The sequence below is a fragment of the Vigna radiata genome, chromosome 3 (assembly GCF_000741045.1).
Source record: "Vigna radiata var. radiata cultivar VC1973A chromosome 3, Vradiata_ver6, whole genome shotgun sequence".
Taxonomy (NCBI): Eukaryota; Viridiplantae; Streptophyta; class Magnoliopsida; order Fabales; family Fabaceae; genus Vigna; species Vigna radiata.
The window spans coordinates 9,018,903-9,087,514 of NC_028353.1; the positions used below are offsets into that span (position 1 = coordinate 9,018,903).

The following is a 68,612-nucleotide window of genomic DNA, read 5'->3' on the forward strand; positions in this document are numbered from 1 at the left end:
TGGCTAAAAAATTGATTGATTATAGTACAAAATTAATTTATGATAAAAAAACGTGTTTCCTAAATAGGAAAGATCCTGTGTGGAGCATAGTATTTTCTTGGAAACTAGTTTTGGCCTTGCCTTTCTGCATACGGTGTGAGTTGGAGTTGTAGTTAGGTTTTGCAAGACTCTTACTAAACACAACTTAAATAAAAATTAAATACCTTTAAGATGTACAACTTCATCTTCCCACTCGTTGCTTAGAATAGAAGCACCCAATTTTCATATAAGGGAAGACTGAAATTCAAAATTTCTCTACATCTGTATTGATGATTCATATGAAACCCAAATTTCAATTGAAATGCGTCTGTTTTTCTAGAATTCAATTTTTCATCACTTCCAACTTTTACTCTTATTTTTTTCTTAATTATAAGAAGAGTAGCGTGCACATAATCTTTTGACAATAAAATATTATATTTTGTTATTCTCATTCAATTTGATAATGGACAGCCCAGTATATAAATCAATTTTCACTTAATTAGTTAATCAAATATTTATTAAAAATCAGTTTATGTAATGGTTTGTAAACGCGTTCGGAAAAACTTCTCTTACAAGCGTGTCTGACGATAGGAGGAAAAATAAAATATTTTTGCATGTTTTTGTTCTTAGTTGAACATTCTTTGGTAGGACCCATCCAAAATAAGGATGAACATAACGAATTTTAGTCTTGTAGTAAACTTCTCAACTTTTCAACTTTCCAACTTTTCAATTTCATCCTCACTTGGGGTGTATCAGCACAGTTGTAAGTTGTAACGTAACTTGTAATACGCGGCAACCTAGTACTTTTCTTGGATTTCATGGGATCTTGTAAGATACATGGTATCAATAGAAGTCACTGTTAGTATGTGTGAATAATTAATGATTTAGTTTTACAGTACCAGTCAATTGTAAACTCATTTTTGGTTGTAACTAAATTACAGTATAAAATCGTTTTACATTAAGACTGCATGTCATTGTTAAACTTTCAATAATATTAATAAATAAGATGAATGAACAAAATGTTGAAAATCTTAACATCTGTTTTAGTTAAGAACAAAATGTCGGTTCGGCAGTTTATAAGTTGAAGATAACTATATTATATGGTTTGCATTCAACTGTTTTTGTTATTATAGTAATTGTTGGCACTTTCTGGGAATTTTTGGAGCAAATGCGAGATTGACTTTATGGGATTAACGTGTCCTTTTAGATCACTGCAGTTCAAGAAGCATCCTTCCTCCTTCCTCGGGTTGAAATAACAAAGGGTATTATAAATACAGGCTTCGGTTGAATCAATTACACTAGTTCTTAACTACCGCTTGGTTGAGTTATTATACCATTCAGAGTACTTCTGAGAACGTTGAGTTGTTCGTTTGCTTGTAACATTTTGGATGGTATCAAAAAGGAAATCTTTTGAGAGGCAACGCAGTGGCAAAGTTCCAATTCAGGACCATAAACGGAGCTATGGTGATACCAAACAACCGCCAATCAGGTGCTTATTTGTTATTGGTATACTTTGTCGTTTTGGCCTTTTGGGCTGTGAGGTCTAAGTTTGAGTTTCTGCTCATTATGCAGTGGCCTGAGAAATGTGATCAACGCACTAGGGCTGAATGACCACTCATCCTATTTGGAAACTTTTGTGCGAAGAGTGGTAAGGAATGATTGAGTCTTTTATCTTGGTGGTGTGGTGTTGAGAAAGTTTTTTTTTTTTTTTTTTTTTTTTTTTTTTTTTTTTTTGTTTATTTCAGCTAGTTTTGGCTTTTCAAAGTACCCATCACTTCACCAGCACCGGTTCTAATGTACCTAGTATTCCAAATCCACCCTCAATGTTCCCCAGGTCTCTGCATTTGTTTAGTGCTCATATTTGTGATTCTCACATTGTTTCCAAGTTGATTCTGATAGGAAAGGACAGCATTGGTGATTAGCTGACAGATTATTTGTGTCTCTAAAATTTGCCACTTCTTTTGTCTCTGTTGCTCTTGTACTCTCATCGCGTGTTTCCGACTTTCAAGTGTCCATTATCATTAATCTAATCTGTTTTGAAGCGAAAATCTGGTTGATTCATTTGTCTTCCCCAAACAGGTAAGAGAGGAGTTGGAAAAAAAAATCCAGGACCAGGATCATCTATTTCCAAGGTTAGTTCATCATGTTCGGATTCTGTGTTAACGATGAACAATTGTTGTTTTCATTTCCTAATGTTTTGAAGTGAAAATCTGGTTGATTCATTTGTCTTCCTATGTTTACTGTCCTCCATGTATTTGATTAATTTTCGCTGTTTACTATTTTTGTTTATCGAATTTGTTGCAGAAAAAAGGTTAATGAGGCTGGCATATCCGGAGCCAAACGCTTTAAGTTGTGCTTTCTTAATAAGTTACCTAAGACAATTTATACTCGATCTAATATAAAAGCAGAAGACGAATCGCTTCTTCAAATTGCTCTATTTGATGTTAGAACCAAGTCTGTAGTAAAGGAGGGTCCTCTTTCCTCGGTAAAGATAGAGATCTGTGTTCTGAATGGTGAGTTCGGATCCGATGGCAGTGAGGAGTGGACAGAAGAGGAGTTCAAGTCCAATATCTCACGTGAAAGAGAAGGTAGAGAGCCACTTTTGATTGGAGAGAGGTTTATTACTCTTACAAATGGAGCTGCTTGTATCACTAAAATTGCCATATCTGACAACTCGAGATGGCAAAGAAGCAGAAGGTTCAGGATTGGAGTTAAATGTGTGCCACCAACTTCCATTGGAGAAAAGATTCAGGAGGGTAGAAGTGAGCCTGTTATTGTGAAAGATAACAGAGGAGAGTGTGAGTCTTATTAGTTCATTTCTATTTCTGACTGTCTATTTCCAACTTAGGACGTCATTATTGTTTCCATTAAACTTGGATGGCTCATGGATTCTGTTTTTCGATATAATTTGTCTTTCAGTATAACTCAAAACTGACATGTAATCTGGTCATTTAAGGCTATAAGAAACACTTCCCTCCATTATTGGATGATGAATTATGGCGTTTGAAGAAAATTGCCAAGAAAGGAAGAATCCAGAAGCAATTTTCTTTACATGGAATTCACACCGTGAAGGATCTCTTGCGGCGGTACATAACCAACGAACAATCACTGTATAAAGTAAGTAAAACTTAGTTTCTTATACTTTTTCTCTTTACTTATGGTTCCCTTCATATAAATGTATAATGAAATCCATGCTTAACACGAGTATATTCATTGAATCTTTTCCTCTGTCGTGGTAGATGCTTGACCTTCCAAAGAAGTCATGGTTAGCGATCACTGACCATGCCAAAACCTGTGTGATCGATGATTACAAGCTTTACGGCTATCACTCACAAGAACCGGAAATAGGCCTGCTATTCAATTCCATCTACATCCTCGTGGGAGTGACATTTGATTGGCAAAATTATTATTCACCGGATATTCTCACTCCCCATGATAAGGTATGGATTCGTAACCTGTTCGTAATTGGTTGTGGAATAGATTTTCAAGAAGCAGTTCTTGTCACATCTTTGGTTTCTTTAAAATAATGATTCCTGTCTTGTCATTGTAATTATATCATACGATACCCATGGGTCAAATGTGATGAGGTTCCTTCTTCCTTGGCAGCATTGGGTGGAAATAGTGAAGCAGCAAGCTTACAAAAATGTCAACAATTTGAAAATGATTGATGAAACTAAATTGAACAGTTTAGATCTAGACGGATGTCTAAAAAAAGCAAGACAGTCTGACACTCCAGATCAATGTCTGCAACACATGGACATCTCAACTGCACAAGGTATATGGAATGGCATAACTTTAGGGCATTTCATTGTTATATAGATCTTTGTCCAGTTTTATATAATCGTTTAACCATGTCTTATTCAGGTCAAGCAGAAACATTCCCAGGTTATAGTCAACCATCTATGTCTACTTCATATACTGATGAAGGAATGCATAACGGCCAAATTTATGCCGATCCACAGCCCGGCACGAGAGAAATGCCGCATAACAGTTATGTGTTTGATGAATTTTCCTCTGAGATGTACAATGAAGAGGATAGTTGTCACTTTGACGGATCGTGTTTACCATTCCCTGAAGGTGGATATTCGATACAGAATGAAAGGTCAGATGTTGAATTCATATATGGTTGTCCTCCTTGGGCAACATGGGAACCAAAAAGTGGCATTTTCTTTGGTTCGTGTGATGGAGAAGAATGTAGCCGTTATTCTACTTTCACAAATTCTACTGTGGACATATCGAGTAGTGGCAAATCCAAAGCAGCGTGGTGTAAGATTGGTTTTGCTCTTAAATGGGTCATATCAGTGAAAAGGCATGCAACTGCCAAAAAGAATGCTCAGCTGTTTTACCATAACTAATTCAACTCTGTTTTATGTATATAGGATATTAGTTTCTGAATGCATTTGTTTTTCTGCAAGTTTAGCTTCTTTAATTTCAACTGCACTAAAGAGATGTGTAAGACAGGTTCCTCGTCTACATCTGTGCTGGATTGTTTAGGTACAATTTGTTGTTGTTGTTTCTAATATCAAGTTTTTTACTTAAAGATTCGTGATCAATTCATAATTTACTCTGTTCAAATAGCAGATGCTGTACCAAATTTATAGACCCAATTCATATGTAATTTTGCATCTTCTCTTTTCTATTTTATCATAAGTAAAAAGATTTATTTTGTGATTAGTATGTTATCCTTTAAAAATTGTAGAACCTAGTGACTTTGTTATATCATTCCTTCTCCATATCTTTAGTTAATCTCAATCCTTTAAAAATTGTAGGACCTGAATACACCTTCACTCGCTAATCTCAATCCAAATATCATGTATACACATTCTCTCTGTATCACAATAATAATAATAAAAGTAATCACAACTAAAATAAAAGATGAAAATAAAATGAATCAAATAGATGATAGACAAATAATGTAATTTTACTAAAGAAAGAAAAAGTACATATGGATACGTAGTTGTTGATACTATTAAATTCCGGCTATTTGATTTTTTTCTATCTAATGTTCTTTAGTGGGTTTAAAACAAAAAAAAAGTCTTTAACGCTTGAAGGAATTATCAAAAAATTAATATTAAGGTGAGTTTGTTTGATCATGTAATTAGAATAAGAAATGTCTTAATCATACTTAATCATGTATATTTACATAAGTTGTAAATCAAAAAATCGAGCTAAATATTAGAGTATAAATAAAACAATGACTCATCAGTAAGGAAAAATAGGAATGACACAAAATGGTACACCCTTTACATTTGGTTCAAAATTTATAGAATCAAAATTCTTTCACAAAAGATTCAATCATAAAAGTAATCAACTCATATCAACACGACTGATATTTTTCTAGAGTTATGAATGTCCTAGCTACTCAATCAAATCCTAACATTCATTACAAATATTTATTAAAAACATTTTTTTTTCAAAATGAAATTAAAAATATAAATGCAAATTAAGCAAAAACAAACTAACAGACAACAAAAACAAAATCAGGATAGAGAACAAAATAAATTGTTTCTCCATACTCCCACACTTAATCCATACCTTGTCCTCAATATTTGCAATTTGTATAGAATGTAAAGAAAAAAGTATGAATGGTACTTACCTTCTTCAAGGTGGAAGGACTATTGGAGTAGACAAATTTGTCCTATCCATAGTCTTATTCAGCAATGTCTTGAAGATTTAATTAATCAATATTGTAAACTTTTATGAAGATTTAATTAATCAACTTACCATTTGTGATTCATGACAAAATGTATGGTTTTGTTTCTTGTATAAAAAGATGAAATCTTACTTGAAATGCTTGTTACAATAGTAAATATTACATTATTTCATATCAATTTATTATGATATTAATATATTAACTTATGTTTCAAAGGTTTCAAATTAAATTACAGTTATTGGTAAGCCCAAAGCACAATAAATTGAAATAATTTATCCAAAGGTTGGCCTTCAATGATTTAACTTGTTAATTTTCGTATGTGAAATTTAGATCATCATATTTGATTATTTTCTTTGTCATGTTTAGTGTAACAAGTAGTCAGATTCAAGGGCATGTGAGTACTACATAATGTTATGGATCAAGATCATCATTCGATAGAGAATTATAGATGATTGGATCGAGGTAATAATATATCTTTGAAATCTTACAAATTAAATTCAACTTTGAACATTAGAATGCAAATAATAGTCAAGTTTTTCTATTTTTGCAACGATTCAACAATTCATCCCCATTAAGAGAGGCTACAATTATGAAACTAAGGCATGAATGAACAACATATCTTTTGGAGAGATGGAGTTAGGCTATAATAGTTTAGTTTCAATTCTGTGTTTTGATATCGATGACTTTAGTTTTTAGTTTAATTTTTCATAGATTTAGTTATAGTTTAAATTGTGAATAGATGAATTCTTGATGTATGAAATGCCAAAACTAGTTTTCTGTTTTACAGGTTTGGTAAAATTGTCAAAATGAAGCTTTTATAAAAATAAAAAGCACGTGTTAGAAAAATACACTTTTCGACGTCAATTGACGTCAAAAAGTGTATTTTTCGATGTCAAATCCCTTATGGTGTCACTCCAAGAAAAAAAATTCACCGAGGGAGGGGGTATGGCCAAGCGAGATTGACTTAGAAAAAATACATTTCAATGTCAAATACGTCTTTTCCACATTACAGAAAGCACCCTCTAGATCTTTACTAAGCGTAACGGAGAGTACGCTAAGCGCTATATGACATCGGCAAGCCTACTTTATTAACGTTTAAGTACGTCGATTTTATTTTCTGAAGTTAATTAATAACTCTCAATATAAAGTCGATGATTTTTTAAACATTAAAAACCAAAAAAATATCGACGTCAAAGTCTTTTTTGTACTAGTGTAAGGATTGATTTGTAATATGACGAGATGTAAGATTAATTTTTCTATCTATTTGTAGAAAAATACTCATAGTTTAAACAGAACATAATCACTTGTAAAGATACTTATTCCTATGAAAATAACTTCTTTTCTCTTGTACAGAGCACTCATTAAATGTTTGAAGGAGAATATTAAGATTGAGAACAACTAAACCACTTAAATCAAAATATGTTTTGCTTGAAAGGGTTTCAATGTACCTATGAAATACTTTTATGTTTGATGAACAAGTAGGGTAAGCCGAGTAATGAAAAAATTTAATGTTTTGGTTGTTTTACGTACTTCATTTTTGGTTATGATAGTTATTATTGTATACTTACATAACGAATAGTTTAGCCCTTATTACATTAAACTCATTAATACATTAGTATAACTATAAATTCAACTTAAAACTTACTTTTAGATGCACATTCAATAGTAATAAAATGAAAAAGTAAGCTATTAATTACATCACTTAGAATTAAACTTATTAAATACTTTTTATATAAATTATATATATATATATATATATATAAATATAATTTATTTAAATACTAATCACGTAATCTACTTTTGCACATCTACAAGTATATGATTGCTTTAACAACATACTTCCGTTTTTCAGAAAAAAAAAAATTACAACAGTATCTGAATATGTCTATATGTGTGATACAAACCTTTATATGATATTTAAGGCTAAATAAAATAAAGAAATGAATAAAAACAACAGGAAATAATATAAAAAAGGAAAATAAAATTTTAACACCATTTTTTGACATCATTTTGACACTGCACACGTGTCAAAATATGGTTGGACATGCAAATAACAAAATACTGTTTATTATCTCCCAACAAGTATAGAAGAAGAAAAGTTGAACACGAAATGATGAAATTGCAAATGTTTTTCTATGTATTTTCACCAAAAAATACCAATGAGACGCGGTTTGTGTTTAATGCAGCGCGCTTATCTAGTCTTCCGTGCTCTGCAGGAAGAAAATTCCGAGTGGAAGATTAGCGTCAGTCTCCTCGTACCATTCAGTGAACAGCCCTTAAAAAAGTGTTAGAGTCGCAGTTATAGACAGTTGCTGGTTTTTTCTGTTTTTGTGAACAAAGATTCGTTTGGTTGGTAGCGAGTGTTTGAAGCTTGTGGAGGGACAATGGCACCAAAAAGAAACTGTGACGAGGAGGATCATCACAATAACGACGACACCCATCTTCAAACTGTTGCTAAAAGGAGACGCGACGGGACCATCGATCATTCGCTTCTGTCAGTGTTTGTTTCGATGTCTGTTAACTCTCTTCGTTTCAAGCACCTTCTTCTAAACTTTTTCTTTCTTTTTGTGGTTATTGTACAGTGCCGCTTTGGAACCTGTTCTTCGCAAATTGGTAAGCATACAATAAGCTTCTATTCGTTATTGACTCAAGTACACTAGAAATTTAAAAACTGTGTAATCTGTGTTGTTAACCTTCCTTTTACAAAGAACCAACCAGGCTTTTTATATTAACTCTATGTTGTTCTGTTCCCTAACTAGATGGAGGAGTTGATTCCTCCTATGCTAGAGCGTCACGTGTCCCCGTGGTTTGTTTCTCTTGTCACATACTTTTTCTGGACACTCTGTTTTTCTACACATAAACTGATTGTAATTAATTTTTTGTTTCCAATTTAGTTGTCGATTTTGCCATAACCATCAGGGTGGCAGTTCCGGAGGCAGAGCTTACCAATTGTGCTTCGTCAATGGATTGCCTCAAGTAATTTTCACCATGGCCAATCTCACAGCTGAGGACGGTGGTTCACTTGAAATTGAGCTGCGGGATGCTGCATCGCAGCAACGCGTTGACACAGAGGAATTTTCGAGCATGAAGGCTCAGATCTATGTGCTGGATGGTGCTTTTGAAAGTCAGGACTGGACTGCAGAGGAATTTGATGGCAACATTGTGAAACCAAGAGAGGGGAAGGCACCATTACTCAGAGGACAAACGGTTATTAAAATTGAAAAAGGGGTTGGTTTTATCGATAAGAAGAGGCTTAAGATTACTGATAACTCTAGCACCACAAGAAGCAAAACGTTTCGGTTGGGAGTTAAAATCGTGGGAACTAACTCCCATGGAGTAGGAATCAGGGAAGCCATAAGCGAACCCTTCAGGGTCAAGGATAAACGTGGAGAGTGTAAGTCCTTAACCATAATCATTTTCATATTTTTCGGTAAATAATGCTTTAAATATTTTAATTTTCGATGCGTATTTGATTATTTCAGCGGCAAGGAAATCCGAGCGTCCAGCCTTGAACGATGAAGTATGGCGTCTGAGGAACATTGGAAAAGCGGGTGAGCTTCGCAAGCAGCTTTCCCAGAATAGAATAAAGACTGTGAAGGATCTTTTGCGGTGGGACACAATCGGTTTATTACGGAAGGTAAATAAAACTTTTTAAACATTCTTACGTGTGGACAAATGATTCTGTACTTTGGTTCTTTTTTGATGATGCGCTTAACTAGATAGTGTAGTAGTTAGTACTGACATGTATATGTGTCCATCTGATATTCACATGTGGAAAGTAGAAATTCAGCAAGATTAATGCATGGGACAAAATCATTGAACATGCTAAAGAATGTGAACTAGATGATTCTGAGCGCTACTTGTATACGTATCGTGCCACGGAACCAGAGAAATCTGTTTCCCTTGTCTTTAACTGCATCTATGAGCTTGTGGAGGTCATTATTAACGGCCAACATCGTTCTCTGCAATCTCTGAATTCGGAGGAGGAGGTTTGTAATTTTATATCCTATTCTATGTGTTGGTTCCATTGGCTCCTTATTCAGATTCTTAACATTAACGATTCATATACTTGTTATTGGAACTGATCAAGATGCATTGTAACTGCCAGCGTTTGGTGGGAAGAATGAAGGTGGAAGCATACTCAAATCTGGAGCATCTGGAGCCAATTGCTGCCACACCAACAACACATGATGACTTAGTGTCGAAGTTAACAGGTACACAGGCGGTGTCATACAGTGCTGCATATCAAGGTCTGCAACTGCCTGATCACCAAGGTACTGTATCTGTCTTCTCCTTTCTTTTTTGTCACTCAAAAAATAAGAAATTTGTAGGGAAATGTTGACTATTTATACATGTTCTGTCTTAGCCTTGAAATTTTGGTTTGGTATGGTTGGTAAGTTGTGATCATTATTGGCTCTTTATATGCTTAACCTATGAAGATGCAGGTCAATTGGAATCATCAACATCAATTGCAAATGATCCCTGGCCGTTCTTCTTCGAAGATGAGCAACCAAATTTTTTATACTATGCATGTGATGTTGATGATGACTATGGAGGAGGAGGAGGATCATGTAGCAAAGGCAGCTCCTTTTTGCCTAACACTGCTGAGTATATGTCAAGAAAAGGGAAAGCCAAGACGGTTTGGCAGAAAGTCAGAAATGCTTTCAAACTCCTCATACATCCGAATATGGCTTAAAGGAAGAACCAATTTTCCTTTTGCGGTCAGAATTGAATTGAATTCGTTTTTCTTTTGATTGCTGCTTCATTTGCGTTTGCCCAAGTCAATTTCTGTACTTCGTTAACCAACTATTAATTTATAAATGTCGTGCCAATTTGTCTATTGCCAATTTCAGGACCCATGGTCTTGTTTTGTTGTGTAAAAATGACATGACAAAATGTTTTAACGATATTGCTGCTTTTTTTTTTGGAATGTTCTCAGTTAAGACTGTTTTCCATTAAGGAAGTTTGAATCTTTTAAAATATTCTAAACATAAATTACAAATTATATACATAGTTTTATTTTATTTTTATCCTAGTTATCCTCTTATTTGCCTGTTCGCTTAGAACTAATTATTGGACCATAAATCATAGGTTAGTTAAGAAAAAAAAAAAAAAAAAAAAAACTAGTCCAAAATATTATGTGAAAGAAGCTCTGAATCTGGCGAATCGAGCTGAAGAGATAAGAAAAAGAAAAGGACGGAGAATTAATTAAAGAATGAAGAGCATTTAAAAGTAAAAATAAATAGCTGAAGTTGACCGAGCAAGTCAAGCTCCTCAGAATATGAATATACCAGATCTCAAATCTTGAAAAAAGAAAAAGGACACAATTCATATTTTGCTGCTACCTTGAAAACCCAAACCCGTCTTCGTTCTTTCTTGTTCTTCTCTCCGGTGCGTAGACAAGGCCATGAAGAATTTTCTCACGTTCAATCAAAGCAGGAGCTTCTGCGCAGGTCAGTTACCATTCAACTCCACACTCTATAACGTTCAGCTTATAAATCTTTTCAACAAGTCAAATTTTCGCTCTTCTTTGCATACTTTCTTGTAAATAAAAACAGTAACGAAACTTGAAGGTTTTTGCTCCTTTCTCACCGCTTCAAGTTACCATGAATCTAATTATTTTTTTGTTCCTTTTCATTTTTCCTTCAAGTTCAAATAAGAAATTACTTGGACTGTTGCTCTTGTTTTTTCCCTTTTGGTCAAACTTCAGACTGTCTTTAACATGGAAAATCATAAATTTCAATTCAAGGAGAAAAAACAAAAAAGAAAAATTAGGTGGGAAATTTATTGTACGAGAAAATTATATATGCACGGTATACGTAGAGTGGACACTTAGAGAGAGAAAATAATAAAAAATACATAATATGTAAATGTCATAAAGAAAAAATAGATGAAAAAAAATATTCTTAGAATGTTTCCATTCATGAATTTCCAAAATATTTTACCCTTGAACAACCCGTGATTTAAATACCAGCTCATAATTTTCTTTGTAAGCACTCGTTGACCATAAATTCATCATGGGTCTGGGCCTCCTCACCAGAACATATATCTGTGATCATGTTATGCCTTTTGTTTACTCATCTACGAGTATCGCAGTTTTTCACCGTCCTGATTCCTGATATTCCTGGTTCATGAAACCTTTGCAATACTGTATATCAAATTGAAATTATCTAAATTTTGTTAATTGAAAAAATGCCATATTCACCTTGAAATTGATTACTTGTTAGGCATTCGTTTCTGGCATTGATTTGCACTATTCGTATATTACCGGCAATGAGTATTGAGCATTATGAAAATCTTCTCCTTTGATTAGGTCAAGATGTAAGGTCACATTTAAAATTCTTTTTATCTATTTGTCCATGTTGTCATGTTTATGCTCAATACCGGGTGATGCATTCCTAACGTATAACTTTGTCATTTTGAACTGATCATACATTTATGTTTCTATTTAAAAGTATGATTCTTAATCAAGAATTCAGAATCATACGCCCGGAGCCAAATTCACGAAATGAATCAAGTTGAAACCTTGGCCATCTTGTTACCTATTCTGTCCTGAGTTGCACGATGGCTAAACCAGATGAGCACAAATTCATTTAACGTAGGAATTTAAGATGAGTTAGAAATCCTGTACCGGATAAAAATAAAATATATAAGTAGAAGAATCATAGGTTGAATGTGCAGCGATGTTTCATTTGAACTTCTTCGCATTGTGTCCATTTTTTTACATGTTCTTTCACAAAAAAAAAATCCCAATGTAGTAAGATCATACTCGAAGATTTATCTTAGTGATATAATGAATATGTTATAAAGTAATAGATTAATCCAAAGTTTAAGGACATTTAAAAAAAAAAAAAAAACATGTCTTACTGGAGAAAGATGCCGTAAAATAGTTACCCCTACTTATAAGATATTTGTGTATGGTCACTATTAAAATATTCGCTTTTGAGTATTCTAATATAAATGTTAGAAATTATAAATCGATTAAAAATAAGATTAGTTTATATTATATAAATGGATTTCATTTTATAAGTTAATTTTACGAAGTAGTATAAAGTTTAAAATCTATTTTTTAAGATAATATAAGAGTTATGGATATATAAACCTATCATAAAGAGATTTTTTGTTTCTTAGATCTATCGTATCATTATTATCCACTATGCTTTCATATTTTCAGCTCTATTGATAGCTCTCCAAAGGATGCTGATAAGCCAACATATAAATAGATGCAAGAAAACATAAGTAGCACGCTCCTAATGCATCTCATTCAAATTTTGAATGACAGATCCTTTTTGGAATGAATACAAGCTTGGTAATATTTTTTTTGTATGTGACTTACTTAAATTAGTTAAATGTATGGAATTGGGTTTTTATTTGTAGAAGTACTCAAACCAAAGGCATCAAATTTTAGAGTTGTCAAACAAGCAACTCAGTTCCAAGATCTATCTTCAATGCTGGTTGTGCAAGTGAAACCTAATTAAGTTTGAGTGATAGTTAAAAAGTATCGTTGATGAATAAAATCTGATTTCATAAATTTTACACGAATGGGAATGGTGGAAAAGTTAACGTGTGAAAACTCTTTCCACAATCAAGTTCAATAGAACGAAATATTGCATATTAGGTTTGAATGCTGTGAAACTGTTATGCATCTGGACTTATATGTGCCAAATATTCGACCGTCCCAGTATTACGAAGTTCCCCAACAATTTTCTCAGTAAAAAATTATCCTTGAAATTGATCAGTTTTTAGCTATGGAAAGTTTTTTTTGTTAAATATGATCCTTCGTTTTGTATACTGAACGCGTTACACAATTTAAGTGTCGCAGTTTCTCAATAATATTATCAAGACATTCGACCGTAAGAAATACTGCAAATTACCGGTCCTTGGACTTCGTACACGCTTTGTGCAAAATCGCTTCATCCACTCTCATGTCGCGTCCAACTACTCCGCAGTACTCTTAGTTATGTGCCAATCTTTAATTAAGTATCATAACTGTGATAGTAAACACTTTTTTTTTTCTTCGTATACCAGTTTTTCTAGCCAGTCATTTTCCTTCATGCAGCCACGAGTAACTGGGATAAATTTCTTTAATCTAATACTCATATCTTACCATCCCAAAACGCGTTCAGCAATGCGTGTCTAGGATGCAAGGAGGGAGAGAGAAGAGAGGAGGAAGCGTAACAAGCCTTAAAAAAAGAAACACCTCCTTCTAGGAAATTATCCTTGCGAGAAACATTTCCTCGAACCTTTTAAAAAAAAACTTGAACCTTCACTATAAACCATATATATTGAACATACCCCATACCGAACTCCGAGATTCACTTAAAAGATTACCTTTAGTGATTGAGTAGCTGATTTTATTGTTGTTCTTGACGTCTTTGTCTTGAAGCCGATGGAATCAAAAAGACAATCCCAAGAGGAGGACAAAAGGGCTGATCAAAAGCGGAGTCGTCAGAATTCACAACTATGGGAAATATTGCGGTAATATTATCTCAACTGATGTGAATTCTTTTAAAGAATTCTGCAACATCAATTAAAAATTCCTTTGCATGATATTTTATTGTTGTTGTTAGTTACAGTTACTTTATTCATCTGCAGTATTAGAAGGTATCTGCCTCTCATTTGGAATGAGCCCTATTTGGAAGATTTTATTCGAAATACGGTAAGAATATTATCAATTTTTCTTTGTAAGGGTGTGGTATGTTGTTAACGACAACAACTGTCACTGATTCATGTCGTTATTCCTTTACCAGACCCGAGAGGTGGTTGAACTCCAACTACCAAGGTTTGTTTCTCTTTTTGTCTTGATATTAATTGTTTGTCGGTCCTTCGTTATATCAAAAGAAACATTTATTTGCGTGCTTTAATTATGATTGGTACGTCTTTTAAATTTGTTGCAGACTAACAAGTAGTATTCAGACTGAAATATCTGGAGGCCACAGATTCTTGAAGCTGGTTTTTAGGAATGAATTGCCTGATACAATTTATACTATGTCCAAGTTGAAAGCTAGAGACAACAATCCTCTTGAGGTCGTTCTTTTCGATACTAAATCTCAGTCTATAGTCTCTGATGAGAATGATCCACTGTCTTCGATCAAGGTAGAGATTTGCGCCCTTGATGGTGAGTTTGGTTCAGATGGCAGTGAAAATTGGAGCAAAGATGAATTCAAATCCAAAATCTTAAGTCCAAGAAGCAATAAAGGGCAGTTACTGAAAGGAGACACGGTTTTTGCGCTTAAAAATGGAGTAGGTTTTATCCACAATGAATTCACTGACAACTCATCTTGGATAAGAACAGGACGTTTCAGATTAGGAGCGATAGTTGCGAAATCAAATATGAATGACGCATTAATCATCAAGGAAGGTATAAGTAAACCTTTTAGAGTCAGGGACTACAGAAGTGAGTGTAAGTATTCACCCTTGTGTCACACTTCTTTCGTTTCTTACTTTTTCTGCAAATCATGCCGGAATTATATGTTAACTTTAACTATTCCAGCTTTTAGATTACTCATTCATTAGGGTTTAAATGTTCATTAATGGGATCTTGTGTAATCCCAGATTAACTTCGAATTTATTCACTGTAAATATTATTCATTTTAAGATATAATTAATTCGTGCGACTCGATGGTGGTTTGGTCATTGCAGTGAACAAGACAAAGAATCCATCCCTCAGTGATGAAATATGGCATTTGAAACATATATCAAAAAAAGGGAAAATTTTTGAGCAGCTTTCTAAGGACGGGATACTCACTGTTGGGGATTTTTTGAAGGAGCATGAAACCAATCCATTATCTTTGGAAGAGGTATTAAGGGAGAAAGCACTTCTAGAATAGAAAAGTTAAAACAAAAAGATAATATATATTGTATGGTAAAATTAGTTTAAATAAATTAAAAATAAAAACCCCAGAAGAGAACATATTGGAATCGTTTATACATAGACAAAATTATTTCAGTCATCTTTCTTTTCGAGTCAGCGTAGTTTAATTTGAATGTATGTTTATACGACTTGGTGTGCAAAATTTCATCTGCTGAATCTTTTGTTGTACAAGCGTAGAAACTCAGCAAGATTTCCTCCAAAAGACAACGGGAAGAAATATATAAGCAGGCTAAGAAAGCAAAGCATGCTGAGACTGGTGTTGCTGAAACCATATTATTTGAAGGACAAAATTATCTGTCAGAGAATAATACTTTCAACTCCGATCAGATGGTACATATCTGCATATCGTGTTCTTTCTCTTTCTTTTTGTGGTTATCATCTTTCTCTATCACTCAAAAGGTTATACAACTTTTTTTGTTTCTCTCTCCGTCATTTTACTTTTTTTTTTTCGTATACTTTCTAGTTTTTGTCTTTTGAATCGGACAGGTTGATTGCATAAGAGAATCCAATATCCGAATTTAAAAATGGCGATTTGTTCATAATGGTTGGTTCAACAATTCCACGTATAACTGTTTGGAGTGAATTCACTGCTTCACAATCTCTTTTCTATATATAAAATAAATATTTAATCTTATTGCTTCATCTCTTGATTCGAATATATATTATCATAACAAACCTAGCAGTGTATAGCTCTTAATGGAATGATCTTCTCTCGGTGGCAGCAGGCATGTCAAAGTTCGAGGAGTCTGATGCAGGTTGAGCTGATAAATGGTGCTCCAGATCAAGATGTTCAACGGGTTGCTCAGCAAGGTATAAGTCCATCTGTCAATTTTCATGGAACAATTTAAAAGGGGATGTGTTTTACTTCAATACATTTATTTTTCGTTTCAGAAGAAAGTCTTTGCCGAAGGGGCATAGAAGACTGGTTTGATGAATTATCACAGAATGATGAACTTGATCTACTCATATATCCTTTGCTCCCTCCAAGTAATAATGATGAAGCAGAACCTGACAAAAACCGTGCTTTGTATTCGTCAAACAAAGGGAAAAGCAAGATGATGTAAGTGCTTTCAAATGGGACATTCTGCATGCAGCTAAGGCCAAAGCTTTCTCGCCGCCATTGTTGACTATAACTCTATTTCAAGGACAATACTCAAATATAGTATATCTGTTAATTCATTGATTTGATTTCTACTTATAGTTGCAATTGGTCAGCCACTTTAACCTAGAGAGTTTTAATATTAATGTGGAGTTTTTAAGAGTATTCCTTTTCATTTTTTAAGTAAAAATCTGTTCCATTCTTTGCTTTAACAGTAACGCACAACTCTGTAATAAAAATATGGCAAATTGTATATGCTGGGTTTAAAGTATACCATTTCCTGATAAAATCTATTTCGACTTTAATGTGGCTTTAAATTTTGTGACTTTATATTTTTGGGCAATTTTATAACATTTAATTTTAAATATGTTATGAAATTAATTTAGAATCAAATTAAATAAATCAATTTATGTATGGTTCCTCTTGTTAAGCCAACTTAGCTCTCTTAATTCAACAATATAATATTATTACTTTTATAAGTAGTTGCATGACACTAAAAAGTGATCCTATCTATATATGAATGTAACCTTTTATTTAGCAAAGAGTAGTTTTTCTTAACAGTGTGATACTGTTGAATTAATTTAGAGTTTTCAATTGTTGGGAGTGCTTCATATTTTGAAAGGTTTAATAGTCAATTTTGTCTCCAGTTAATAAATCTCAATTTAGTTCCTCGTTTTAAAAATGATTATAAAATAATATCTCTTCTGCCAAATCATCAAGCGTTTAACGTTGTTTGTCTCTGTTTGACCAAAGGGACTAATTTGACTCAAAATTTTGAAAGTAAGAACCCATTTCAATCACTTTTAAAACGAGAGACTAAATTGAGATTTGTCAACAAAACTGGAGACAAAATTGATTATTAAACCTATTTTGAAACGTGTCTAAAATATAATATACCTCATTTTACCAACTAGACTTATGAGATTAAATTAAGTTTAATTTCACCTTTACACACTATAAATTTATATTTTATTTGGATGGAAAAATCTAATAGGATAATTCATTTTTTTTAAATCATTTAAGTTTTTTTTTTAAGAAAAAAATATGTTATTTAGATAAAGAAATTAAAAGTTTAGAATTTTATTAAAGTAATTTGATTGTTTTAAAATTAGAAATATGTCAATTTTATTCAAAAGATACGAATTCGAAATTTTTCATATTTTTAAATTCATACTTTACTTTTCATTTTTTTTTTCTTCGGATGGATTTTGATTTTGGATGTTATCAACTTGATTAAAATCAAAATATCATCAGGATACTAATTTTTTTTATTGATGTAGTCTTTAGATTTGTTTTATCGATGATAATAAAAATTATATTGTGACCAATATTATTTTTTTCTTGATATTAGTTAAATTTTTCTCGAATTAATTTGAGAGAGACTATTTTATTGTTGATTGGTATTATATTTTTATTCAATTGTGTCTATTGTAAAAAGAAAAAGTTATATCAGCAATGATTTTTTATGATCAACTCATATATTATTTTTTGTCAATAGTCTGTTAATTTTTTGTTTCTAATGTTAATTGAAATTTTTTTGTCAATATTAGCTAGGACTGCTATTTTCGAAATGTTTCAGTAACAAAATTTAAAATTCACATTTGTTCTCTGGAATTAGGATTGCTTAAATAAATGTTTTTCTTTTAATTTCCTGTTGTGAAAAGAAAAAAGAAGGGGAAATAAAATTATATTATGGAAAATGTTATTTTAACACTTGACACCATTTTGATACTGCACATGTGTCAAAATGTGATTGGACGATTTCAAATTAAAAAAACAAACTTTGGTCTTTTTCTTTCAAATATACCACTGTCTCAACTTTTTTAATTTGAAATTGTCCAATCACTTTTTGACACGTGTGCAGTATCAAAATGGTGTTAAAATATCATTTTCTTTATATTATTTTAATAGATGATGAAAACGCGAGGATGGTGACTCCCACGTCATTTTTGTGCCATCTCCAAGCTGGTGAGTTTTGGGGGAAAGCGAGTTAGCATATGCAATTTTCTCCCTTTCACTTTCCATGTCATTGCACAATGTGAGTTTGATCCCAGCAATTGCGCAAACAAGATTATGTTATGGTATTAGAAATAAGATTATATAATTATTATAAAATTGATGTTTTCTTTTTTACTTTTTCGTTTTTTTTCCTGTTAAAGAAGAAGTTTTTTTTTATATAACTAATTATTTTATTATAAATCAGCGAATTGATTAATAGACATTTTCTTGAAATGTTATGTTTTAATTAATAAACATTTTCTTGAAATTGTGCAAACAAGTGATTATGTTATGGTATCATATATAGGATTATATAGTTATTATAAGCTTGTTTTTTTTTTTTTGCTTTTTTTTTCTATTAAAAAGAAGTTTTTATTTTTGTTTAATTCTATATAACTAAACATTTTATTATAAATAAGTGAATTAGTTAATAAATATTTTGTTGAAGGATTATCATTTGTATGGTTTTCAAACTAATAAGGAAGTTTATGATTGGTCGTTTTAAAAATATGAATCGATAAAATAATAAATATAATCAATTATCACAAAATTCTTAAATAAAATTGTTAACATATCATAACTTTTTTTTATACTACTGCATCATAATTGCTTCATTGAAGTAATTTTTTGCTTAGTATTGTTTATTTTCTTATCGGTAAACTATGTTGTCTTAAATGATTATATTTTGTTTGAACAAATATTATCACAATAATTTGTTTTTCAGCACTTCCGTGTTTTTATTCGCAAATATTATCACAATAAAGCCAGAATTTTGACCCTCCAAAAACACAATCCCTGGTTATTCGCTCTACTTTGAGAAATAAAAGAGGTATTTTTGTTTTAAATGTGTATTATTGAGAAGATAAAAAGAAGATTACCATGTTGTTTGGATTAAAAAAATTGAAGAGATGAATAAAGAAATTTAAAATAAAAATTTGTGATAGTTTTTTTAATGACATTATGAATATAATAAGTTAAAATAATATTTTTAATAGATAAAAATAAATGATTATTAATTTATTTTCAGAAAAAAATTTGATATAAATTTAAATTTAATTAGTGAAAATAATATTAAAATAAAATTAAAATTGTTAATAATAAAAAAATTAGAATTAAAAAAGTTTAAAAGAAATTTGTAAAAAAGTTAGTCGAAATAAATTTGAAATACATTTTCTTAAATGATAATTTGTATATTATTATTTAAATTATTGTAAATAATTATACTACTTGATCCAGTGATAAAAAGGTATTCCTAACACCAATATGAGTATAATTATAAATATAAATAATTTTTATTTATTAGGTCAAATTTTATATTTTTTATTTACAATAATTTAAATAACAATATATAAATTATTATTTAAGAAAATATATTTCAAATTTATTCCGATAAATCTGTTTACAAATTTTCCTTTTAAACTTTAAATTTTATTTTCTTATCATTGATAATTTCAATTTTATTTTAATATAGTTTTCATTACTTAAATATTAATTTACAATCATATATTTTTATTAATTAAAACATATTTTAATTTATTATATCATTAACAAAATTTCATTAATTTTCAATTTATTCCATCTTGAAATTCCTTAATCCTAACAACAAAATTATTCCTCCATCTCCATAAATTTATTTTATTAAATATATACATTAGAATTTACATAAATAATACTTCTGTATGAAACAGTATGCGTTGTTATTTGTTACTGGGGACACATGTAAAAGTGAAACGAAATTAAAAGTTAAAAGAATTCTACGGAGCAATAATTATATTTGATGGAAGAAAATAAGAAGGATGAAATGATGAGTGGCACAGTGGTGTAATTTGCGGGAATTGGAGTGTCATTTGCATGAGGGAGGGTGAAAATATCTCATTCTTCTTTCTTTCCCATGGCCCTGGGCAGGGCGTCTGGAAGTTTCTTCTGATATATCTTCCTATCTATATATCCCCACCAAACAAAAAGGCACCGAGGTCAGCACAAGATATTTTTTTCTCTCACTTCTCCGCCGCTGCACCACAACTCTCGCTCATCAATTTACCCTTTTCTCCTTCCCTTTCTTTTATATCCTTCACTCTCTGTTTCTCATATTATTCCCATGTCCTTCATCTTCTCTCTGTTCAAACCTTCATTCCTCCTTTGATTGTTTCTTCTTCTATTTTCATCTCTACTGCCTTCATCTTCTCTTCCGTTCCATGGATCGGGAAGGAGGATCCAACGGCGGATCTTGCTACTATTCCGTTCTCGGGATTCGTAGGGACGCCTCCTTCTCTGATATTCGCACTGCCTACCGCAAACTCGCCATGGTAAAATAAACCCCCCTGCCGTCTCTTATTCTCTTTCTATTTTAATTTATTTCTCAATTATCACAAATTATGTTTTTCCTTTTTTAATTTTGGGCCTGACTGCGCAGAGGTGGCACCCGGATAAGTGGGCTCGGAATCCCGCAACCGCCGGAGAAGCCAAGCGGCGGTTTCAGCAAATCCAAGAAGCTTACTCAGGTCAGGTTTCATCATCACCCTAATTATTGTTTTAATTGTTGCAAAATTTATTAGTCGGTAATGATGATTTTGGATTGTGCGGATATGCCGTAACAGTTCTTTCCGATCAGTCTAAAAGATCAATGTACGACGCTGGTCTCTACGACCCTCTGGAAGAAGAAGACCAAGTCTGTATTGTTTTCTTTCATTTTTTTTTGTTATTGTTCTGGTTTAATTTATCCACGCAATTTGTATGTGTATATTATTTGTTTCCAATGCGCAGGAGTTTTGTGATTTCATGCAAGAGATGATATCGATGATGAATAATGTGAAAGACGAGGTAATGATTGATTGAGTTGTAGTGTTTTTTTTTTTTGTTTTTCTTTTGGAGTGTCGTAGGTAATGTGTATGTTGTGTTTGAATGCGATGCAGGGGGACAGTATGGAGGACCTACAGAGGATGTTCGTGGAGATGGTGGGGGGTGATGGGATCGGCATTGACTTGAACCAGGATCAGATGGCTGGGAAGCGAGGACGTGTCAACGGATCAAGAGGCAATGCGGCCAAGCGCAGCAACTCTCGATCTTAGTGCGTCACACTCAATCCTTTCTTGTAACTTCACACACTTTTCTTACTGAAAACTAGATCATTGAAATGGAAATCCTTACAAAGGGTTCAACTTCTAGACATCTATATGTGTGATGCCTCCTAATTTTACTTTTACTTACACGTTTCATTTCATTGTGTTTTTTTGATGACACCACTGAAACATAAGCATAAGCGAAACACGTGTATGTCATGCTAAAACTATTCAATGAAAAGTACCATGGTCGGTCTGACATTTTGAATTTAAGTAATGTAAAAAATTAATACAAGTACTGTTATTTTTTTAGATTATATAAGGAGTAATGCATTCTTACTATTTTATTCTCAAAGATAATATTGAAAAGGTAGAGTCAGGAACAAGTAATTTCCTATTTATTAAAATCATTTAGTTGGATGTAGGAGGCTTCTAGTTCTTGTACTTATGTTCTGGTGCTTATATTTCTTTGCTTTTGAAAAAGTTGCCCATGTACACATTGATATTTATGTTAGTATAGATGAAAGAAAATATTGTAATATTCAATTGGTTTCAAACTTATCTTAATATTTAGTTGGTTTCAAACTCGTGCTTAATTTAATTCTTTCAAACTTGGGAATAACTCAAGTCTTCAATTCAATCACTCTGAGCTAGACCTTGTTATAAACTTATGTGAATTTGTACGCAAACATTAAATAATTTTTTTTATTCTGTAGATATGGCAAATGTCTACAAATTTACATAAGAATACTAATATACTAAATTAGTTGTTTATTAGTTTTAAAAGGAGTTAGTCTAAACGTTTTATTTTGTTGATTTGGGTAATATATCTGAGTGTTGGTACTTAATGGATATTTAAGTGTTATATATGAAAACTATTCTCTTATTTGCGTAGCATATGATTATAGCTTTAATATTTAAGATATTTAGTTATTATATCTTTAGAACACTTGCAGATTTAGAAAACTGTCTTTGGTTTCTCTCCACCATATGGAATCATCGTATTACAAGGCACTTTAAGTTAATGCGTAGTTCCAGATATGAAGAACTTTGATATGATAACCCAAAACTATTATTACAATTCCAATTGACCAATCAGCTCCGTCGTTACCAACTTTTTTTTTTTCTGTCATCAGCTTTTTTCATTATCTTTGATTTTCTAAAGAGTTTATACGATTTCTTTATGTTTGGGAAAATCTTCATAGCAAAATTATTTTTGAGAAAAATTTGATGTTTTAATAAAGTAACAAGTATCTCATGACAATGATAATTTATATTTTAAGTAACTTTGTTTCAAATTAGTATAAATGATCTTTTATCATAAAAAAAAATTCATTTATCAAGTCTATAATAGAAAAGATACTCCAAACTTTATCCTAGATTCCCCTTTTAAGAATGATTTAATTAACTAAAAATACGTGAAAGCTTTTCCAACCTGAAATTTATTATCCAACAAAGGGTTAATCACTCAATAAACGAGCCAATACTCGTGGCAAAATAAAAAAAAGTCACTATAAATCAGTATATCACCCAATCACTCAACAGAAATATATAATAAAGAAAATTTTACAAATTAATTATACAAATATAAGTGTAATTACCTTAATAGTGTCTTTTATGAAAGTAATAATTGTTTAATAATTTTAATTTGATATTATTTATTTCTTTCTCACTACGTAGTTTTCTTTTTTCTTTTTTAATTTTCTATATTAGATGTTGAAAGATATCCAAAAGTAATGCAATCATGTAAACTCGTTAATATAATTTGTCCCACGTGTTAATATTAACATGTATTCAATAACATATTAAAAGAAATAAATCATAGTTGGTTTAATATAAGTATTAACATTTCATTAGTACAATAACAAAATCATATTATTAATACGATAATTTAGTTATATTCAAATTTTGTTAATAATTAATGTAATTAATTCCATAAAAGTTCTACACGTTTTTATCAAACAGAAAATCAATGGTAGCATGCAATTAACACGAAAAAAGTATCAAGGATTTCAAATTTACTTGCACATGAATATAAATTGTTTTAATAAATATAAGTGACCATCAGTAAATGTTGAACTTGTATTAATTATCTTAAACATTAGCGTAGTTCAAACAAAATTAAGACAGAAAAATCTTGCATTAAAAATGCACTTAAAGAAAAAATTTCATGATAATTATTATACCTAACCGATTATTTATCCAAAATTTTGTTATCTTGACTACTAATTTATATGAAAAATTATAACAATATATCCATATTCTTAGGTCTACAAAAGTATTAAGTTAAATAGAGTGGTAAAGTGTCTGGTTGAGTAACTGGAAAAAGTTCAATGCACCAATAACATTGCTTGCTTTTTGGGCCAACCTTTGAATTGGATAGTCCAAGTATTTGAGGCCCAACGCGGACTAATGACAGAGGAGGAATTTTGTTGGAATGCGAACAACGTGTTGGTAGCCGTACGAAACAAACCTTTCCTCCAAAATTAAAGTAGCTTTTTCCCTCATCTTTTAATTCAAAAACGAAGTGGCATTTCCGTAAATGCACGCCGATCCAAGTCCTATTCCGTCACGCTCAATAAACCCTCTCCTTTCGCTTCTCTTTTCAAACTCCTAAACCATAAAACCCCAAACCCACTTCATCGTTTTTTCTTCCTCTATTCTCTCACTCTGCAGTCTCCAACCCTACGGTTCGATTACCCAATCAATCCAATTCCAAATCCGAATCCTTCCATTTCAACACGATGTCGTATCGGCCGATAGCAAACTCCAGGACTGAGCTTCGTCGGAACCGTTACAAAGTCGCCGTGGACGCTGATGAAGGTCGGCGGCGGCGAGAGGATACCATGGTGGAGATTCGAAAGAACCGTAGGGAGGAGAGCTTGCAGAAGAAGAGACGTGAGGGTCTCCAATCTCAGCAGATTCCTGCTTCAGCTCACTCCACTGCAATAGAAAAGAAGGTCTATCTTGATCATCTTTAGAATAAAGTTCACCTGCTGTTTTGTTTCGTTATTTCTTTACTTTTTGAAACACTTTTGCAAATTCAAATGATTATAAAAATACTCATCTGACTCCTCCAAGTTCGACAAGTGATTAGGGTAGGAATTCCATTGTGCTGGTAGAATTCTGGTTTTTGAGTTTATATTTTATGTTTCATTTGACGTGTTTCGATGGACATTTATTTGTTTGTCTGTTGTAAGGGAAATACTATGATGTAAAGCAATTCATGGTATTCGTTGATTACGAAATGGGGGATAGTCTATCCCCTCTTTCGCTGGTTCTTTTGTGGTGTGCATGTATCCATACAGAGCGATACAGTTGACTGTACTTGTTAGGGAAGTTAAAGTTGGTCATTATTTAAAGCTTCTGTTAAGATTTCAGTTACAAGCTGTTGTGCTTCCAATTTGTGTTTGATGAATTCATCAACACTTTCGAATCATTGATTTTGCCACTATTTACTTGATTTTTAAAATGCCTTGTTTGATGAACGCTAGTCCTCCGTCTGCAAGTTTGGTGTTTTCGCAGTGGAATATGTATTTTCAAGGCCTTCAGAAAAACACATAATCTATTATGGTCTGACATGCGTTGCTTCTTCACAATCTTGATCAAGTCACAAGTACATTTAACTTGGATGATTAACTTGGAGATATCCCACAAGGCAGTGTCTTCATTTGTCATTGTGATGGCTCCAGTCACAAACTGCAGCTTGTTCTTTGATTACAAACCTCTTTTCATTGCACTGTCCGTCTCATGAATGATAGTTACTAATATTCATCGGTGGAGGGAAGAGGATCATCCGTGGGTTTTATCCAGGATACTTACTAGACTATAGTGATTTAGATCTGCCATAGTTGAAAGGATGAGCACAAATAACTGAAATGTAAGTTAAGAAAGAAGTCAAAGATTGCATTGCTGAAGCAGAGCAACATGCTCTGATACTATGACGTAAGATGCATGAATTTGGGGAAATGATCTTTGATTGGAATAACATGCTTATACTTTACATACAGGAGGATAAGCAAAAACTGACTTGTAACAAAAATCTTTAAAGAAGCTTTAAATAGGGACCAACCATAACTGTATTAGTAGTGCATATGTTGGATTGGCATGAACCAGAAACAGGATAGCCTCTGAGATGTTTATTTTCTATCTTGCTGCAGTTGGAACAGCTACCAGCCATGGTTGCAGGTGTTTGGACTGATGACAATAACATGCAGTTTGAGGCCACAACTCAGTTTCGGAAGATGCTTTCAATTGGTTAGATATTGGTCTGATATTTGCTTTTGGTTCCGAATGTGAATGGTTTTTGACAAATTCTGCTTTTGTTTGGTCAGAACGTAGCCCACCCATTGAGGAGGTTATTCAAGCTGGTGTAGTTCCACGGTTTGTTGAGTTTTTAATGAGGGAAGATTTTCCAATGCTGCAGGTTTGTTATTATGTTTTACTTTGTGTGGTCAACATTCGTCTCTGCTTATATGTTCCCTTGACTCTATTTAATGCTGTAGTTTGAGGCAGCTTGGGCTTTGACAAATATAGCTTCTGGAACATCTGAAAATACTAAAGTGGTAATTGATCATGGTGCTGTCCCTACTTTTGTAAAGCTTCTTGGTTCTCCCAGTGATGATGTCCGTGAACAGGTATATTTCATGTACCTTTTAATTTCTTTTTTATCACTAATTAATGATTAATGATATATAAATTATATGTATTCTTAAAATGAGATTAAATAACTTTTTTGTTGTTCAACCAGAAAATGTATTAGTTGATTTTGGTTTTGGATGATGTGCTATATGCTGGTATAAGGGTATCATATTTGTCCTAGAGTTGTTACTTGGTTACTTTTAGCTATGATTTGCATAAAAAGATAGCAGTAGCTGGCAGTTTTTATGGTTTAACATTTTTGTGTGTTTTGGGGATAATCAGGCTGTTTGGGCACTGGGAAATGTTGCTGGAGATTCTCCTAGATGTCGAGATCTTGTTCTCAGTCATGGAGCTTTGCTTCCTCTATTGGCACAATTAAATGAGCATGCAAAACTTTCTATGCTAAGAAATGCTACTTGGACACTCTCAAATTTCTGCAGGGGAAAACCGCAGCCTCCTTTTGATCAGGTATTAAGTTATGTTTTCCATAGCCAGAAAAAAATTAAATTTTGGCACCTTCCTATTTGTTGTTAAAATTCTCTACCATTGTGAAACGATCTGACACAATTGTTCTGTTCATTTTTAATTTTCTTGTTGAATACCATATGCATGTATTAATACCAGGGAAAAATGCTTGCTCTCCACTATATTGAGTTACTTTAGAGTTGTTACTTCAATCTGATGGACTGCTTCCTTTATCTTTTTATTCTTCATGTTCCTATAAATTGAAACTTTTAATTTAGGGGTGTTAAGAACAAAATCAGTAAAGACAAAAAATCGAAAACCAAACAAAACCAATATTTTTCTGGATCTAATTTTTTCTCAACCAAATCAAACTGCATATTGAATTGAAATGTTGTGTGATACATTTCAAACTAATTAGTAAGTACTTAAGTGTGATTCTTTTTAGGGATTGTTGTATAGTTTGATTGTATTGTGATTGGAGTACATAGATTTATATTTATCAAAACATGGCAACTCGTTTGTATTGCAGTTTTTAACTAATAGATTATGTAACTTATTTACTAACGAGAGCAAGTTAAAGATATGAATATCAAATTTGACAAACTTGTTAAATATTTAACAATTTTGTTGTAACCAAAACTGCTAAGAGCTCATTGTAACCAAACTGTAAAAGAACGGTTGAAGATATGAATATCGTGACACTCATGCAAACAAATTTGACAAGTTACTTTGTTTGACTAATTTTACTTGTTAAATGTATAACAATTTTGTTATAACCAAAACGGCAAAGAACTCATTGTAACCAAACTGTAAAAGAATGGTTTGGTTTGAATTTTATATCAAATTGAAACTTAACCAAACCAAACTATATTTGATTTTATGTTTGGTTTGGGTAACTTTTAATAAAGAACTAAACAAAATTAAGATGCAAATACTCATAATTTTTTTGTGATAACATTGTAATATTAGGAAATTGTACTGTGACATTTTATTTTCTCTGAGACAGCTATAGCTGATTAAATTTTATCATTTGCTAATAATGGCCGTATTGTTGAAAAAGTATGGGCATGATTCATACTGAATAGAAAACTTGTAGATCTAATTGTTGGTTCAGTTTGTTGCTGGTTTTCTATGATTCAGATATGTTGTAGGTGTATTGGCTATATATATATATATATATATATATATATATTTGTCCGATATGGTGATTTGGTTATTGTTAAAGTACACGGGATGTGCTATTTCTAGGATATTATATACACATAAAATTCATAACGTGTTTGTGCCCCTGTTTCTTTTAGTCATTTTACTCCATCATCTTGTGGTTTCCATCCCTGTGAAGTTTTATTGCGGTCTTTGTTATTTTAGAAACATCAGACCTGTTATCCAATTTCACTTAGCCGTGAAATCACTCATTGGTAAACTCCTAACGTCATGGACTAAAAATGGTTGAGTAAATTATAACCTTCACCGATTGGTTTTTTTGTGAGATTGCACAACCTCTTGGGTAGTTTGTTTAGTGACATGAAACCCTTGAAGTGTCAATTTAATTTTCTGAAATAATTAACAGGGATGCAAATATGTTTTCTAAGAGAATTAAAATGAATACTGTTAACGGGTTATTTAGCCAATGTAGTAAATATATAATTGCTTTTAATGTTGAAACTAGAAGCATACTTCTTGTACATTCTTAACAAAATAGAAATTATAAATAATTGTCATCATAATTAACACTTAGTCTTTTACAAACATGAATGGTACTAATCTTCCCGTGAACATCATATGGATAATTTCCATGTGTGGTTTTTCTAAAGCCAATGCTTCTGTCTTATGCATGCTTCATCTTTAGCCATCTTAAATTTCGTATCTGTCTTCTAAATCTTGAATACTTAATAGATATGTATTCGTAAAGTATCCGTGAATATCATTATTTGGCACATATATTTTACCAATATGTGAAGCAAAATACATTTTTTTCCCAGTTTTGATTGAGGATTGATTAATTCAGGTTAAACCTGCTCTTCCAGCTCTTGCCAATCTTATCCATTCAAATGACGAAGAAGTGTTGACTGATGCCTGTTGGGCACTTTCTTATCTTTCTGACGGTACAAACGACAAAATTCAGGGTGTAATTGAAACTGGTGTTTGTAGTCGGCTTGTGGAGCTTCTAACGTGAGTATTGTGAACTCAATTATCTATACGGAAAAGTATATGCGTTTCAGTGTTGTTCTGCTGTCAAATTCTAAATATTATTTCTCTTATTCAGGCACATTTCCCCCTCAGTGCTTATTCCTGCCCTTCGTACTGTTGGAAATATTGTCACTGGAGATGATTTGCAGACCCAGGTATTAATTCATTAGTTTATCATGACTGTGTTTGGCTATATCATATACAGATTACAATGTCACTGGCTCTTTTTGTGTTAATCCTAGTAGTAGCAGGAAGCAAACTGATAAACAAGAAGAGAAATATTTTAATTGAATTAAATGGATATTACAGAAAATATCACAGAAAATCAGTCCTTTAAGAAAGACCAAACTCGACCCTCAAATCATATAAGACGAATGCCTTGTTCTATGCATCGTCCTCCTATTTATTTGCCTCACAACACAAGCACATAGTATGTTGTTGTGTTCAACACTTGTTGGATGCACCTTCCTTCAACACGTATCTGAAATTTCTCAACAGTGTCACAATTAAAAAATATCCTTTCGAGCACATACACAAGTAAAGAAAGTGAGCCAACACCTATTCTTGACTAAACACTTCTTAGACACTACTATCATAAAATGGTAAAATAATGTATTTTTCTAGTCTTGTTTAGTTATTTGAATTATTAACATACAGTTTTCTACCAAACTCCTGACAAACTGGTACCATGCTGAACCCAAACTGTACTCAAGGAGGAAATCTCCTTTAGGTTATGTACAGTTGGAATGAATTTACTAATCACAATAAAATTAAATTTTAAACATATTTGACTTAACTTAAATACAAATTTATTTTATTTTAAAAAATATTTTTTGATTTTTTTTTCTCCTTATAATTTTCATTAATAAATATTATTTTATATTACTTTTACTACTAAGTATATTTTGGTATTTTTTATTTTCTATCAATTAAAACATTATTTTAATTTGTCATATCTGTCCAATCTTACACTAATTTTCATAAACTTTACTTCTAAATCTACTCTCATTTATCTCCAAATCCCTTCAAAAAAACAACACTCAATTTACTTCTAAATCATCTCAAATTCATCCACTCACTCTCCTTCAAATCTATTCCTCAAAGTGAACACACCTTTAAAAAAGAAAAATACTGCAAAAAGAAATATAGACACCATAATGGAATAAATGCTAGGTACGCCAGTCCCTAGATTCAGCCCCCAATTTACTAATTTCCATCCGATCCTCACTCATGTTTTCTTTCACCCCCCAGTCATTACACCATCATCGTCTCCAATACCTTACTTGCATATGAACATTCTGTTAAACTCTCCCACTCCGATTACTGTTTCCTATCCCACCTTGTCCTAAAAGACACACAATTTCCCATCATCTAAACTTTTATGCAGCACTACTTGTTACTAAATGACATAGCTAACTTTTTGGTCAGTCATGGTTGCTTTAGTGCTTTTTGAAATTATCACTTGTTAACAAGTCCTAGGTTCTTGTTAGACTTCTTGAGTTTTCTTTAAATCCTTTTAATATGTTAAGTGCCAAGGAGAGGTGTTATTACTAAGATCAGGCTTAAACCTTTTTTCAGACTGGATTGACTTGTTCAGGATATGCAAAAGGGATTTTTGTTAGAGTACAATATAGTGAATTCTCTTCATTTTTCTGTAGAGACTTTATTGTTGGATTGTGTGTAATCGCTGTATGTTTATTCTTTGAATAGCTAACTCTGCTTAGACACACAAGCACAGTACAGTAATATGCAATTTTTGTTTGTACTGATTTTTTACTTTCTTGCTTAGGTCATCATCAACCATCAAGCTCTTCCTCGTCTCTTGAATCTCTTGACCAATAATTATAAAAAAAGCATAAAGAAGGAAGCTTGCTGGACTATATCAAACATCACAGCTGGGAACAAACAACAGATTCAGGTATAGACTATTTTGGGGGTCTTCATTGTGCTGTAATTGTGCATTTATGTTAGTTAAATTTTAGGGGTCTTCTTTTTATCTCTAATTTCTGGATATCTGCAGGATGTAATTGAGGCTGGTCTAATTGCTCCTCTGGTCCATTTACTTCAAAATGCTGAGTTTGATATCAAGAAAGAGGCTGCTTGGGCTATCTCAAATGCTACATCAGGTGGATCTCATGAACAAATCAAGTATGGGAGATTCTTTTGTTTAGGTTTTAGAATGTTCCCTTGAGATTTATTGGTGTAACAAGGTTATGAATCTTTTTCCCTGGCAGGTTCCTTGTAAGTCAAGGATGTATTAAGCCCTTGTGTGATCTTCTCATATGTCCTGATCCTAGGATTGTGACAGTTTGTTTGGAAGGTCTTGAAAACATCTTGAAGGTAGGAGAAGCTGAGAAAAACGTGAGTAATCCTGATGGTGTGAATCTATATGGCCATATGATTGATGATGCTGAGGGGTTAGAGAAAATTGAGAACCTCCAGAGTCACGATAACACTGAGATTTATGAAAAGGCAGTAAAGATTCTTGAGACATACTGGACGGAGGAAGATGATGAAACTGTGCCTCCAGGGGATGCTTCTCAGTCAGGCTTCAACTTTGGTGGCCACGAATTTCCTTCTGTGCCTTCTGGTGGATTCAACTTTATTTAGAAGGTATTCTTGCTTTACTATAACAACATTATGTTTTGTTTTGTCTGCAAATTTTTTATTTGAACTAGTAATGTTTGGAACGTTTGCTTTTGTGTGCTGTTCTTTAACGCATGGGCATTATTTTGAATTTTGTTAACTGCAGGCGTTTTAGTTGGTCTATCAGTAAAGTCTGACAGCCCAACAGTTGGGGTGAAGTGAATGCCTTTTCATTGTCCTTGGATCCTTCAAGGTTCAGCCTTGGTAAATAGAGGGTTGCTGGACCCGCTTGGGTTATGGCTGGGTTTACATACATTATGAGACAGATGAGTTGTGGCTTGATTTTCTTAGCCACTTCAGATTTATAGATACTAGAGTTTGCTTTCTGCCAAATGATCAACTGATCATTCCGCGACTGATTTGGTTTCTAGAGAATTAATGTTCAGTCGTGATATTTTCTGTCATAGATTGGAGTCAGTAAGCACCATTTGTGACTCTGGATCTTTTGGCCCGATACCATCACAAAAATGCCACTATCTTTCCTTCATTTTATGATGGACTTTTTGTTTTACCGTGTTAATTTCTTTTGAAATTTACCGTGAAGTTTTATTCATTATGTTCTGTGGTCCTGTTGAGGTTCGTCAGGGTTAGAAAAAAAGTCTTAAACAGAAAATTCTTTGCAACAATGTCTGTTTTTCAGAAATCATATTTTGTTGCTTGTTGAGATTTTCTCACATTGTTTTTTCATTCATGCATTCTGTCATATGTGTACACCCATGCCCGCATGTTGCAAATATATAGTATAGAAACTGTTAAATAGGTTTGAGTATAGATAAAAGACATCAATGTAAGCATCAATATTAAGAATGATATGAAAAGAAATAACGGCCATACTGGTAGTTGAAAGTTATGATTAAATATATTAGAATTCATTATTTTAAATCCATAAATTAAACATAACTAACATAATGCAAATTAGGAAATTAAACATAATTCATAAATCATCCATGTTATTTGAAGAATGAAGGTTCAAGTCGGTTTCATGGAGCATAACAAGTTTGTTGGTTGTATTTTTAACCTGGCTTTGGAGAAAAAAAGTAGTTACAAATTTAAAACGAAGCATAAGCAAAGGAAAAATTGCGTTGCGACTACTTTATAAAACAATTTTTTAAATATTTGAGCCAGGATGAAGTGGGATTTGTCTAACAATATTTGTAGAAAAGAGAATAATAAATTATCTGCATAACTTTCCATTTGAATTGAGAAGACTTCCCGCAATGTACACGTAAATTATGTCACCTTTAGCTAGACAATAAATTCAAATAAATGAAAAAAAAAATTGATATTTATCTACATCAGAGTAAAACAAATAAACATTCGTTTATTTTAAAAACGCCCTACTTTCTTATTCTCGAGTATATGTCGTACCACTTCAAATAATGTGCTGATAGTACGAAAATATAAGGTTGACTTAATCATAAAATTAGAAAGAAAAGTGAAAAAAGTTGAGTTCAATTTTTTTAGTAATACTTGAAAAATATAATATTGATTTAATGAATTTGGAGGAAAGAATGAGAGAGATCATAGATTCAATTCCTCCCATTAATAAATACTAACCATTATCGTTGCCAATTCAAAAAAGAAGAAAAAAAAAATCTAACAATAGCTTTTCACTTAAACTGAATAAAGTATTCATATAAATTTGTACAAAGAGTAATTTTTATAATCATTACCTTTTAATTTCATAGTACTTAAGACACAAATACTCATTAGTTACACAATATTCTTGTTCAATTAATAATAAATTCTCAATTAAATATGTCTAATCATATATATATATATATATTTATCTTTTATATAAAATAAAAAGCTAACTAATCAATAATTTTTATAAAAGATTTCACCTTTAATTAAAGTATATTATTAATTATGTACAAATTCATTCAATGACATGAAATTCTTTAAATTTAATTTAAATTTACACCATGTTAACTTTGCTACAAAGCAAAAATTATTATAAGAAGAAAAAATATAGATAAAAGTAAATCACAACAACAATGAAAAAAAATAAACCAATTATTGCATTCTAACATTAAAATCAATTAAGAAATTATCCAGAGGTTTAACACTCTATTGAATGTAGAAATAAAATAAGAATAGAAATTAGGCTCCCAGAAGGTTCCTAAGGTGTTTTTCTAAATCTTTTTATATAGAAATTAGATTGCACTTTGTTTTGATCCTTTTTTAATATTCTTTCCAATAACGTAATCTCTTCTCATCATCTTCTATACAATCAAATATCTTCAAGATATATTTGATTGTTGTGAAGATCCAAACAGATTTCAGAAGATCTTTCGATATTCAAAAAGATTTGACAAATATTTTTTTTTTATATTTACTAATATAGTTCAATAATGTAATTATTTAAAAATATCAAATAAAATATCTAAAAATATATTTTTCCCAAATTATTGTTTATCATAAACATTTATTAATTATCAAAATCTTTTTGTAGAAAAAAATCAGAGAAAACTACAAGGTCCAACTTTTTTTGCTTGATCCCTCTTCTTGACTTAACCAAATTTCACTTTTTTCTTATCTTCTTCATGGAATTCTTGATTGACTTCTTGTGGTTTTAATTATTTATTGTTCTTGGGTTTATCATGAAACTTTAATCAATTTTTTCACAACTTTATGAACTAAACTTAGGTGCAGTTGTTCTATCACTTCAAAATATCCAAAGAACGTTTATGTAAATAAAAAACTTTTTTTAACATGTTTTTGAATCTCATGCTAAATAAACTTAGTTATAACAAATCTTAATTAAAACATTTTTTAAAGCAGAAAAACCAATTAAGGATCTAAAATTAAAGGCTAGATAAATGAGAACATAAATATGTCTTCATTAACATTGAAAATCTCACATCAACTAGAGATAAGATCAATTTAAAGTGTATAAATGGATGAAAATCTCACTTTACAAGTTAATTTTGTAAGATTGAATTAAGCTTAAAATTCTCTTTTTAACAAAGAAATAGGGTAGATGGGACACGTGTCTCCTCACCTTGCAAAACCTCGTCATAATGAAGATGAAAGAACTACATAAAAAACGAAGGAATAAGATGCTAGGCACTAAAACATGGATAATATAGGAAGAGTTATGTAAGAAGGGTTAAAAGTTTTTTCGATTGGTGGAAGACACATAGAAGATATAAATTGATCTGCAAAAAGAATGATGACTTTTAATAATCTCTTAGAACTTAGGTGACCAGTTAAAGGTACGAAGTGCATGAAATAAATGATTTTTAACTCTTAATAAAAATTTTCCAATAAGTTTGTGTCACAACACAATGTGACAACCAAATAAATAATGTTCATTTTACTAATAGGTATTGGTTACCATTACTTACTTCAACCATAATATTTTTTTTTATGATCTTAACATCCTATTATGACCTACATAATTCTTAGTGTTTTAATTCTTTACTATGGTCATATGGTCTTACATTGGTTATAACACCTTACATTTTGACCTTAACACCTTAATTTGAACATCACTCCTTAAATTGAAAACATTAAAAAAATAATGACTAATAAAACAAGTTATCACGCACACAAAGACTATCAACCTTAGACTAAGCATCCAACCTACAATATTAATCGATGTTGGATTGGCATGTAATTCATCATAAAACATATTAATATTGTTGCAATATGATCGACATAATTAAATGTCACCAAACCATGATAGAAGTATCAAATTTCAACATTGACAAGTTCTTTCAGTATCTTTAAATAATTTTATAGCTTAAGATTTAAGAATTGTCTTCTGATAGGTTTTAATAGTTATAAATAGTCTTATCATTCAAATTTAAAAAATGTATATCGATGATAGACATTATATAAAATTAAGTAACTGATGAAAATAAATAAAAATTAGTGTAATAAAGGTAGTTGACTTCCCACCATAATCTTTAAGAAAATATAAGATTTGAGTAAAATTGAAATATGATCCTAATTCTATAATGAAATGAAAATAAATTTAACAAAAAGTAAATTTATTTCGAAAGAAAAAAATGCATATAGTATAAAAAACCTTTAGAACTAAAAAACAAAAATAATACCGAACACTCTATGTAAAGGTATTTATATTTTATTTCCAGAACATTATCCAAAACCTGCTTTAGTAGATGTGTTCCTTCAATTCTGTTTAATTAAAGTTTTATATTTGAAAGTTTAGGTTGCACTAAAACATAATGTTTAATATGATGTGAGAGATCGGAAAGAGCATAGATATCAGGTTGTAATGTTCCTTTGTAATGTTGCTTATCAGGTTGTTGTATGTGTAAAATTAAAAGTCTTTTACTAAATGAATAACTGATCCATCTAATAAATATTTGTACATAAAGAACATAAATTATATTGTAAAATTTGAAAAGAATACAGTGAGTTTTGATGCCCTAGTTGATAAACATGGTAGCAGAGAAAATAAATAATAAAGTTGGAACTGATTACAAATATTTTTGGGTCCCATCCCATGAGAACCCAAACCTCATCTCTAAGAGATGGTTATGTGCTTTAATGCAATCTCCCCAACCAATCATAATCCTTCATTCTCATTATGTATTCCTAAGATTCATAATACAATCATACAACCCTCCTGAAATTTCCATTCACCCACTGTGTCAGTGTGGTAGGGGAACCAGACACGTCACACGGACACGTGCCAGGGTAAAGAGATAAGGGCATTTCGGTCATTCAAGGGTACTACTAGGGTTTTTCAGGTACATTCACATAGTCGGTTGTTGTGTTGTGTGGCCATTTTCCTTTTTGCTGCATGCGATTCGTTTCGGTATTAGTACGGTGCCTCACTCATACTCTCTGGCTCATCCATTCGGTTATTGCTCTTTTTTTTTTTTTTATTCATTCATAAATTGAGTGTTGCATTGCAGATTGGTAATGATGGATCTGAAGGAATGGTCTTCTCCAGAGCTCAACGAGAGCAAGAAATGCTGCGCCGATTGCAAAACCACCAAGACTCCTCTGTGGAGAGGAGGACCGGCTGGACCTAAGGCCCAACAACACTCATTCCTATTTCATGTTTTTCATCCTTCTCTTTGTTATGGCCTCAATTATTCATTGCTTTCTTTTTTATTTTGCTCATGCAGACTCTGTGCAACGCCTGCGGAATTAGGTACAGGAAGAGAGGGAGTTGTTCCAGGAAGAGAGAGGAGGTGGTGGTGTTGCACCGGACATCCTCTGTTGTGAAGAAACAGAGGTGGAAGATGTTGGGAGAAGAGGAACAGGCGGCTGTGTGTTTGATGGCCCTGTCCTGTGGTTTTTTTACCATTCCTTCACTTACCGCATTCCAGGTAACCTAATTGCCAGTAATCCACAATCCGACAATCCTTTTTTCATGTCGTATTATACCTAACCTCGTATCTCTGTTTGTCTTTGAGCTTTGTAAAGGTCTTATGTATTGTTGATGATGTTAGGGCCTAGAGGGAATGGTTTCCCCTGTTTCTTTTACGCTGTTTATAGATAGGTTGAGTTAGTTAGTGATGTAAGTATTCCATGATCAATGGCTGCACTTTTCTTTTTCTTCTCTGTTCCTTTCTGTTCTTCCATTCTCTCAATTCTCTGTTCATACAGTTTCTTTTTCTTTTTTTTTTGTTATTTTCTATATAAACTATGCTAGTCTGGATTGATACTTCTAATTTCTAAATTCCTGTACCGTATCTTCTTACTTTCTTTATACAACACTAAATATTATAAGATATTACATATATTTATTGATGCAAGGATATTTATTCTGGATTAGATTAGTTAATTTCGTCTTTTGAATAAAAAAAATGAGTTGAAGTTATTTAATGATTTTTGTTACTTTATTGCGTAGAGTCCGGAAAATAAGGGCTGAAGTTGTATGGTGGAATCCTTTGTTTTAAAAACTGTGTTCATCTACTAATTTCTTAACCAAAGGATGATATATTTTTTATTTATTGTTTGGGTTAATTATATAGTTTATCATTTTTTAATGTTTTATCTTAACTTATAGAGTTTATTAAAATAAAATGAAAATTATGAATGATTAATTTAATCGTTTATCTTATAAAATAGGTTAGGAGCTAGTAAATAAATACCCTTAAAGATAGCTGTAAATTAGTGCGACGAGTAATTGAACTTTTTTTTTTTCTCTTAAATGGATCAACGGCTTGTTTATTTTGTATTGAAACAGGGGAATTACAAATTTTGCTTTTAGAAAAGAAGCAAAAGTATAAAATAATAAGACGGAATTAAGACAAACCTACTGTGCAGTTGGAAATCCTAAATTTACTAGAACATGAAAAAAAAAAGTAGAACTACTATTTAAACAACAATAATTATGCAAGAATTCTTGTTAGAATCGATTTTAAATGTAATTTAAAAATATAAAAAATAATTATTCTTGCTGAAGAATTTTTTTTAGAAGAAATGAAAATGTTTAAAATTTATAAACGAATACTTTAATTATTTATAATTAAAACATTTTAAGTATGTAATATAATCTGCCTATTGAAATAAAATAACATGTTTTGTACTTGTATTAAAAAAACAATTGTCTCCTCCTTTTTCGAATAAATATTTTAATTATATTATATATATATATATATATGAATTTTATCTAATATTATATTATTTATGATATTATTTAAAAAAATTCCAATTCAATCATCAAATCGTAATCGCATAACGATGGTAATTTATGTTTAATTTTGTTAAAATTACTAACAACAATAAAGGTATAAGATAATTTATGTTATAGTATTTTTTGCAAAAATGTGATTTTGATTTAATCAAAATAATGTACAATGGAATTGAAAGATATTTAATGTCACAGGAGAATAATGTGTAATTTTATCACCTCATATATATACAATGGAATTGAAAGATATATGTATGATATTTGTAAAGAAATTCTTAAAAATGATAAAAGTTCTCATCAACATTATTTTTCAAAATTCACGTTGTTATTATTAAATGCATTTAATATATTTTTCTTCTTTTTCTTACTGGTTTATTTAAGTTTTTATATTGTGAGTTTTGTGTTAATGAGGGTATAAAGGTTAGTTTTATTTTACGTATTATAAAAAGAAATACAGTATTATTAATGATAAACTAAGAAAACGATTTTTATATATTAGAATACTTTATATATATTAGAATACTTTATATATATATATATATATATATATATATATATATATATATATATATATATATTAATAAAAAATGATTCATTAATGTAAAAATGGTTGATCAAGGTTGAATATATATACCTAAAGAGAAAATAAAAGTTATACGTTTATAAGATATATGATTTCATAAGAAAAAGAAAAGGCAAAAGAAAAAAACAAATATGTGATAAATGTACATAAAATCAAAGTGTGTTTGTTCTTAAAAAAATTTATTCACTAAAGTCCAACAAATTCGGATTCTTTTTTTAATTTCAACATGAATGGTACCAAGTGGTGCAATTGACTTTGAAAGTGTGTTATAATTTACTAAAATTGAAATAAATTTTATTTATTATTTTGTTAAAATTATATCTGTTTTAAGTTGTGTAATAAAAGTCAAAATTTCTAAGGTTAAGTTTCAACTACGATTAGATTAAAATATACAATAAAGTGTTTGCAGACAAAATAAATCCTCTTTTTCATTGGTACAGGAGTAACGTTTAACCGTATTGATTTCAATAAACAATTTATTTGTAAATATGATTAATAGTTATTTTCTGGTTAAATTAGCTCATTCATTTATATTTTTGTAAGAAGATCTCAACCTAGTCATTTTTGTGATGAGTCTCAGTTTAGTTTTATTTTAAAAATTTTGATATAATTAGGTCATTTTTGGTAGTATTATACTAACAACATTAAATAAGTGTTACATGTTAGTTTATTTTTTTATTTTTCATTTTTTAAAAATAAAAATTTATTTCATGTTACATGGTAGTAACAGTGTGATGTGGTAGTGATAATGTCTTATAACATTGTCATGCTAGGTGTAATATGGTATCAAAGTCAAGTTCAGTACCTATTTTGTTTTTGTCTGTGTTATATCTATCTCTGATAATATTGGTTGTACAATGGTAGTAGTCTTTCTTAGTTCTTCTTATGATGGATCAATCTCTAAACCCCTCTAGCCCCTTCTACCTACATCTTTGGAAAAATCCAAGTCCTACTCTTATTTCTTGTACTTTAAATGAAAATAACTATTCTCCTTGGAGTAAAACATGAAAAAGACTCTCTCTCAGAATAAGCTCAAGTTCATAATGGAGGTATCAAGAAGCCTCAAAGAAACTATGCAACATAATGGTTCTTTATTGGATTATCAAAATTCTTTCTTCATAAATTGTAGACAGTGTCATGTAGAAAATGTCAAAGATTTATGGGATGAGTTAAAGGAAAGGTTATCCAAAGAAGATTTCTTCAAAATTTCATATTTGTTTCAAAACATTCACTCAATTAAACAAGGTGACATAAATATGGCTCAATTTTTTACTTGATTTGAAAATTCTTTGAGAAGAACTAGAGTTTCTTAGTCCTATGCTATATTATACTTATGATATTTCTTGTAGTTGTGATCTGTCTAAGATTCCTGTTAATTATAGAGAAATAAAACATGTATCTTTTCTAAAAGACTTTAGTAACTCTTATAATATCGTGAGAAGACAAATTCTTTTAACGAGACCTCTTCCAAAGATTAATAGAGTCTTCTCCCTTACCATGTAGTAAGAAGGGAAAGTTATTGACATCATCGATCAAAGTATAAAAACAAAAATCTTGACCAACACTGCTAATAAACAAAACCGTTGAAAGCAAGAACAAAGTTGAAGGTGTCAAGGGTGTAGTGTTGGCTCGCGTGGTCTATGAAGAGCAATTATGGAAAACAATATTCCTATTGTCACAAAATGAACCATACTATAAATGAGTGTCATTCTAAACATGGTTACCCATCACGGTATAAGAAGAACAATAATTATAAAAATCAAGACAAAGGAATTCACCTATATCCAAGCTCTAAGAATCAATTATTTTTCTTATGTCATTTATATGTTCGTAAATGTTCGTTGATTATCAATAGAAAATGTGTCTTCGCTAGAAGAAATGTGCCGCTGCTGGAAAAGATGCAGGGAATGAAGAAGAGGGCATAATTATAATTTCGTTAAGTTTATACGGGTGCAGGAAGAAAAAAGAGAGGAGCAAGAAGAAACAGCCCAATGCTGAACAAAAGAGCTGAAAAATATACAATTAGGAGAATTTGGATGAAAAATTGAAGAAAAGTAAAACAAATGCAAACGGATTTGCTGTAATTGTGAAGCAACACGTATCGGCAATGTAGGTAAGCATCTAAAGTCAAGCAACGCATATTCTCACGTGATTCTTTTCCTCTATTTGATAGGGAGATGAGAAACGCACACCATTTCTTAGCAATGGATCCTAAAAGAAGAAAATATGCATTACTTATAATACCCAAAAGAAAGAGAACTACCTTCCTCCATTTTACTTCCTAACCCTATTTGCTTATTTGGGTAGGCCAATTAAAAGTCATTCTTGAATTTTATTTATAATAAGAATTTAAAAGTAATAAAATAAGTATTTTCATTTATGTTGCAGTCAATAATTCTACACTTAGTTTTAATAAATTTCTTTCATTTATCAAAAAATATTGTTTATGTGTTAATTTATTAGCTTAAACATATAACTTAGCATAATGGTATAATATTTGGAGTTAAATTTTTCCCAGCGGCACACATGAGACTTAGGATAATATAAAAAGAGGGGAGTTGAGTGCAGTTACAGGAAAACCATAGGCGATCCGTAACTTACGTTGTTGTTGAAGGGAGCACGTTCCCTCTCTCCTCTCTCTCTCTCTCTCTCTCTCTGTATCTTTTTCTTTCTCACACTATAACATAACTACGTCCTCCAAATTCTTTTCTTCTTCAATTCAAGTCACACCCTTTTTCAGGTAATTCATATTCTCTGCCCACTCTTTCAATCCTTCTTCTTCGTTCCCTCTTTTACCTTCAAATCTTTTTCAATACTATGCGACTACCTTTCGGAAAATGTTTATCTTTTTTGAGATTTCTAGAAAATGTTGTTCTTTTATTCAAACAGGTGCCATTTTGTACCTTCTTAATCGTTCTTTTGTCTGATTACCCGAGATATTGTTGTATTTGGTTAGAAAAGTAATGTATGCTATTATCTGTAAGAAGATTGTGCGGGGCTGGTTGATGCAATTGATGCATCCATCATGATTTCTGTCTCGTAAACCCTTGTTAAATTGATTGGTGTCTGTTCGAATAATACAGGTTTAATTGATATAATGTAAGCTTATCGTTCATTATTTTCGCTTGAGGATTAAACACTGTTGCAGTCATTCCAATTTATTTCGCATAATAAAATGCATTATTACCTCACCACAGTTCGCTTGTGGTTACAAACAAATGTGCCTATCGTTTTGTGAAGTGACACCGGAGAACTTTCCTTTTTAATACAATTTTAATTCTGTGGGAGCTTTCCCTGTCAAATCACCTTAATTCATTTTTTAAGTTCATTTACTTTGTTCTTAAGCAGTGATATCTTGTATTTTTAGTGGTATTATGTTGCTGGTCCTGGGTGGAAAAATCCATGCGCTATTGTAACTATGCCATTTAGTATGTGGTGGTTGCTTTGCCAAGGTTTCTATGTAATTCTTTATTCAAAAGGAACTGCGATTTGATATATAATTATATATGGGATAAATCCATTGGTCCAATCCCTGATCTTTTCTTTTTAATGATATCGTTCTTAATCCTTTAAAATTTTGCAAGATGTGACTACCAACTATATATTTATGACACGCTATCATGTTGGATTTAGCATTAGAAGATCAGACTTAATGATAATGTATGCCTCAAGAGTTTTATTTAGCTTGTGTTTTACATTTGTCGGTGTTTTTTTTTTTCTTTCAGGTTGTAGCTTTTGACTCATCGAATGAAGAATTCTTGATCAAATAACTGCTTTAGTTGTCATAGTTGAATTCAAATGAAGACGGGCTCCATGATTTTTTCATTATTAAATCTACCTAGATGTAGATTACAAAGATTAGCTAATTACTGGGGAGAAACCTTCCACAGTTTCAGTACGACTTGTGGAAACAAATCTAGCATCAGGCCGGTTGTTTATAGAATTCATGGTCTTCAGGGAGGTCAGAGAAAGAAGTGGACAAGACCAATATCCACAAATTCAGAAGGCAAGGGGAGCACCAAATCAAAAAGTATCAAGCATGAAATTTTGAGTGAAACCACTATAGCAGGTGCTACAATAGATGTAAATAAAACACAGCTTGATCAGTTCCAGGAAATTCAGTACCGTGACATAAAACAAGAGATTGCCCAGAATAAAGACTTGTCTAGTTTAGTTACTGTTATTGTTTTTGATATCGAAACCACAGGGCTCAGCAGAGAGAATGAAAGGATTATTGAAATTGCACTTCGAGATCTTCAGGGTGGTGAGAACAGCACTTTTCAGACTCTAGTCAACCCTCAACGCGAAGTTCCTAATTCACATATTCATGGCATTACTACTCATATGGTCAACAAACCTGAAGTTCCAAGGTAACCTAAACCTCTAGTAGTCTTTTATATCTTGAGTCAGTAGATCAAACTTGCGTTTACTAAATGAAGTATTTCATCTTGTCTTTACAACACAGCCACATATTATGTGTTAAATTTTATTTGATTGAACAATCAGCAATGGTGAAAAATTTTAAAATTAGCAGAGGGAAAGTCTCAATAGCTCAAATGAATTAGTCTACACCCGAAGGATGAAACAATACCTCAAGCGAATAACACCCCCACCCCTAAAGAAACTTGTAAATTTAGACAAAAATGCTGGGAACCAACAACAGGCTTTAACCGATAAATCCTTATAGGTCTACTACTGAAGGGGAGGTTTTATGCATGTAGAGACAGTTGATTAAAGGGTCATGTGTATATAATTGTTAGTTTTGGCCTTTTGGTAGCCAAGGGGATATACCATCTCTGGAGCTTTAGTGTTGCTCTTCTCGTTTCTTCCTCGTTACTTTCATGACTTTATATTTTAGTTATAAGTTCCCATCTCGAATTGAGAGATACACTTTTTGTTGCTTTGACCCCCTACTCTTTCTTACGGCCATAGCATGAAGCCATGAACTTCTGTGACCAAGTTTAACTCTCTGTATTTTACTTGAGAAGTAAAAAAAAAAAAAAAAAAAAAAAAAAACTAAGCCCTTCAGTTTCGTTTGTTATCATATATTCCGTCTCATTTCAAGCCTATGGCAATTTCACATAACAGTAAATTGGATTCCTGTTTACTACTAAGTGTTAGAGAACAGTTGAAACTTGAGAAACTAAGGCTATAAACTGGAAAAGCAGCATATTAAATCATCTCGTTTATCTTAATCGGAAAGGCATTTGAAGTATGCTAGGGTGGTTATTGGATCATTATGCATTTTTTAAGCCTTCCCTCCCAAGGTATTCATCTTTCACTCTGACATAGATGTAGAATTGTCCTGAAGTTATTTATGGCCACTTAACAGTTCAATATATCGGGGGTTAGTGTCACTGTCAACTTTACATTTCTTTTTCCTTGTTGATAAAGCACATGACTGGGAAGAATCTATGGTTTAAACTGACAAGATAACTACTGGATTTGTTGAATAAGGTCTTACTAACCATTTACTTGGTTGGAATCAGCTACCATCACTTGTTCTATAGAGCGAGTTGATTTTCCTTTTGGAAATTATCATGGAAAGTTCACATTTTTTTGTTTGATTTTATGAGAAGTTCATGTTTCCATAAACTTGAAGTAGAAATATGATTTTTAATTGTTGATGGATAACAAATTTACGCCATTAGTTAATTTTTTGAAGGAAATTATCGAGTATTTTTGCGCTCTTGCAAATTTTTTGTAGGATGGAAGAGCTCATTCCTATCTTGTTGAAATATGTTCGAAGTCGTGAGAAACCTGGGGGATATGTGTTATTTGTTGCTCATAATGCTCGTTGTTTTGATGTCCCTTTCATCATCAACGAATTCCGACGTTGTTCTGCAAACATTCCTTGCAATTGGTTGTTCTCAGACACCCTGCCTTTAGGACGTGAACTAATAAAATCTGAAGGTCTCCTTCTCTTGTATTTGTTTCTCTATACACGTGCACACATGCAGCGTGTGCATAAAACTTGCTGTTTCTCTGTGAAAACCTTAACTGTTTGATGTGTTAACAGGAACTAAACTTTCTTCATCTTCCCTTCCTGCCCTTCGTGACTACTACGGAATTAAAGGGGATGGACCAGCTCACAGGGCTATGGAAGATGTGAACGCATTGTGCTCGATTCTTTCCAAATTGACCCGTGATCTGAAATTGACCCTATCTTCTCTTGTCGAAGAAGCATTCAAAGAATCAGATATCATCAACTCCAAGAAGAAGAAAAAATCAGACTAGTTTTCTGTCTGTATTTTGCATTGGTGTTGTGACAATAATTATTTATGACAAAAAATTGGACTCTAGATTTGTACTAAAAGGAAAAAGGAAATTTGTAATTGTTGACTATCAATGGAATCTCACCAATTGGTACCGAGTTTTGAAGCTTTTACTTCACTGCAAGAATTATTGATTTGGTTTTAATAGAAAGCAAGCCAGTAAAAAAAACAGGATAGTGCAGTGCATGTTTATAACATTGAACAGGGTTGTAGGAAGAAAAACTGGGTGAAGTCCTGATTATTTGATAAATGTAGCAGGGAAAGGAGATAACATGAATGAAACATAATATAACAATTTACACTATAAGTAGTCTAAATTTTATTCTAAAAACTAATTTTATGATTAAATTAGGTTTAAATTCTAAAATATGGGGCTAAGAATGTGATTGTTTAAAAACAATATGATTAGGATTTCGTAATTTAAATTTTAATGAATTTTACAAAATTATGAAATTATAATTTGTAAATAAATTTCTGAATAAGGATTTCACGTATTTAAAAAAAAAAAAATCTGTAAATTTATTTTTTCTAAGGGTGAACTACATTTTGTCAATTATTTTACTCAGTAAAATTAAATCAATTAAACTACATTTTAATGATAATAAATGTTTATATTATTATAAATTATTCAAGATACAAATAATATTTGATACTAGGGAATTTTGTTGTTTGTATGTTATAAAATGTTAAATATCAAGTTATAGAAACACAAAATATGCTACATGTTCAATAATTCTAATATTAGTATTTATAATATTTTTAAATGTTTTAGATTTAAATGTCAATTTTTAAAATATTAGTATATTTAGAATATAATTATTAGTATAAAATATTTAATTATTATATTCTAATAATATTTTTAATAATTATATTCTATTTAATAATTGAATCCAAGTATTCAACTTATAATTAAATATAATAATTTATAATTGAATTTAATAAATAATTAATAAAAATGTCAATTTTAATAAAAATAGTAATAGAATTTTTATATAAAAAAGAAATTTGGTTTCAGTATAATAAATAACAAAATTATTCCATTTTAATAAAAATTGAGATTGAATTGAATGAAACAAATATTAAATTGAGAAAAAGTGACACAACTATAAAATGATTCATGATATTAAGATTCACACGTCACATAATATTAACTTGATACATTAACATCAACTCATATATGCTAATTATTTAAATATTATTAGAAAAAATTCCAAATTGATAAAAAAATAAAACTTAATTGAATGTGTTAAAAAAATCACATAAAACTAACATTACCAAAATAAAAACAAAAAGAGTATTTAAATTAGTAAAAAATTATCATATTGATATTTTTAACAAAATAGAGTATTTAAATTAGTAAAAAGTGAAGAAATAAGTTATGGTTCTTGTTTTCATATTTGTATTGTCTCAATTAGGTCATAATTTTTTGTACAATTTTTTTTACAACATTATGTACTAATTTATTAGAAATGAATTGTAGTATTAAGTTTATTAAGGAATTGACCAAGTCATATATAATTTTTTGAAATTTCGTATACAAAAATTGCTTTCGTTGAGAGTCGAACTCAAGACCTCCCGCTTACTAAACGGGTGCTCTAACCAACTGAGCTACGAAAGCAGGTAATATGATCGTCATTAATATTATATTTAACTATTTATAGATTACGTGCTTTGCTTCAAGAATTTGAATCCTCCTATTTTATTTTCTTTTATTTTATTTTATTTTATTTTTTTTAACAAAAGCTGAAATCATTATAAAAAGAATATATGAATTTATTTGTTTATGTTATAAATAATTTTAATATAAATTTTAACGTGTTTAATATATAAAAGACCATGTTACATAACAGTTTTCAATTGAATCACTATAAAAAAATTTTAAAACTGCTACTAGAAAATTAAATATAATAGTAATCACTAATTAGAAAATTAATAGTTAAGAGTTAGAACAAAATTAAATAAAGTACACGTATAATAAAATTAAAAAAAAATGATTTAATTAATAATTACTAGTCTAATTTTGTTTTCTAAAATGCAATATCTTATTTAAAGAAGCCACATCCATTGTTTACACTAAAATACATATACTAGATGTTCGTTAACACAGATAATTTAGAAAAGATAACCAGTGTCAAAAGTTAAATAATTACAAACGTCATTCTCAGAAAAAATTACATATATAAAACAACTCACAATTATACTAAACTCATCATTAAAACTAAATTTGTTTTTTACACAAATTAAATTGTCTCCGAAAAGGGAAAGAAAGTGCGGATTACTCACTTCCATAAATAGCATTTAGTTTCTTATTTTAGGAATTCATTTAATTGATCCATTAAAAAAATATTCAATAGTTATTCTATATTTATACTTTTATGTTTTATTTTTACAATTTATGTACATAATCTGAGCTGTGATCGTAAATTATATTGTAGGTGATTTGGATAATTAAAGATAAAGAAGAAATTGTAGCATTTTATGATCCAAGAAATACAAAGGAATAAGTGATGACATAGCGGGAAGGTCGGAACTAGTTTGGGGTTCCCTTTTGTACGTTAATATAGACACGAAACTAGAGGGAGAAAATGCAGATAACCAAGAGAAAGAGAAAGCGAGAGAAAGGATTAGAAATTTCAAACCCATTTTCTTTCTCTTTGCTTTCTTCAATTCCTTCACATTCTTTTCTTTCATTTTCAACCTTTTTCTCAGATTTATCCACCCATTTTCTTTTCCTTTCAGAATTCAGCTAAACCTTTTTTCACTCATAGCTAATTTTTTTTAATTATTCTCCTAAGATCAAACTTTCTTTACGAGTCTTTACATTTGAGTCCAAGTCTGGCCCCACCATCGGCTTGGTGTTTTTTCTTATGAATTTCTTGAAGCCAGAAAATGGCAACTGAACCAGCTTTAACATTCTCTTTGGCTTCTGTGGTTGAAGAGGTTCTTCAACAGCATGCTAGTCGTTTAGACGCAAACTCCACATCCAGAAAAACCGAAGAAACCTGTATATATAATAATCCTTTTTCTCCATCTTTTCTTATCAATTCCAAGCAATTCATTTTCTTTTGTGTGTGTGTGTGTGCACGGGACACTCACTGCTAATATTATTTTTCTTGGCCAAAAAGGATGTTGTTTTCAACTTTCAACCAATAAACGAATCTTGTTTTGTTGAAAATTTTATTCTTTTGGCTTCAATAAAGGATCTTGATTGTTCCTACAATGATTGTAATGGAAAAAAAAACTTATATATATATACTTTGTTTAATCTTTTTTAGTATTTCAGATTAAAGTTTGTTAACTATATTGGTATCTAGTAGTGCAAGCAATACTTTGAATCTAATTGAAGAACAACACCAAAGACAGATGTTTTCAAGTTTTGTACATTAGTATAATTGCATGAACTATAGAAAACCTAAGTGATATTCAAGAAAGAGTAACATGGATTTTAACACGGATATTTCACGTCGCGTGTTGTAGCCTTGAGAAGGTATGAAGCAGCTGGTTGGCTACGGAAAACAGTTGGAGTTGTTCGAGGGAAAGACTTGCCAGCTGAGCCTTCTGAAGGAGACTTCAGGATTGGATTGCGTAGTGGGATTATCCTATGTAGTGTTCTTAACAAAATTCAACCTGGAACAGTGAAGGTACCGCTTCATGTTAATATACATGTTTGATGTTTCAATTACGTTGACTCCTCAAGTATGCACCCTGTTTTAACATTTATTGGACATTTGGATCTATATGTTGTTAGGTAGTTGAAAAACCTAGTGATTCTGTTATTATTCCTGATGGAGCAACATCTGCATATCAGTACCAAGAAAATATAAAGAATTTTCTTGTGGCTATGGAGGAAATGGGGCTTCCTACCTTCGAAGTTTCTGATTTGGAACAGGTGGTTTTTAATGAGTCTGAAAATTTTCTATTCAGTACGTTGATGGATTCACTATATTAGAATAATTTACATGTAGCACAATGTAATTTTTATTTTGCTTTAACCATTTTTTGGTTTGTGCTTGGTTGTTGTACTTACAGGGAGGAAACTCTGAGAGGGTAGTGGATTGTGTTCTAGAGCTAAAGTCTTATGCCGAACGAAAACTTGGAGGAAGTGCATCTGGGAAATATAGTGGGGTTGCGAATGCAAAGCCACCTATCTCTGCGAAACGAATTACGAGGAAAAACTCAGAACCATTCATGAAGACAATGAGTCCTTTGCCATCAGGGGATAGAGATGGTGGTTATATGAGTGATCCCGGACAAGATCGAAGCGAAAGGGTTAGGAAGCTTTATTGTTTATAATATTTTACTATTTTGTTTATAACATCAAAGCTTTTTCAATTGCTATCTGCAGGCTTCTTTTTCCTTAAATTCACTGGTTCGACAATATTTGTCCGACAAAAATCCAGAAGAAATTCTCACTGTAAGATTCTTTAATAGATATATGTTCGTCAAGTTCTGTTATACATTAGATTCAGAAGAAAAGTTTTGAAAAACAAGTACAGTGCATTATAATATATGTAGCAAAAAAAAAAACATTCGTTAATGATATGAAATGTTTTGCTATAACAGGCAGTGGAATCCTTGCTTAGCAAAGTCATGGAGGAATGTGAACATCACATGCAAATTCGATGTAAAATGGTTTGTGTCTCTCTCTTCTAGCGATGTTCAATTTCATGCCCCATGGCAAAAGAAAGTCACACTTGTTAATTCATGGCAGTATAAAACAACTAGGGAAGATAAAGCACCGTGTGAAACTGAATGTTCAATTTCAGAAGCTGCTTCTATTAATGAAACGGTAAAATTCAGATTCATAAATGCTTTCGTCTTACAAATGTGCAAATAAAAACGATTAGATTGATCATTATCTCGATCTCAACTGCTCTACTTTTTTTTTTGTTTGATAATTATTAAGATGAAAGAAAAGGAAGATGAACATGCTGTACAGGAAGAGCATGATCTACAAGATAAACATGATGTAAAAGATGAACATGATGTACGAGATGAACATGATGTAAAAGTTGAGCTTGACATTCAAGATGAACACAAGGAACAAAATAAACGAGAGGACAGTTGTGAAAAGATGTGCAATGAACATGAAAAATCAATCGACAAAAAATCGATTTCGAAGCAGCAAACTATAGTTGCCCAACAAAATAGAAGCATCCAGGTAATTTTCAGTATATACCAGAATATGCTATTGACTTTGTCAAGGAACTAAAGAGGTAAAAAAACTAATTCAATGGAAACTTTCTCTAGGAATTGAAAAACATTGTCCATCAAACAAAACTAGGAATGCAATTGATGCAAAGTGAACACCAGAAGGAGATCATTAATCTAAGTAAGTTTAATGACAAAATAAACCCGTCTAAGTCAATATTTAACGAAAACATATCAATTATCTAATTACTTGTCTAACCTTAATAGGCAAGCACCTATACAGCCTAACCTGTGCTGCTTCGGGATACCATAAAGTTCTTGAAGAAAACCGCAAGTTATATAATGTAGTGCAAGATCTGAAAGGTGAATTGTAATGATCAAGACTTTATATCTGTGATTAGTCTCCTTGATTGCTCATGTTGTAAATGAGAGTGAAGGTTAAATAAAAATTTCATGTTGTAGGAAATATTAGGGTATACTGTAGAGTCCGACCTTTCTTGGGTGGTCAACCAAGTCATTATAGCTCTGTCGGTAACGTGGAAGATGGAAGCATCTCAATCATAACACCTTCCAAATACGGTAAAGAGGGAAAGAAGACATTTAATTTCAATAGAGCATTTGGTCCTTCTGCAACCCAAGGTTCGTCATAATTTGTCCTTCTTGTTGCTACTCAAGGTTTTGAAAAAAAAAAAAAACGGTTTCTCAGTATGACAACTTCTGTAATTTCCTTCAATATCAAGGAGTTTGATGAAATTGTGACTGTGGCCACAATTTATAACCTTTTTACTCATTATATTTATCATCATTGTGGATATTCAGGAGAAGTTTTTGCCGACACACAACCTCTTATTCGTTCTGTTTTGGACGGTTATAATGTCTGCATATTTGCCTATGGCCAGACGGGATCAGGAAAAACATTCACTATGGTAAAATATTCAAACAAACCTTGTTTTCACCCTCTTATTCAAACAACTTAATTTTTAATGTAACTAAGTATTGATACAGTCTGGGCCAGATGAACTTAACGATGAGACCATAGGTGTCAACTATCGTGCACTGGGAGACCTTTTCTATCTCTCTGATCAAAGAAAAGGTACAATTTCTTATGAAATCTCTGTTCAGATGCTTGAGATTTACAACGAGCAAGTTAGGGACCTACTTATGCCCGATGGCGCTAATAAAAGATATCCTTTCTTTGACAATATACTAATAGAGTTATGTATATATCTTCACCAAATGTTCAATTGTCGATTCTCTTTTCGCTTAATGTAATTCTTGACACCTTCATACGTTAGACATCCGCAATAGTTCCCTTAATGGCATCAACGTTCCAGATGCTAACATTGTTCGGGTTTCATGCACTTCTGATGTCATAAGTTTGATGAACTTGGGACATAAGAATCGTGCTGTTGGTTCTACTGCCATGAATGATCGTAGTAGTCGGTCTCACAGGTAATTAGAAGATTGTAATTGTAAGTTGTAGACTTTAGTTATATCCTCTAACTATTTATGGTATATTATTGCAGTTGTCTTACGGTTCATGTTCAAGGAAAGAACTTGACATCAGGAGGCACAATTCGTGGTTGCATGCATCTGGTTGATCTGGCAGGAAGTGAGAGGGCTGATAAAACTGAGGCTACAGGGGATAGACTCAAGGAGGCTCAACATATCAACAAGTCACTTTCTGCATTGGGAGATGTAATTTCTGCCCTTGCCCAAAAGAGTCCACATGTTCCCTACAGGAATAGCAAACTTACTCAGCTACTTCAAGATTCTCTTGGTATGGTGTTTTCTATTCATTTGACCACATACGACATTTGTTTTTTCTCCTTTTGGCTACTAATGAAGTGTTTTATGGGTCCTAGGAGGGCAAGCAAAGACTCTCATGTTTGTTCATATAAGTCCGGAACCCGAAGCTCTTGGAGAAACACTTAGCACACTCAAGTTCGCCGAACGAGTCTCCACTGTCGAACTCGGTGCAGCGCGAGTTAATAAAGACAATTCAGATGTGAAAGAGCTTAAAGAACAGGTTCTTTGCATTAACTATTTTATCACGATAACTTCAAATTGAATGTTTAGTGTGTTTGAGTATTTTTGTGCAATCATATTTGTCAGATTGCTAGTTTGAAGGCAGCCTTAGCGAGAAAGGAAGGAGAAGCAGAACAGTTTAATAATGGCAATGAAACACCTAAGCATAAATCATATGCATCTTCTCCTCCTATGCATCGGCCTTCCAGTGGTGGATCTCGTAGGCTATCAAAAGAAGATTCTAATGGCCTGGATGTAAGTAATACGTTACTTACCTTAATTCCAGCAATTTGATAAATTATTACGGGATCTCCAACCATGTGATCGGATCAATATCTATTTAACACAAACATTATATTTAATTTATGGAAAAATACCAATAACATATCTTGTATAGGATCAGAAAAATGTTGCTTCAACGTTGAAAGGACAAAGCCTAGATCCCCATGACATGGGTGCCAATTCACCTCAATGGACAACTGTTCCAAGTGAAAGAAAGGAGGATGATAAAGAATCAATTTCTGGAGATTGGGGTGATAAGATTTCGATGAACAGAAATGACAGCATAACTAGTGATGATAGTGTTGTGGGAGCGTGGGAAGTAGAAAGCAAACAATCTTCTCCGAGGTTAAGTCTCAATTTTCTCTCAGAGCCTTCTAAAATATCCCTAGACAACTCCTCTCATAAAAAGGACAACCAAGAGAATGAAGATTTACGGAGACCCAGTTTTGATATGACTACCACAGATGAATCAGATGAACACGAGATTGCTACTGTAACTAGTGATTCTTCTGAGTCAGACTTGCATTGGCCACCACAAATACCTAAACCAATCACCATTTCCAGTGGATTAGGCATTAAAGCAAAGAAAAAAGCAAATCTCAGAACAATAAAGAACCCAGACAGCAGGTAATTTACCCTCGTGGTTACAGTTTATGTCAGTTACTTATTGTAGTTGCATATAAGCTTCTCAGAAGATATTAACTATAAGATTTGTTCATTTGGGTTTCCTACAACCTACGATGCAAATAGGAGTATGATCCCATCATTCATTCCTGCGCCCGTGCCTGTGCATGTGCCTGTGCCTGTGCCTGTGCCTGTTCCCGTCTCATCAAGGAAACAACAACCAGTTACTCAAGGAAGAAAGCTCCCAGGCTCTTCTGATGTAAGGAGAAGATTTGGGAACAGTGCCAAGTGAGAATATGTTGTTCTAAGCCTTTTCTCATTCCTTGCTTCACTGCCTTTGATGACATTTTTATGAGCTAAATCATCATTAAAGATATACTTCACATTCATTTTCTTCTTCTTTAAATATTTATGGCATCAAAGTGATCTTCTAAAGATTTAAGAAACATGAATTGGTTTATGTTATTGTCATCGACTCTGACAGAGAAATCATTTGAATGTTGCAACTCTTTAGCACTGGACCAAATTGATGTAGGTGTATGTCTAGACAATTGAACTGATAGTTTAGTATTTTTTTTTATCTCCTTTTTGTATCTGTAATTTTGTTCAGGAATTGAGGAGAAGAGCTTCTTTCATTTTGCATTCTGGCCAAAACATCAAATCAATTCCTTGAGTTCATGTATTTATTTAGTATTCAATGAACTGTTCTCTACATCATTCATTAACTTGTGTATCCTTGGATGGAAGTATATAAAACTAGACTTGTATAGTGGGGGGACGCATAGGTAAGAATACTTTTACTTTTGTAATATTATATAATTTTTATTTTATTAGAATAACCCTATTATTATTATTCGCAATTTCTTTATTACGCTTTTTTTTTCTTTACATAATTTTCTACCATTTTACATTTCAGATTATTAATATTTAGCGTAAAAACTTTTTTCCCCTTAACATTATAGCATATATTGTTTATATTTTGCCAGTATGTTTATATTAATTATTAGTATTTCTTATAACTATTTCACATTTGGTTATATATATATATATATATATATATATATATATATATATATATATATATATATATATATATATATATATATATATATATATATATAGATAAATCACCAGATTACTACATATTTTTAAGATGTGCATAAATCCAAATTTTTGTTTATTATAATACATTTTAATATATGCTATAACATTATTTTACTATTATATTATATAATGATATATCATAAGAATATCAATAAGTAAAAAAAGTTAAATTTACTTATGCGCATAAAATATAGTATATCAAATCCAATGTTTTAGTTTATTGTAATACATTTTAATATATGTTATAGCATTATTTTACTGTTATATTATATAATGATATATAATAAGAATATCTCACAACTTTGAAAATTTTTGAAGAAGATCTCACAACTATTTAAATTTTAATCTGGATTACTTCTGGTTATATGATTGAAATCTATTACTATCATTTCTCACAGAAATTATACATCTATCACTTCATCTTCTTCGAAGGCCCAAAACAATTTGAAACTCACCAAATTTTCCAATTGAAATAATAAAAACATTGTTATATAAGCTTTTACTCTCTACTCCTTATTTCTTCAACCTCAAATCCTACTTGATTAGCTGAGATTGAAATTGCATGGCAAAATCACTTGTTACAACCTGTCACATACATTTTTGCTGTTCACATAGTATTTTCATAGAAAATAAAGTAAAACAAAGAGTAGTAAAGTGTTATATTAAAGTTAATAAAAGACAACTTAAAAGAATAATTAATTTGATAAACAAATTCATTTTATTAATTTTGGAAAATAAAATGCCAATATTTGTGAAAGTCTTAATAAAAAGTATTTTAATCAGTTTTTTTTTTTTTTTTTAGAATTTGTTACCAAAAATGTTTTCACACTCGTGTTACAATCTTCTGAAGATATTTTTAATTTAAAAGTGTGTAAAATTGTTAAGAAAAACATGGAAAGAACAGGATTACCCTCATTGGTTTGGTAAGAATTTTATGATTTAGTAGGAATATTAGGACAAAAAAGTCATTATGAGATTCCTTCCTGTAAGAAAAACCAAAAAGGACTACTTTGTGCGCGTCCTCTATCTACCAATCAAATCACAGTCACGGAGCAAAGCTCTCTTCTTCTCCGTCACTGCATCTGCCACACTCTTTTTCTCCTCTCTAGGGTTTATCGGCATTTCATCTCAACCTCTTTTCTTCCCAAAATGCCGTCTCCACCGCTTCGGAAATCCAACCGCTAGTGCGTCTGCTTTTGCCGATGTGCAATGTACTTCATTCTCGCTCCTCGATCTACTGCATTTTCATCTCTTACTTAATTTTCCTTGTCATTTCCACTTTTAGACTGTACTCATTCAGTGCTTTATGCAAACCGTTTTTCACACTTTTCCTGTCGTGTTTTTTTCACCTAAATTGAGCTGAATGGCGAACAAATTTCAATAATTCCGTGTTTCTCTTTAAACTACGTTATCTGTAATCACAAATTAGGTGAGACATTGGCTCGCTATTAATTCTTCTGGTGGTGATTTCTCCTGATTTTGATATTTTATCTGAGACACGTGATTTGTTTCACCATAATGTGCTTTATTATGCATCGCAACTTCTGTTCTTCGAGATTTATTGCTTCACACGTTGATCTTATTTTTTATAGTAAATAAATCGCGTCGATTGATATATTACACGTAGATCTAGTAGATAACAGCTAGTGTTTTGTATTTTTATTGATTTTTCCTCGAATTCATTTGGACGGTTAGGAATATCTTATTTGCTGCCGTTCCAGAAATGTTGAATTCTGAACTGAGGTAAGATGAGCAGGACTGAATTATCGAGGACGAAGTCATCGCCGGTTCCATTGGGAACTCTGATTGGCCGTGAGATTCGAAATGGAAGAGTTGAAAAACCTTTCGTGAAGTATGGACAAGCTGGATTGGCCAAGAAAGGAGAAGATTACTTTCTGATCAAGACGGATTGCCTCAGGGTTCCGGGGGATGCATCAACAGCGTTTTCTGTCTTTGCGGTATTATTTCGTCTTCTTGGTTTTCGCCTATATTCACTTAAGTTGATTGACATCGTTTTAGACTTTGGGAAGATTTTGAATGTTGGGAAATGAGAAAAATGGCCTTTGTTAATGTCTTAGTGTGATAAATTTTTATTTAATCATTAATGGGAGAAGAAGAAAAAAAGAAGATAATTTTTTTTTTCAAAAGTAAAAATATCAACCTATGGAGATTAATTTTGTGTAAGTTTTCTCATTTAACTTTTCTATAAACTGGAGTGCATAAATTGATTTTAACCTATGGAAGAAGTTTGATTCATTTTGCGTTTCATGTTTTCTTTTATAAGTATTTATGAAGAACTTTGTCGAAATAAAGCCTAAGTCTGAATTGGTGGTTGGTTCTGAATGGTGCTTTCTCTGGATTAGTAGGTCTCAAATGGGGATTGAAGAGGTTTATGTTTCTCTTTTTTACATGTCTCAGTGATAAAATGGACTGTTGATTTATTCCCACATTGTTACAATATTCATAGGAAATTCTTGATTGCAGATCTTTGATGGGCATAACGGGATATCTGCTGCTATTTTTGCAAAGGAAAGCTTGCTAAGTAATGTTTTGAGTGCAATACCCCAAGATATTAGCAGGGATGCATGGCTTCAGGCCCTTCCACGCGCACTGGTTGTTGGCTTTGTGAAGACTGACATAGAGTTTCAGCAAAAGGGTATGTACGAAATATTCTTTGCTTGCTCCATAGATATTTTGTGCTTTCTTAAGTTGATCTTTTTTGTTTCATCTGCAGGGGAAACTTCCGGAACGACAGCTACATTTGTTTTAGTTGATGGATGGACTATAACTGTCGCATCTGTTGGGGATTCACGCTGCATATTAGATACTCAGGGAGGTGTTGTTTCTCTCTTGACAGTTGATCACAGATTGGAAGAGAATGCGGAGGAAAGGGAGCGTGTGACTGCCAGTGGTGGTGAAGTAGGAAGACTCAATGTATTTGGAGGCAACGAGGTATGATGCAAGCCTTTGTGCTTTGTAATAAAGATTGCTTAAACTTAGTAGTTTTGTCCTGCAAATATATTCATAGGTCGGGCCTCTTCGCTGCTGGCCTGGTGGATTGTGCCTTTCTAGATCAATTGGTGACACAGACGTTGGGGAATTTATTGTGCCAATACCACATGTTAAGCAAGTGAAGGTGAGCTAGTTTCATTCTTATGTTTTTTGTTTGTTGATCTCTATATGAGTTCATAAACATTTGTCTATTGATCTCTCAGCTTTCAAATGCTGGCGGAAGACTTATTATAGCCTCTGATGGTATTTGGGATGCTTTATCATCTAATATGGCTGCCCAGTCATGTCGGGGTCTGCCTGCAGAGCTTGCTGCAAAACTAGTGGTTAAGGTGACGATTTGTTCAGACATTCTTCCAAAACTTTTCAGGAATGGATGTCCAATATTTAGTATATTGTTTGTTGTGTTCCTTTTTCCCAGGAAGCTCTAAGGTCAAGAGGCCTGAAGGATGATACAACCTGCCTTGTTGTAGATATTATCCCTTCGGACCTTCCTGTATTGCCACCAACTCCAAGAAAGAAACATAATATGCTAACTTCGCTTCTCTTTTTTGGGAAAAAGTCTGAGAAAACAGTGAACAAAGCTACCAATAAGCTTTCTGCAGTTGGTGTTGTGGAGGAGTTATTTGAAGAGGGTTCTGCAATGCTTACTGAAAGGTAAGTTCTTCCATTTTGGAGCCTTTACGATTACTGGCTTGCACGCTATTTCTTGAAGTGCAATCAACTGAACTGACAGATGAATGAAATGATTCCCTTGACATGTGGGTGTATATGCACGAGTAATTCTTAAATTCTATATTTTCTTAAAATGCAGGCTGGGTAAGGATTTTCCGCTTAATAAGAATTCTGGCATTTTCCGCTGTGCGGTTTGCCAAGTGGACCAACCCCCTGGTGATGGCTTGTCGGTGAATTCTGGACCTTTTTTCTCTCCTGCATCGAACCCATGGGAAGGCCCATTCCTCTGCACAAATTGTCGGAAAAAGAAAGATGCCATGGAAGGAAAAAGGCCCAGCAAAACCACCCTTATAGCATAGTAATTATCTAGTATTACAGTAACATAGTAAATATTAGTATAATTTTTCTCTGGCAGTGTGAGCATGGTTGATTTTATATTTGCGGTGATTGTCATAGATGTGTAAGAAATGGGTTGAGAATTGAGATAGGTCTAGTAGGTGTTTTGGAGCTTGCTGTAAGTTTGATTCTGGCTTTTTGCTCAGCTGTTGGACTGACTGACAGAACAAACAATTTGTCTCTGGTAGATAAAAAAATTCTAGTGGAATGTGCTAACGGCTTGTATTTGTAAGTAACTGAAGCTTTTGTGGCTGCCTCTCTTTTGAGAGTACTTCAATGCTACAGCCCAAATGCATTTGTCTCTTCCAACCTGTGTTATACAAATACTAATATATATCAATTGTATCAGAATCCGGAGGCTGGTATTCTTGTGAACCCCCTACCCCCAAAATGCTTAATGGACTGTCGAACAGGATAAATTGGTAAAACAGTGTTTGATTTTGTTAGAAATAATAAAATACTTTCTTGGAAGTGTTGAGTTTGTTGGGTTAGAAGAACAAGTGGACAAAATTGCTACCGATGACAGTATTGTAATTTGATGCCACCGATTGTTTACAAATAAGTGTTTTTATGGAGGTCTTTTAACAGCTGTTTTCTCAAGTTATTTTCTTTGGTGGTTTAGAATGATTTGACATCTTGGAGGAATAAATATTATAATTTTATTTAAACATTACTTTACCTAACGGGCATGTTCACCCCAAAGTCTAAACCACGAGTACTTTTTCGAAAATACAATAATAAAAAAGAAAGAAGGGTATGCTTTTATTATAATACTGTGTCATATGTAGCATTCAAACGGTTTAATCTAATATGACTTCACGACTTACCTAATAAAACTATACCGGTAGCCTGATTTATATTTTAATTGACTTCTCATTTCGAGGTCTTATTTACTCTTATATCCTATTATTGAAACATTTTACTGGTTTAATAACATAATTTTAAATGTAAAAAATTTAAAATTAATTTTTTATTTAGTTATTAATGAAATTGGTTTTAATTTTAAATATAATGATTTGATATATAAATTAAACGTTTTGTTTGTTTTAATAGAAATATTATATTTAACTTTCGTAAATGATATACAATATTATGTAAAATAAATGGATTCATAAACTTACAAATCGGTTCAATTTAATTCTATTTAGATTGCATTTTATGATATAATTAAATTTATCAAATGCTATTTCAAACGTAATTTTATGTTTTAATTTAATTTACTTCTAATATTGGACCTGTTCATTAAACTAACCCATTTTCTTAGTTTGTCAAAAATGTATGAAATGTGGCACATCTAAAAGGCATTACGTTTTAACTGGTGAAGACATTTTTGAAATATGTTTCTGTATGTTTTAATCATAATTTCACATCCTTTATTAAACCTCTAAACAATTAACACTTAAAACCTCTTTTATTAACAAGCTCTAACCAATTACACTTCCACATAATTTTATCATATTATACACATAATGATTTAAATATAAACCTTTATCCATTTAATTTATATAATCAATTTAAAATATTTTTTATGTGTTTTAAAAAGGGAAGGATATAATAACAATCAATTTTACTAATTCTACTTATTTAATTTAGATCGATCTTGGCCATCTAAATAAAAACTTTACTCAACTCCCTTAAAGAAGTCTAATTTTTATGTGTGCACCTAATATTGATCTTATGGTTGATCCTTTGACTAGAGATTTGTTATCAATATATGACAACATTGTGGTGATAATGCTTAGTGGTGACTTTATAATGATTGAAAGGCTCGTAAGTAACATGATGATTATAGGTGAGGATGTTGGTAACAATGGTTATCAAAGTCATAGAAGGAGGTGGAGGTGGAGGAAGAAAAAAAAAATTGAAGAGGATGAGAATGATCAGAAGGTAGTAGGTTGATGAAGACGATAAAATATGAAAATGTAAAAGAAAAATAAAAGAAAGATAACGAGAATAATGATAAATAATTATATATTTTACTAAAGTAATGAGTAATTATTGATAGATATTTACTAACAAATTTATAACTATTTTATTTACTAGTAATTTTTTGTTAAATGCGACTTATTAATTAATTATGCTTGGCTGTAATTAACTATTTTTATTCCATATAACTAATACATAACTAAGTTATAATTATATAAATATCAAATAAAAAGTTAAATAATATATGTTTAGAAATAATTTATAAAATTAAGGATTAAACCCAAAATTAATATAAACTTTAAAATTATTTGATAAAATAAACATGTTTTATTAATTTAAAATAAAAATAGATACTAAATTTAAAATATTAGATATTCTTTATATTTATAATAATAAGAATTAATATGTAAATGTGTGATGATGGATTGAAACAGTACTCATAAGAGCGTGTTGGCTTATCTTTGTGATACGAGGATCCACATATTCAAGTTGCTAAGACAGGTGTTGCATATTAAAGTGTTTTATGAATTAGATTAAATATTTGATTGAATAATTATGATTAATGATAAAATGGCACACCAGACCCACTATGGATGCAACTTGCCTCTTTTAAGGTCCTTCCATTTTCACCACTGCTACCTAATAATAATACTAAACTATTAAAGGGCAACCACTTTCAAAATTTAGCTTCTTCTTTTTTTCTGTTTTGGTTTACACGTACAATATGAGGTAATCCTGAATAATTAACATTAATTAAATATCAACCATACACTTATATATTCTTTAACAATTATTATCTTTGAACACCACCAGTCAAATCTGTAATCCACTACTACTGCCTCTACTCATCATATATTTATATATTCAAAATGAATCTTAATCTCCAATCAAATTGCCCAATTAAATGAATAATATTTAATCTCAAACCACAAGTTGACACCTAAGTCATACAAACCTTAATCATCAATACCATTATAATCTTAATCAGATCTTCTCTGTTTTTATTATCAGGAGGAGAGTAGAGTGGGATATTAGGGCAACTTTGCCCTTCCTTTTTCTTTTCAATTATATATTTTCTTTTTATTTGTATAAATAGATTTTTCTTTATTTTTTATTGATGTTTTGAAAAAATTATACATGTTTAGATTTATGAATAATGTCTTTAGTTTATACAAAAAAAAAAAAAAAAAGATAAATGTCATCTTATGGCATTTTCTTCTGCAAAAATTCAATTGCCTTCTTCATATTTATTTGTTCTTTCTGAAAAAAGAAAGTGAATGATGTATTTAGTTTTAGAAAACTCGTGTATCTATTTAAATAAATATTTTTTATGTAAACTTTTTTTAAAAAATACATTTACTTGAAATGAAAAAATAGTAAATCAACAAACTATTATGACAGTGTTGGTACTAATTGTGGTGAACATATATTAGTGGCAAAGGGATGATGACAAAAATAGTAATAAATGCAATTGTGGAAACAACAATGATAGCAGAAATAATTAAAGATCCTAGAATCTTTATTCTTTTGTTTTTTATTCATAAACTAATTAAAGATCCTCGAATCTTTATTCTTTGGAAAATACTTTTATTCCTAGAAAATTTTGCCCTAATGTATGTTTCCTAATATTTCTACACTAAAGCCATTTGAAAATTTGTTTATTTTAAAAGCTTGAGTGGTAAAGTAGGTTAAATAAATATTGTGGTATTACAGATTGTTTCATAATAAAAATGTGTATTACATATAGCAAATAATAAATTAGATGTTTCATAACATTAATAAATATTTATAAATAGAGAAACACTTTTTTTCCACGTAATATGAAAAAAAAAACATTTCCATGACGATTTTATTAATATTAGCTCTCATTACTCATTTTATGTAACTATAAAAGTGAAAAAAATTGAAAAACATTACTTTATATTTTTTAATGTATCAAATGTTTTTCCTCAATAGAAATCCTTTCCTTTTAGTTTTAATTTCATGAAATTAAATCTGATAAAAATTATGGAACTGTTAAGTTTTTTCTTTTCCAATATAATTTAGTAAAACTCTCTAAAATTGAAAGTCATAAAAATTTGTAATTTTAATATGAAACGGTCATATGATCATTTTTTTTTTATAAAAAAAATGTATATATTAATATATTAGAGCATTTGGATTCTTTAACCCATTTAGAAAGTATATGGTTATATTATTTTCCATTTACATCACATTCAATATTTTTATCAACAACTTGATACTTGCTCTCATGTATTTAATATCACCTATGGTGGTGAAATAAAAAACAAACCTACATAAGTCCTTTGAAAATTGATTAACTGGTGAATGTTTGCATTAGTATTTTTTTTTTTTGTTTTCACAATCTTTGCAGCCCCATGGTATAGATAATAAATCTTATATATGTGATGACAGAACAAATTTTCAAAGGAGTAGTTGAAAAATGAAGTAGTTGACCAATATTCTATGAAGCTTGCTTTCCTAAACGTAGTTTTCAAGTTTGAACTTAGAAATGTTTCAATATTGAATTTTGATGTATATTCTAAACTCTAACACATTTATCACACAAGTTTCAGATATTACTACCTATCTTACATCTTAAGAATATATGATTAATTATTTCATGTTATATTTATACACATATCAGACATGCATCACTTCTTTTATCAATCCCTTACAATTTAAATTAGACTGTTGTAACCCTATTCTCTTAAAATTCTCCAAACAAAATATTGAAATGATGATAACGCTCTTATTTTGAAGATTATTTAGTTTTGCAACATAAAATTCAGACTTTCATCTTATCCATCTATTCTCCATTTCTTTATCTTTTCAAATTTCAAATAATGCATCCGAATCTTCTAATCAAATCAAGTTAATTTAGATAAGTAATCGATAAATTTCGAATTTACGCTTTACATACATAGAAAATGAATTAGTTGTTTTGCAAAATATTAAAGGTTATAGATTAAACTTTTTACATTCATTTCAGTATCCTTCTTTACTTTATACACTTTTTTCTTTTTTGAAAAAATACAAAACTTTATATTTTTAAAACCATTTTATCTTTATATTCTGTGTCAAATGAATGTAAAAATGTGTCATGATACTGTTATTCTATATTTTAACTCAAAATAATCTAGTACGGTTTGCATGATTTTATTTTTAGTAAAAACTAAATACACATGGATAATTGTTTTTTAGGTAGCTGTCATGACCACAATTTGATATGAACAGGGGGAAATTATTCATCAACTCAAGAACATGAATGAATGAAAATATATATATGTTGAGGAACTTAAGTTGGTTAATTTTCAAGTTTTAATACTTTCTTTTTGTTCTATTTTGAAAATAAATGTTTTCTCTTGAAGGATTAAACTATTTTAAAATTTTAGTTTAGTCTTATTTCTTTTAAATTTGGTTAAATTTTCTTTTCTCATTAGTTTAGAATTATAATGACGGTTCAAACCTACTAGAATACAATTACTGGTTCACACGTGTATTTACACGTAAAATTACTGTTGTAATAGTTTTTAATAACTACAATAATATTTTAAAATCAAAACATCATTACAAAGAATTTTAATTTTTTTGTGCTCGAATTTTCTCATACAAAAGATCTCCTCCACCTTAAAATTAAATGAGGGCTTAATACATAAAAATCGAATATTTTCATGTCACAAATTTTACGAAATTGAGTTGATTATCATCTAAGCATATGAATTGCTATTTGTTGTAATTAATTTAAGGATTAAGGCCATCTCTCTCATGCAAGTAACATATTAAAAAAATCATAAAAAGAAAAGAATAACATGTCTTAGCGAATAAAAGTGTAACAACGTAACATATATGCATAAAAGTAGATTGTGGAGGCTCCTAGGTTTCTTTATTGTGCAACTACAAAGGTTGTAGTTGTTGGGACCTTTATTTGAATTTATCGCTTGCTATCAAGTTTTTTTTTTTTTCTTTATATTTCAATGAAGTAACATTGATTGATTTATTAAAATATGTTACAATATTAATATTGTAATAAACATAATAAAAGAAATAAAAGTTTATACATATAGTAACTAAAAAGTATATTCTAAAATTAAAACAAAATTAAGAAAAATAATAAGTTGTAAGTAAGATGATTATTATTGAGATTTGTCTTGAACAACAGAAAACATTACATGAAATGAGTTATTGCAGCAACATGAAACTAAAAACATAATCTTATAATAAATTAGGAGACATCCATTGTAACTCAATCCCATAATTCCAAGTTTGAAGAGGGTCATCAGGTGTGAAACCTACCAAACAAGTATAAGCTGTGCAGCTTCCAATCCTGACTCTGATCTTATGAGAATTCATAGCTGAATCCTTTAAGTAATGACAACAAAGAGTGTTCATACAACCAAATCCTTCCTCTACCTTTTTCTCATACTGTCTGCAAATACTATTTGAAGTGCAATTGAGTGGAGATTGAAGGATATTGCTAGTGCAATTAAACAACAACACTGTATTCTGTGTAGATATATTGAAAGGTAAGCTTTCATCAAGCAACAAACCTCCCATTAAAAGATCCAAAGAATAACAAGTGTTCTTCAAAATAGGAGGTGGCATAATCACAAGTTTATTAGCACTTGGATCAATGCTGAGGATCTTATAGTAAATTCCTGTTGCAGAAAGAAACTCTAATTTTTCATCATTACAATAAATTTTGTACCTTTTGTCTCCACAATTCTCATTTGTGCTCAGAGGATATGGAACAATCAAGTCTCCACAATTCGAACAAGAATTTAGAGTTGACACATTGGTTACTAAACCAAGACTAGTTAGTAGAAAAAGTTGAAGAATGAAGATAGAAAGACTCATCTCTTGATTTTGAAGTAAGTGATATACAAGAAATGTCATCTATTATACTACCAAATCACTCATTTATTTTGTGGACTCAATTTTTTATTCCAAAAACAAAACATTCTATGTAGTTTTAAAAGGCATTGATTTATACTACTTAAATTATAATGATTAATTATTGCATATTTTTACAATTTTTTTTTCAAAATTTAAACATAATTAATCAAATAAATAAGATATAAAATAAATGGTGATTTGAAATGGACGATATATTTTAGTGAATAAAATGGGAAACCATAGAAGGGGCACTATATGGGGCCCAACTTGCCCCTTTAAGGTGCTCCCATTTCCCTAAGTGGTGTTCCAATTATTTGATGTTCTTCAACCACTTTATATGTTGAACACTTTGCTAAGCAATGCTACGGTTCATATGTTGAACACGTGTTGCTGCATTAACTTCAATAATCAAAATAAATCTCATCTCATTTTCTTTAAAACAATCTTAGTCGACAACTGTCAAATCGTATCCACTACACCATTTATACACTTTTCTCTACAAATACTCTCAAAACAACTTTTTCTAATTATTACTTTATGTCTAATGAAACATTATTCTTAGATTTAGATTTAGTTAGTTGGCTATAATTAATCTATATCATAATTTTATCCAACAATTTTAATTACGCACGAGCATTAGTTATATTTGTGACTTCCACTCTTAAATATGGATTCGTCTTAAAATATAAACAATAACAAATAAATCTAGCATAATTAACTGAGAAATATTTATTATACTTGTGAATTCAAGCAATCTAATTCCACACAGCTACATTTCCAATATAATTCTAGTCCATATTTTCTTACGCTTATCCTATATCGTATTCGGCCATGGGCTACTACTTCCTGCACCCCGTTTGTTTCCTGCACTACCCTAACTTTTTAAAATGTCCATTCTACCCTTTTCGTAATAATAACAATGGTAATTATTTATTTTTCTTCTCTTTCCCGTTCACCATCAGCTCTTTACTTCTTTCGGCTTCTGCATTGGTTTCTCCCTCCAACTCTACTATTTCGGATATGGGGAATGACTTCCGGATTATGGATTCTAAAGGGAGTGTACCGAAAAGTTAAATTCGGAATGAATTGTCGATCCGCAATAGAGGTGCAATTTAGAATATGTTTCTTGATCCGAAAGTACTTTTCAGATTAATCAACCTGAAAAATAATTATGAATTTCGATGTGCAATTGGATATTAACTATCTTTGGCAGAAAGAAAACCTACTACTAAATTATTAAAAACAATCCAAAAAATAATGTCCAAATATGAGGACAAAATATTTAAAACATACTAATTACAAACTGTCATATATATATATATATATATATATATATATATATATATATATATATATATTGTCAAAAAACAATTATTAAAGATACTTTTTCCTTTTTCCTTTCTTTAACGGCGTTGCGCTTCATGAGACAAACAACTGTCTGAAAAGTCAAGTCAGATTATGTCATCCAAGGAAGCAACACATAATCGATCTATATAACTAACAGATTTCATACAAATGAGAGGCGAATGGGCAGGATTCACATTGTGGACAAGTAAGAGGTACAGTTCATTATAAATAATGTAATCCAGTTGACTAGAATCAATTTAGGTATACAAGACATGAGCCTGCTGCTATATATCTGCCATTTTTATGTCCAAATTGACCCTGAGAAGACCTTGATTAGGGACAAATAGGGGGATAAAAATCTAAAAATCTAAGGTGATCAAATTACAGATGGAAAAAGAATATGCTGGTATGGTACAATGAATGTTCTTATCTTTGTGCCTGATCTGGTGTGTGGTTGCTTGTTGTAGATGATGATGCCGTCCTACCGTTTACTATTCCATTATCTATAGGTGGACTGGTTCCCCATTTACCTTCCGATTCACTGGGCTCTATTACTTTCACGGACCCATCTGTCAATCCAACGGCAAATTGATTGGCCTCTGCTGGATGAGCCGCAACAACAACAGGATACACAGATTGATTCCTGCAATAAGAATTACAAAATATCATTCCCAAATTCACTTTCAATCCAAGGATTTTGCATATCACGACATCAAGAAATGAAAATAAGACTTCACAATACATTCTTGAATAAATTTCAATGTTTTAAAACAGTAAAGAGTTAGATAAAATTCATTGGGTTTCATGTACAAGGAAGAAACTTACACACTTAAAGCCGCAGGTGAAAAGTATGTGGATAGTGCTATACGACATCTCAGTCTCAAGCTGTCAGCATCAAAAACCCCAGTATTTCCATCGCAAAATGTAGCATAGATTAACTGACTATTGCAGGAATAAGCAGCATATGATATGGGAGCAGCCAGAACATCTTGAGGAACCCACTGCAGCAAGTTATTTCAATTTCAACTTTTGACAGCAACAAGAAGCAATATCTGTGCCAGATAGAAAAATCATTTTTTACCTGCCGAATCCGGTCCATTTTAGAGGCGTCATAAATTGCCAATTGAGTCTCGTGGGCTACCAGTAACCGAATTTGGTCTAAATGGAACTGCACACGAGTATCACCTACAGGAGCCTTTCCTGTGGGCAGTTGTAGTGGAACTGATTTTCTTTTCTCCCATGTATCAATGTTCCATACACAGAGCTGTACGGAAATTATTTCAGTAAAGAAAACTATGTAGTACAGAAAATTGATACAGTACAGAAAATTATGTAGTCACCTTCCTTGTAAAATAATTAAATGAAGTTAATTGAGATTTAATTTCTTTAGTCAGAAAATATAAAACATTTCCAGAAAATTGTTTTATAAGTTGAGTTTAATCATATATTATAATTTAATCATATTTTTTTGTCAGACATTATAAGTATGGGAACAAAAATTTATAGTTGTTCAATAATAGTTTAATAGCAAGTAGCACGATAGTCTAACAATTTTAGTTAAGAGTGACTTTAATATCATCTTAGAAAAGAAACTTCAAACTTAATATTATAAAATCATTTTGTAAGGTGATATTTGCAATAACTTATATATTATAATTTAAGATATCTTTAGTCAATAAAGGTTATCATGTTCTCTTTTGTTTTACACTAGAAAATAGATCTAAGACAACATTGAATAATTACAACAACCGAAAAATGGTTAACTAATGGATGTCCCCAAAAATAAATCATTATGCATAGAGGCTTTCCAAATCACTGAATCTAAAATGAACAAAAACAGTTACACGACATACTTGAGCATCAGCACCAGATGAAACCAGGATGTTAAGGCAGGTTGAAAAGGCAAAACCAGTAATTCGCTTTTGGTGACCCTTCAATTTGGATTTCACCTAGAAGATACCCAAGAGAAAATGAGATAATTTAAAAATAATAGCATAATGGTTAAAAAGAAGAAAACTGTTGAAGATAGTAATCACCTCATCGACTCTAAC

The 68,612-nt window shown here is 31.3% G+C and overlaps 10 protein-coding genes and 1 non-coding gene across 15 annotated transcripts in view; 9 read left to right on the plus strand and 2 right to left on the minus strand.

The window, feature by feature from the left end:
• Positions 1–1,239: 1,239 nt before the first annotated feature.
• Positions 1,240–4,636, plus strand: LOC106757185 (calmodulin-binding protein 60 G). Of its 2 annotated transcripts, none has more exons than XM_014639800.2 (8): positions 1,240–1,507; positions 1,591–1,666; positions 2,098–2,150; positions 2,323–2,816; positions 2,975–3,135; positions 3,258–3,458; positions 3,625–3,793; positions 3,883–4,636. In XM_014639800.2, exons 1-8 carry the CDS (start codon positions 1,407–1,409, stop codon positions 4,371–4,373), a joined length of 1,746 nt encoding a protein of 581 aa, XP_014495286.1. In that variant the 5' UTR covers positions 1,240–1,406; the 3' UTR covers positions 4,374–4,636. The 2 variants fall into 2 exon arrangements, with proteins under 2 accessions (XP_014495286.1, XP_022635087.1); XM_022779366.1 differs by having other exon boundaries at positions 1,398–1,507; positions 2,061–2,150.
• A 3,216-nt stretch (positions 4,637–7,852) lies between these two features.
• LOC106757360 (calmodulin-binding protein 60 G) lies at positions 7,853–10,518 on the plus strand. 2 transcript variants are annotated; one of them, XM_014640011.2, is made up of 8 exons: positions 7,853–8,165; positions 8,254–8,284; positions 8,431–8,477; positions 8,566–9,065; positions 9,154–9,308; positions 9,454–9,660; positions 9,780–9,945; positions 10,111–10,518. In XM_014640011.2, the coding sequence occupies exons 1-8, from the start codon at positions 8,056–8,058 to the stop codon at positions 10,365–10,367; spliced, it is 1,473 nt and encodes a 490-aa protein (XP_014495497.1). In that variant the 5' UTR covers positions 7,853–8,055; the 3' UTR covers positions 10,368–10,518. The 2 variants fall into 2 exon arrangements, with proteins under 2 accessions (XP_014495497.1, XP_014495499.1); XM_014640013.2 differs by having other exon boundaries at positions 10,117–10,518.
• A 257-nt stretch (positions 10,519–10,775) lies between these two features.
• Positions 10,776–16,867, plus strand: LOC106757518 (protein SAR DEFICIENT 1). 2 transcript variants are annotated; one of them, XM_014640189.2, is made up of 9 exons: positions 10,776–11,124; positions 14,058–14,149; positions 14,267–14,330; positions 14,422–14,453; positions 14,569–15,074; positions 15,314–15,471; positions 15,723–15,875; positions 16,268–16,355; positions 16,437–16,867. In XM_014640189.2, the coding sequence occupies exons 2-9, from the start codon at positions 14,061–14,063 to the stop codon at positions 16,607–16,609; spliced, it is 1,263 nt and encodes a 420-aa protein (XP_014495675.2). In that variant the 5' UTR covers positions 10,776–11,124; positions 14,058–14,060; the 3' UTR covers positions 16,610–16,867. The 2 variants fall into 2 exon arrangements, with proteins under 2 accessions (XP_014495675.2, XP_022635088.1); XM_022779367.1 differs by having other exon boundaries at positions 16,271–16,355.
• Positions 16,868–20,616: 3,749 nt separating this feature from the next.
• Positions 20,617–21,960, plus strand: LOC106757246 (dnaJ homolog subfamily B member 6). The gene is made up of 5 exons (XM_014639874.2): positions 20,617–20,948; positions 21,056–21,143; positions 21,240–21,310; positions 21,406–21,462; positions 21,555–21,960. Exons 1-5 carry the CDS (start codon positions 20,838–20,840, stop codon positions 21,708–21,710), a joined length of 483 nt encoding a protein of 160 aa, XP_014495360.1. The 5' UTR covers positions 20,617–20,837; the 3' UTR covers positions 21,711–21,960.
• Positions 21,961–24,242: 2,282 nt separating this feature from the next.
• Positions 24,243–32,175, plus strand: LOC106757874 (importin subunit alpha). The gene is made up of 11 exons (XM_014640706.2): positions 24,243–24,661; positions 25,862–25,958; positions 26,036–26,127; positions 26,207–26,338; positions 26,625–26,810; positions 28,816–28,979; positions 29,074–29,152; positions 30,787–30,915; positions 31,018–31,145; positions 31,232–31,610; positions 31,750–32,175. The coding sequence occupies exons 1-10, from the start codon at positions 24,446–24,448 to the stop codon at positions 31,605–31,607; spliced, it is 1,599 nt and encodes a 532-aa protein (XP_014496192.1). The 5' UTR covers positions 24,243–24,445; the 3' UTR covers positions 31,608–31,610; positions 31,750–32,175.
• A 4,223-nt stretch (positions 32,176–36,398) lies between these two features.
• Positions 36,399–37,195, plus strand: LOC106757446 (GATA transcription factor 16). Its single transcript, XM_014640120.2, has 3 exons — positions 36,399–36,446; positions 36,536–36,656; positions 36,752–37,195. The coding sequence occupies exons 1-3, from the start codon at positions 36,421–36,423 to the stop codon at positions 36,962–36,964; spliced, it is 360 nt and encodes a 119-aa protein (XP_014495606.1). The 5' UTR covers positions 36,399–36,420; the 3' UTR covers positions 36,965–37,195.
• Positions 37,196–41,397: 4,202 nt separating this feature from the next.
• LOC106756836 (exonuclease DPD1, chloroplastic/mitochondrial) lies at positions 41,398–45,229 on the plus strand. Its single transcript, XM_014639438.2, has 4 exons — positions 41,398–41,588; positions 42,574–43,218; positions 44,556–44,761; positions 44,868–45,229. Exons 2-4 carry the CDS (start codon positions 42,647–42,649, stop codon positions 45,083–45,085), a joined length of 996 nt encoding a protein of 331 aa, XP_014494924.1. The 5' UTR covers positions 41,398–41,588; positions 42,574–42,646; the 3' UTR covers positions 45,086–45,229.
• A 1,438-nt stretch (positions 45,230–46,667) lies between these two features.
• Positions 46,668–46,741, minus strand: TRNAT-AGU. The gene has a single exon. It is a non-coding gene; the product is annotated as a tRNA-Thr (tRNA).
• Positions 46,742–47,729: 988 nt separating this feature from the next.
• LOC106757000 (kinesin-like protein KIN-14I) lies at positions 47,730–53,981 on the plus strand. Its single transcript, XM_022779369.1, has 19 exons — positions 47,730–48,127; positions 48,601–48,764; positions 48,872–49,012; positions 49,153–49,392; positions 49,469–49,537; positions 49,687–49,755; positions 49,835–49,912; positions 50,030–50,284; positions 50,374–50,455; positions 50,542–50,637; positions 50,737–50,913; positions 51,094–51,200; positions 51,280–51,458; positions 51,565–51,726; positions 51,801–52,054; positions 52,140–52,303; positions 52,390–52,557; positions 52,700–53,211; positions 53,335–53,981. Exons 1-19 carry the CDS (start codon positions 48,013–48,015, stop codon positions 53,498–53,500), a joined length of 3,198 nt encoding a protein of 1,065 aa, XP_022635090.1. The 5' UTR covers positions 47,730–48,012; the 3' UTR covers positions 53,501–53,981.
• Positions 53,982–55,311: 1,330 nt separating this feature from the next.
• On the plus strand, positions 55,312–58,753 carry LOC106756692 (probable protein phosphatase 2C 5). 2 transcript variants are annotated; one of them, XM_014639223.2, is made up of 8 exons: positions 55,312–55,523; positions 56,069–56,270; positions 56,797–56,968; positions 57,047–57,264; positions 57,341–57,448; positions 57,528–57,653; positions 57,743–57,978; positions 58,136–58,753. In XM_014639223.2, coding segments are annotated over exons 1-8 (1,284 nt in total). In that variant the 5' UTR covers positions 55,312–55,521; the 3' UTR covers positions 58,356–58,753. The 2 variants fall into 2 exon arrangements, with proteins under 2 accessions (XP_014494709.1, XP_014494708.1); XM_014639222.2 differs by having other exon boundaries at positions 55,313–55,523; positions 56,008–56,270.
• A 7,900-nt stretch (positions 58,754–66,653) lies between these two features.
• LOC106757701 (topless-related protein 3) overlaps positions 66,654–68,612 on the minus strand; it is a 9,158-nt gene continuing 7,199 nt past the window's right edge. Inside the window, exons 22-26 of the mRNA XM_014640455.2 lie at positions 68,598–68,612; positions 68,415–68,510; positions 67,643–67,825; positions 67,387–67,562; positions 66,654–67,204 (exon numbers count right to left, since the gene is read on the minus strand). The exon at positions 68,598–68,612 is cut by the window's right edge and continues 114 nt beyond it. Coding sequence (XP_014495941.1) covers positions 66,988–67,204; positions 67,387–67,562; positions 67,643–67,825; positions 68,415–68,510; positions 68,598–68,612 — 687 coding nt within the window. The 3' untranslated portion in view covers positions 66,654–66,987. The remainder of the gene's footprint in view (positions 67,205–67,386; positions 67,563–67,642; positions 67,826–68,414; positions 68,511–68,597) is intronic.

Excerpts from the sequence above, each read along its gene's own strand:
- LOC106757185 (XM_014639800.2), top strand. The coding sequence starts at position 1,407 with ATGGTATCAAAAAGGAAATCTTTTGAGAGGCAACGCAGTGGCAAAGTT. Across the intron at positions 1,508-1,590 it reads ACCAAACAACCGCCAATCAG|TGGCCTGAGAAATGTGATCA; the intron begins GTGCTTATTTGT and ends CTCATTATGCAG. Across the intron at positions 3,459-3,624 it reads TTCTCACTCCCCATGATAAG|CATTGGGTGGAAATAGTGAA; the intron begins GTATGGATTCGT and ends CTTCCTTGGCAG.
- LOC106757360 (XM_014640011.2), top strand. The coding sequence starts at position 8,056 with ATGGCACCAAAAAGAAACTGTGACGAGGAGGATCATCACAATAACGAC. Across the intron at positions 8,285-8,430 it reads AACCTGTTCTTCGCAAATTG|ATGGAGGAGTTGATTCCTCC; the intron begins GTAAGCATACAA and ends TTCCCTAACTAG. Across the intron at positions 9,309-9,453 it reads CAATCGGTTTATTACGGAAG|AAATTCAGCAAGATTAATGC; the intron begins GTAAATAAAACT and ends TGTGGAAAGTAG.
- LOC106757518 (XM_014640189.2), top strand. The coding sequence starts at position 14,061 with ATGGAATCAAAAAGACAATCCCAAGAGGAGGACAAAAGGGCTGATCAA. Across the intron at positions 14,454-14,568 it reads GTTGAACTCCAACTACCAAG|ACTAACAAGTAGTATTCAGA; the intron begins GTTTGTTTCTCT and ends AATTTGTTGCAG. Across the intron at positions 15,472-15,722 it reads ATCCATTATCTTTGGAAGAG|AAACTCAGCAAGATTTCCTC; the intron begins GTATTAAGGGAG and ends GTACAAGCGTAG.
- LOC106757246 (XM_014639874.2), top strand. The coding sequence starts at position 20,838 with ATGGATCGGGAAGGAGGATCCAACGGCGGATCTTGCTACTATTCCGTT. Across the intron at positions 21,144-21,239 it reads AATCCAAGAAGCTTACTCAG|TTCTTTCCGATCAGTCTAAA; the intron begins GTCAGGTTTCAT and ends ATGCCGTAACAG. Across the intron at positions 21,311-21,405 it reads CTCTGGAAGAAGAAGACCAA|GAGTTTTGTGATTTCATGCA; the intron begins GTCTGTATTGTT and ends TCCAATGCGCAG.
- LOC106757874 (XM_014640706.2), top strand. The coding sequence starts at position 24,446 with ATGTCGTATCGGCCGATAGCAAACTCCAGGACTGAGCTTCGTCGGAAC. Across the intron at positions 26,811-28,815 it reads CGCAGCCTCCTTTTGATCAG|GTTAAACCTGCTCTTCCAGC; the intron begins GTATTAAGTTAT and ends TGATTAATTCAG. Across the intron at positions 29,153-30,786 it reads GAGATGATTTGCAGACCCAG|GTCATCATCAACCATCAAGC; the intron begins GTATTAATTCAT and ends TTTCTTGCTTAG.
- LOC106757446 (XM_014640120.2), top strand. The coding sequence starts at position 36,421 with ATGCGATTCGTTTCGGTATTAGTACG. Across the intron at positions 36,447-36,535 it reads TTCGTTTCGGTATTAGTACG|ATTGGTAATGATGGATCTGA; the intron begins GTGCCTCACTCA and ends GTTGCATTGCAG. Across the intron at positions 36,657-36,751 it reads GAGGACCGGCTGGACCTAAG|ACTCTGTGCAACGCCTGCGG; the intron begins GCCCAACAACAC and ends TTGCTCATGCAG.
- LOC106756836 (XM_014639438.2), top strand. The coding sequence starts at position 42,647 with ATGAAGACGGGCTCCATGATTTTTTCATTATTAAATCTACCTAGATGT. Across the intron at positions 43,219-44,555 it reads AACAAACCTGAAGTTCCAAG|GATGGAAGAGCTCATTCCTA; the intron begins GTAACCTAAACC and ends AATTTTTTGTAG. Across the intron at positions 44,762-44,867 it reads TGAACTAATAAAATCTGAAG|GAACTAAACTTTCTTCATCT; the intron begins GTCTCCTTCTCT and ends ATGTGTTAACAG.
- LOC106757000 (XM_022779369.1), top strand. The coding sequence starts at position 48,013 with ATGGCAACTGAACCAGCTTTAACATTCTCTTTGGCTTCTGTGGTTGAA. Across the intron at positions 50,638-50,736 it reads TGTAGTGCAAGATCTGAAAG|GAAATATTAGGGTATACTGT; the intron begins GTGAATTGTAAT and ends TTCATGTTGTAG. Across the intron at positions 52,558-52,699 it reads AAGATTCTAATGGCCTGGAT|GATCAGAAAAATGTTGCTTC; the intron begins GTAAGTAATACG and ends TATCTTGTATAG.
- LOC106756692 (XM_014639222.2), top strand. The coding sequence starts at position 56,061 with ATGAGCAGGACTGAATTATCGAGGACGAAGTCATCGCCGGTTCCATTG. Across the intron at positions 56,271-56,796 it reads CAGCGTTTTCTGTCTTTGCG|ATCTTTGATGGGCATAACGG; the intron begins GTATTATTTCGT and ends TCTTGATTGCAG. Across the intron at positions 57,449-57,527 it reads CACATGTTAAGCAAGTGAAG|CTTTCAAATGCTGGCGGAAG; the intron begins GTGAGCTAGTTT and ends TTGATCTCTCAG.